Raw genomic sequence first — 72,089 nt, forward strand, 5'->3', positions numbered from 1 at the left:
CTAGAGTATTTTTTGTAAGGGATGTAGTGAAATTATATACCACTACTCCATAGGCCTTAATAAGACCTTTACTGATTTTGGGGTCAAATGTCAAAGGTCATAAATTCATACATTCTGTCTGTGTGTAACACTTTCGTTTCTGGGCGATATCTCAGGAAGCTTTTGAGCGTTTGCAAAGAACAAGGTTCACTTAGGGCCTTTGAGGCCCTCTGAATTTCTTTTTTAGTTGAAAATACATTAAATTTCACTTGGACCTTTGATGAATGCATATCTATTAAAAATGTATTATGACGTGATGAATTGTGTCATTATCCTCAAATCCTGAAAATTTCTTTAAAAATGGCCAAAAATTTCAGCTGTTTTTCAATATATTTCAATATAAAGCCCAACCTTTGATCTAAAATGTTCAAATATATAAAGAAAGGCCTGTTTCAGAAGATTATAATCCATATTTTAATATTTGGATCGAGGGGTGGGCTCATATTTCAATTCTTTGCTGAAAATGTTCAAACACACATTTTCTTCAAAATTTAAGAACATTGCAATTCTACCAAGCCTGTTTTTCAATACACGGAATCTCAGAGAAAACTCTTTAATACGAAATGAAAGCACTAGGTCTCTACTTTATAATGATGTGTGTAATGGGACATTGGGACTTGGTCAGTTAATTAATATATATGGGCAGGACCATTTTATAGATAAAGTGAATCTTACTCTTTTATACCGTACTTCCCTATGGCCCTACCCGAGCCTCGCAAAGTGTCCCGCCCAATTTTTTTTATTTTGGTCAATTTTTTAAATCAAACGTCAGTTGCAAATTTGTTGGCATCGATCACGCCCGAAATTTTTAGAGAAACTCCGCTTTTGTATTGAAACATGGCACTATTTTTAGCAGAGGAGCATGTGGACAGTCATTCCATAAAATACAGGTTGTCGGTGGACTTTATATAATTACATGGTTAATCTATTGAAACTGTTTAGTAAAGGCTAAATTAGACACCGTGTGTTGTGTAAAATTTTGACAATATCGAACTTGTCAAGAACGAAAAATCGGACGTCATAAGGACAGTCGAAATTGTAATATTTTCATTCAAAGCACAAGTATTTTTTGGTCAAACGAAAAACATTTATTTAGGGAAAGGCCAATGAGAAGTGGTGAAAACATGTAAAGCACCAGTATACACAAAGTACTTGGATCTGCAGGGGTTCTGTCTAAGTCAAAAAATTTCAAACTCAGAAATTCCTGATCAGTATGTATATATATATATATATATATATATATATATATATATATATATATATATATATATATATATATATATATATATATATATATATATATATATATATATACATATATATATATATATATATATATATATATATATATATATATATATATATATATATATATATAATGATAATAATGAAAGAAAAAGAATGAAACATCTTAACTCCTTTATACAAACGTATCCAACCAAAAACTTGATGAGCCAAAAAAGAAAACAAACATCCTAAACTCCTTCCCAAACGATAAAAATGTATAATCTTAGCAGAGGTCCATGTTTTCGGGGGTTGGGGATTGATGGGTCCAAAGTCATTTTTTATTTGATTCAGTATATACATTTAAAAACACTGCAAATGCAAGGGGTCCCCTGACCCCCTCTAAATCCGGGCAGTCTCTTCTTTTTTCCTTAAGCGAGGGAACACAAATTCTCTTAATTAGCTTGTTAGAACAAATTTTACACATTCACTTAGAATTCGCTAACAAATGTAGATATATTGAAGAAGTCAAGGTAAAATTTATATTGTTTTTGCCTGAAAATTACATATTTTGATCAATATCTCAAAATTTACCTCACTGGTCCCAACTTTTTCCTTCTATTATTTTAAACTACACGATACTATCAACGAATCAGCACTAAATTCGTAAAAAGCTTGAAACAAAAAAAAATATTTCTTTGCTTGCTCAAATTTTTAATACCCCAAATTTGCTATTTTTATTGCAAAAGGTCACACAGCATATTACAACCTTCAATTTGCAGGATTTTTTCAATGATAATTATTAGTCAAACTATTTGACATTAAATAAAATCAAATCCATTGCCATGATTACATCTGGTGAAATATGAGAAAGATTAAGGGATTAACATAAGATTTACAATTTAAATGCAAAAAGGTCAAGTTTTATTGTACCGTTCCTCAGTAAGATGCACAATGACCCCTGATTTTCCTGAGATTTTGAGTCATGCTATATCAGTAGTTGCCTAAAATAATACTACTCAAAAATCCTTAATATAACTCACGTCAGGACATACCTTAATAGCAAAAATTGCAAACTAATGTATTCGTTTTAATGCCAATGTATTGCTTAATTTTATGAAGCTTGTCTGATCTGAGGCCCCAAAAGGGAGGTAGGAGACCATTTTGAGAACTTCTTTAACGGTCTCTAGTATAATTAGTTAAGTATAAATTCTCAAAGTGTACAATTATTAGACTTGGCTGAGATCAATTTTAAGATCAAATAAGCTTGCATATCACATATTTAAGTTTTTTTCTCGATATAAATAAAAAAATGAAGAAAAAAAATCATTTTATGAATTGAGTTAAAAAGATTATGCAGCCTTCAAAATAATGTAACACACCAAGTCTATTTCTTAGCATCAACAGTATTATCGGTATCAGCATCTCACACAAAATATCACCCTGGCGAATATATATTTCTGCCATAGACATCAGATACCAAATATTTGTTCACAGACTCTGTTAGTTTTCCTCTTTTAATTATGGCATCTTTTCGCCGAATCAAACAAAAAAAATCTTATTCCAGGAAATACGTAACATACATGCACGTACACGTAATATAACAGATTAAAAGAACCTTAAGATAAAATGTTTTGAGTTCAACTGCTGAAAATCTTTTTCGTTTAGATGTAAAAAGAAAAAAAAGCTAAGAAAAAATGAGTTCACTGTATTTCATAGGACACTAGCGTTTGATTTTTTTAAGATGAAGAATGCTATGCTTATTTAAGAATTGCAGACCAATGAATTTTTTAAATAAATAGCTTCATCAATGCAATAACGAACTGACAGAGAAAAAGAGACTAGTAGGAATCTCCTCCCTGAAGGTCTTGACTTTTTATTAAATATAAATACTTGCCTGGCAGCCACGAACGTTGGATCGCATCTGTAGCAATGCACCAGAGATCCTGGGAACACAGGAGCTAAAATACATCCCATAGGTAATGTATTATTGGATTAAAAGGAGCTGTATAACATTTCTCTGAGCATAGAAATTGTAGCTTAATAAGGACGTTTTAATCGTCGTACTTATAACCGAAATATCATGAGATTCCTAAACAAAAAACAGAAAACGAGAAAAAAAAAATAAAAATAACCTTTTTATCTTAAACGTACGCTTACGTTTGAATAATTTTCTCCATTACTATTTGAAACATGCAAGGTTTTCAATACATAAACATTTAATATCATGTTTTCTCTAATATCCCAAAGTTACATATATTTTGCATATCACTGTGTTTTGAAAATAAAACTCTAACACATTATCTATAACTTACCTATTTTACAATTAATTTTCTTTTATTGAGTGCAAATAGAAAACCTTTTCATCGCTTAAAATGTGTCTTCCAGGAAATCATAAACCTGTGTTATATATATTGCATAATTCATTTATGATATAACTATACATTTATTGACTGGGTTCAAGGGCAAATGCGTTTTATTGGATTCAAGACCAAAACTGTTAGCCAGAGTCCTAAGGTAAACATTTTGGTTCGAGGGGTCGGCAAAATGCATTCTTCCCGATAACACAGTCGATAAATGCTTTGTTATACCTTTAACATGTTTAACTTTTGATAATGACATATCTTGCGCTGGCTTTTAAAAAAAGAGTGTTAACCCGCACTGTGGATTTAATTCGATCAACATTTAAGTGCCGAAGGCCAACGAATGTAAAATTAATATGATAAAGTTGATTCAACGTACAGTATAGCGTAAAAGTGTCCAACACCTCAATGGCTCATCAACAGGTATATAACATCTCGCCTATCAGTCCAACATCGATTCTATTTTGGACCGCTCAGAAAAAAACATTCGAAATGTTCGACTTTTTTAAGGATAGATTGAAAGTACAGAGGAAACATTTTCTAAAGCTATAATAAAATGTTCATGATTTAACTAGACTTGAATTATCTGCTAAGATTACATTTCCCTTTTTATTTGAGAGGGCCATAGGTACTACTATGTCTTAAAAACTGACTTCGATCGCTTGAGAGTAATGACTAGATCACCATGCACTAATTTAGGAAATGATCGTTTATTTCTTCTGTCCTCTCTTTTCTTCATCAGTAGGTTTAGGGAGCGGAAGCATTTTTTTTTAATCACAATATGTCTTAAAAGACATCTAAATTTTACTATAATTTCGTTAATCCCCCGGAATAAAAGACATTACTTTTTTGATAAGAAGTTTTAAGCTACATGTATGTGACAACCGACTGTCTAAGACTCTATGTTTCATTTACATCATAACTGTTACTCTTGTTTGAAGGCTGTAAAACAGAAACCAAAAAAAAAAAAAAAAAATGACAGAAAAAAGTTACAGCTGAAATTATTAATTTTTGTACCTTTTTAAGGAAAATCTTTCAATTTATTTTCGGGATGTTCACTGTCACAAATTACAACATATTTTTTAATATCATAAACCATTTAAATTTTACACCAAGGCGATGAGGTAATTACATGTGTTGCGAGTCTCACTCTCGGGAGAGAGTGTGGCAACTTTGTAGGCTTTCCACTTCCGTTTGTTAACTCTATCTTTAAATAAATAATCAAGTCAGGATTAAATTTCAACAACAACAAATATATATACCATGTACAAGTTGGAATTGTTTATGTAATAATAAAATTCACAATATCTGACACCTTAAAATAAATCACTCCCACAAACCGTATGAATATTCATATTCATAAAAATCAGCTATACTTGTATTAAGAATATAATTTCCTTAATTTAATATATTACTCATACTTAATCTATAAGTCTTTTATACTGCTATAGATAAATTGTAACTCCCATAGATCCTCCAATACGTTTTCCCATAGACGGGTGTGTAACTTATAGGCCTCCCACAGGGGTATCTCAGCGACTCTATCTTAATATAACTTAATTAATATAATAACCCATCTACTCTGCATGACATCTGTCATCCTTAAAAAAGGGTGTGAAATCAGGCTAATTACTGATAGCTTCCGTTCTCCTAGACTCTCCCCCATTATCCTCTAGTAGAGAATATACATGTATATGTTTGTATACCCTCACCATACCCACTGGTACCCAAAATTAACCAATTGCTGACCCGAGAATACCCTTCGCTACTTCTGGAAAAAATAATCAGGGAAAGTGCACACAGTGAAGTTTTCTAATAGAAAATAATTAATTATTAATATATATAGTAATATATAATTTTATATATATATATATATATATATATATATATATATATATATATATATATATATATATATATATATATATATATATATATATATATATATATATATATATATATATAAAATTATTAATATTTGAAATAATACTAACAATTGACATGGAGATTTGGATCCAGTAAAATTGCATTTATTGTTAAGGATGCTAAATAGGATGTAAAAGATATGACAAAAAATGCTGATTTAAACTTTACTACCTAGTATATATTTAAAGACAAAGCAAGTTATTTTTCAAGAGGTTGATATTAAGTTATAAAAACACATAAAAACGAACAATCCATCAATCAATCAATCTTCATAAATCTATAAATAAATGAAGTCATTAGGAAAAATAAATATCAGTAATCTGTGACGCATTTCTCACAGTAAATGTGTGTCATCAGGAATTTCATTTATTTTCGTAATTTTAGGAAGTAAATGATATTCCTATTCTGCTTAGAAAATAAGTTTACAATATACGGAAGCCCATTTGTGATATAAATATTAAGCTTAAGAGTTAATTAAACAATAATAATGGGCCATTTTAATAGCACATATTACTTTGTCTAGGAAGGGAACGGCATCCACCCTACCCTAAACCCCCTCCCTTCCCATATTGTTGCTTATTTTCCTTCCGGAATGTTTTTTCTTCCTTATTTCATTCCTTCAGAAAATATCATTGAAAGGAAAAACTACCCCTCACGAGTAAGGTAATTTAAGTTATATAATTCTGCCTCCCATCATCACTTGCATTTATTTCATACCAGTTAATCATGTTAGTGCCCCTAACACCATATCTATTAACCACTATTAAGGTTTTCTTGTCAATTATCAATTCCGTACCTCCGTACATAACGCAGATTTAAATTTCATAGTAAGCCGTCTATAAGCTACTGTAAAAGTCAGTGGTTCTCGCAAAAGTCCACTATTCTATGCCAATTATAGTGAAATATAGAAAATGGGTTGTTACTCAAATTAGAAGCAAATGAAATTATTTCAAAACGTATTTACTGATCCTAGCTGTTCTTGAAATATAGTTCTAAAGTATAGTTCACCATAGTTCTTAAAATATAAAATGAAATGAAAAGTTTCATGTACCATACTGGACGATTTTTCAGATTTTGTATGTTTTTGTCAGAGACACGCTCACGGCGGGTGTGACCGGTCTACAGGGGATATTAACTCCTCCAAGTCACTTGATCTCTCCTCTAGAATTTCTCGGAGCCCCTGTTTTATGCCCCGTTCACAGATTTGCATTGTCTAAAAAAAAGTTTGAGATCGATTACTGTTCGTCATTTACATTTTTTTCATAATGTCTTTAAATCTTTGTTTCACTTTCTTTAAAAAAATGTATTTCAATATATGATGCTATTTCCAGAGAATACGAACTATATAAATTATGCTTTATTCTATAACAAAGAGCCACTTAGGGCCTTTTTTTTGGCCCTGAGAATTTCTGAAAAAATGAAACTGCTCAGTTTCAGTGGAAAATGCAGTATTTATAACTTGGACCCTTGGTGACCATGTATCTATTGAAAATGACGTAATTTTCTCTCAAGTTAATGCTTTATGACGTCATAAAATGCATCATTCTTCCCATATCCTGTGAATTTCCTTAAAAATGGCCAAAAGTTGAGGTATTTTTCAATATTTCATACAGAGCACAACCTCTGATCCAAAATATGGAATTGCATAATAAAAGACCTTTTTCTGAAGATCACAAAACATGTTTTAAATTTTTGGATCGTGGGCTGTGCTCATATTTTAATTCTTTGCTGATGGTAGACAAATACGCATGTTTTCTACAAAATTCAAGAACATCAAAGCCTGTTTTTCCAATACCTGGATTCTCAAAAAGAAAATTTGTTACAGGAAATGAAAGCATTAAGTCTCTACTTTATTTTGATACATGAACTGGGACAGAGGGTGATAACCAATTAATTGATATAGGACAGGGCCATTTTATGCATAAAGTGAACCTAGCTCTTTAAATACAGGGCTTTTGTTTTCTTCTAATACACATCTTTAAGGACCCTTTGGTTTTACAAAGAATGATTAAAAAAAATTTAAGAATAAATGAAAATTATACATTAATAAAAATGGTATAGATAACGAAAGGTGATCGATCTAAAAGAAAATCCCTACAGATATTCCAAAACAGGACAGAAAACGCGGACCCCAGGAATTCCGTAGCAGGCGGAATATTCCGTAGTCACATTAAGTATAAAACAAAGACCAAAAAAAGGCCAATTGATAGATTAGATTTGTTTTAAAAATAGGTCTTTATAACGACCATAGATTTTACGAACTGCTGACTTTATACGAGGTTGACGATACTATCTTATCAACTTATCTTTTAGTAGCCTGTCTCAGTTTAAAAATTGATCGTACTCAGACAAGCTCTTGGGTATCGAATGGCACCTGATCCCACCTCTAAATTTTGAGGTCCGTGTTTGCTCTGCTTCAAATTTGTATCGTTTCATTGGACTTTTGGAATTGAATACTGTCCGTTATCTTCATATTTCGTACAGGTGATTAAGGAATATTACTATATATTAAATAAGGAAAGTTGACGATGGAAAAGCTGAAGTCATCTCGTTTGTCATACAATCTAGCTGTTAGTTGGCCTTTATCGCCTATAGTTAGTAAGACATCCAAATAAGAAAAAAGTGTGGCAGACACTGTGGTGTCTTTTATTCCAAGTTTACTAGAATATATCGAGACGACATTTCTGTATGTCGAGTTGAAGCCCACAACAATTGTTTTCTTCTTATGTAAAAGTTTTGGAATAAATTTTGCTTCATAGGAATTTAAAATATATTCGGCTACAATGTAATAGAGCCCTCTAAAAATCAATTTAAAGAGTAGTACCTACCATACAAATGAGTATATACCACTTCATTTTTCACTGGTCCTTTAAACTTTGGAATTGGAATAATCTGTTCGTTTATGGCACGTATTTATTTATGATGAAATTAAGGTCCCACCCTACAAATTGTCACATGACTTGATAGGATTGGACACAGATACCTGGAACATAGACATGTACTCATCTATGATGAAATTAAGGTCCCGCCCTACAAATTGTCACATGACTTGGTAGGATTGAACACAGATTATTGGAAAACAGATTCTCTACTCTTCAGTTCCCCTCATGTAGATAAATAGTCTTAAATCAAAAGGGTGAAAATCTAACGCTTTATGTTCGGTCTATATAGCCAAGTCGAAGTTCGTTTCGTGATCGGAAGTCTGGTCCGATTCTCGTTCGCCGCGATGCGTCAAACCTAAGGCGTACATGTAATCATCGGCAGTGACTGTTCCCTCGCCAAGCGCCCGGCATTAAAAGTGAAAGTCACAGGTCTTTCGGTTGAGATCTCAAAAAACCTGAGTTCACAGGTCATGGATGGTGTTGGCACAACAAAGAACCCTCACTGTTCAATAGCCCTGATTGCCGGGTAAAGGTCTTGAAAAATTCTAGAATGGGACAACAATCAATCAATATAATTGTCACATGACTTGTCAGAATGGAACACAAATTCTCCACTTTTCAGTTCCCTTAAAGTACTTAAGACGTTTTGTATAGGAAAGATGAAAATTTTGCGCTTCGAAATAGAGTTCATTGAATCACAATGCCAGACAGAAGATAACTAGATATTACTTCAACTCTATAGGCAACAGAACTCCTTATTTAGCAATTGAAATCAGTCTTGAAATGTCCCAAAGATACATCTTCTAATCATAAAAGCCAATTTCCTCGAACTAATAAAAATTCTGGAACTTTTTTTATCCAATTGTCTATTCCATTGCAACTTCAGGAATTAGAATTCTTGACAATATGATGATACAAGTGAAAAATATGTTATGGGTAGTTGAATTTTTTTTCAAAAAAATTCAATTTGGTTGTCATTTTTATTAATTCACCCATTTATTTCATCAAACATCATAAACCAATGTATATTTTTCATACAGGCAACAAGGAAAATTACATGTTTAAATACAAAACTGTAATATGAAAGGAAACAGGAATTTATTTTTGGTGTATTTATAATTTTCATATAATGTTACATGTATTATGACTAAGACATAACCTTCATGAAACAAAACACACGGATTTTATATCATAAACAGTTAAATATATATTCTGCACTATTTTACAATAATAATGTATCAGATGTCATGAAATAAGACCCACGGATTTTATTTCATAAACAGCTAAATATATTATTTCTGCTCTATTCTAAATAATCATGTACCAGATGTCAAAAAGTACTGAAATTAATCTGTTAACTATATGCTGCCAATCTTGCATTAACAAAGATGACAGATATTTATGACACATGCTTTTGGGCAGAGGACAATGTTTCAAAAGATCAAATACAGCTCAGTTTTTCAAGTTGTCCAAATTAAGCTTCCTTAATGTGATGAGACCATTCAAATGTTGATATGAAATGCAAACAGACGCACAATCATTGTTCCATATTCACCGACTGTTTTCATAGCAGCACAAATATCATTGTACATCTATACTTTACAAGATAAATATGTGACAAAAACTGCAGAAAGTCACATAAACAACTACAATTCCAATATAACGTAAAGATCTGTCCATAATCAATGAATATCACTAAGAAGAAAATGTGTGTCATAAACTGCAGAAAGTAAGATAAATTACTGCTCTTCAAATACAATTCAAAGAGCTGTGCATGATCACTGATTATCACTAAGAAGGATAGCAAACAACAACAACAACAAAAAATAATAATAATATTTTACCTCACACCACATCGTCCTTCATAGATCTGATTCTTTACTGAAACAAATATCCGATTAATCAAAAACGAATGTTGTAGAAAAATTTATAGATGTTAGTATACATTTATTCTATGAAATAAATTAATCTTTTTGCATATCACGCACTTTAAAGGCATGTTTTTTTGTTTGTAACAACATGAACAAGGAAATTAATGTGACGAGGCCCTGCAAATAATGATATGAAATGCAAACAGACACACAATTACTGCTCCATATTCACCGATTGTTTCTTTTCATACCAGCAAAAATATTATTGATTCACTGATTTTGGACGTACTATGTTATGCATACAAACTTCCCTCCCATCCATCAATGCAACCTTTCTCACAACATTCGGACACGTGATAACACTTAACAGTCTTATAATTAATGAAAGAAAAACACCTAGATGGGGATTATGAGTAAGAGATGCAAAAAATATTTCGTCTGGAATATCCGTTTTCTGTAAATATTCTAAAAACTCCTTTGCAACCGGATTATTTACTATATATTGCACTGTTTCTCTGTTGAGGGTCACGTGAACCGCCCCTTTAATGAGATGGATATTGTGTGGTGTCGTCCCCGCAGATGACCACCGCTTTTCAGCATGTGAGTTTCTTTTGAATTAAAGAAAAAAAATAAATAAGATACTTATTACTTTCTTCTAAATAGATGCATTTCCGATGGAAACTATACCAGCAGGCACACAACATTAAAAAAAAACTTTGGATCAACGTTGATTATATATGTTGATTCAACGTCTAGTTTATGTAAGATTTGGAAAATTGAGTTTAACGTTGAAATCTTAACGTTGATTCATTGTTGAAAATCAATGTTGGTTAGACATTGAATAAAAGTTAATTCAACGTATTTCTTTTTTTTTTTTGGGGGGGGGGGGGTCATTACTTAGTTGAAATTTTAATTTTATTATTATTTTTTGTTGTTGTTGTTAATTAAGATGTCTTCATAATAACATGTATATAAAGGAAAACATATATCAATCTATATTGTGAACATTTAATTAACTTCCTATCAATAGATCTATTACAATAAACTTCAGAAAAATACATTTTATAAACTACATGTAATCAGTGCTAGACCCAAATATTTAACAAACGTTTTGTATTCTCACGTGTGGTCGAGAAATAGTCCAATACATGAAAACTTCCAAGATGAGATGTAAATCTTATACGGTAACAATATTGATCCACCAGATGCGAATTTTGACAAATTATGTCTCTTCCGTGATTCTCCTGCCAATACGCATACAATTTCTTTCGAAAAATACATTTTAAATTAAATCTTGGTGTTAGAGTCCTGGTGTTGGAGTCCTGTGGGTGGTGTTGGTCTTCGTGGGTGGTGTTGGACTCCTGGGGGTATTGATGATCTCCTGATAAGTGTTCTCTCCTTGATTTTTTTTTCGGGGGGGGGGGGGTCTTCTGAGTGGACAGAATGGTGCAGCGTTTTAGTTGATTACCCCTATAATTTGATATAATAGATATTTGTATAATGAAATATTTTGAAATTGTATTCAATCTCATAATGTTTTTATTCCAAATTTATCTTTCAGTGAAAATTGACGAACACTTAAATAAACAATATCTTGCACTATTTTCAAATTATGAATAATCAATCCAAAAACAAATATATTAAACACAAATTATTACATAAATACATATATGCAAAAATTAGTCAGTTTCTTGGCATTGCAAATGATATTTATTAATAAAACTTTAAAATGCAAATTTTTAAAGTGTAATGAGAATGGTTAATATACTGTACCATTTGATTTCCATGTGTTAACATTCATCAGCCGCTTCAAATTTGCTGGAGGTTGTGAGGTGCTGGAATGTCCTTTATTTACAAGGTACATCTATATCATTGTTTGGCCGTGAGATTAAATCTATGTTTGCATGATATCTTTTCCATCTCTTTCTAACAATGCCTACTGTTCACAAGAATCAAAATAAAAAGAAATAAATTGAAAGTGTAACAGGAAAATTAAAAAAACAAATTGTTAAAAATTTGTGTTCCATCAAAGCAAAAGTCTTCCACATGAATTTCTTGACCCAAACTTGTGCAGCAGTTCAATATTTCATACAACAATTATTTACAAGTAAAACTCAAATCCAAGACATGAAACAAAAATCATTAAAAGAGGAAATTGCTTTTAAAAATAATGATTTACTCTTCAAATAAAGAAAAAAACAAGGAAGGGATATACTGGAATTCCTAACTGCACGCCCCCCCCCTCCCTATCGCCAGGAAAGCTTTTCAAAGACAGATCCATAAGAATCTGAAAATAAAATTCAGGGTTCCTAAAGATGTTACAGACGTGAGAATGGGATGTAAACGGAACTCGGTGTGCAGTGAAAACTTTCCAAAAGCCTTCGGTGGAGATGGTAGACTTCCCCTTTCAACATGTTCAAGTGCCCCCCCCCCTTTTCTTTTGCATAATCCTTGATCCTTATATGCTATATATCCTAACACTTAACATACCCAAGATGTAAAACTCTCAAACCATGAAGATCAATTAACTAAACTATACAATGGAATAGTCTTCAATGTGGTCTTCATGCATTTTTAAGAAAAAAATATATTGAACTTAAATTGGCGTCAGTTGGAATTCGAAAACATCCATAATCACGAGCAATTAAGATAGATAACAAATCGAGTTATATTTTAAAAATCTCAAAACAGCTGTATATATAAAATTTTAAAATTCTCAAAACTTATCAGTAACTATTATGCTGTCTTTTTGAATATTTTCAGGGTGTCCTAACGCGCATGCTCTTAATTCGTACTTTGGCGAATTCGTACTGAATTCATATTAATCACTGAATTTGTAAAATTCATATATTTACCATTCTTTTTAGTTGTAATAGTTATTAATGATATACGGTAGTGAGACTTTTTCAAGTCCGACATCGTTATTGTCCTGCAATGTTATATTCCGACATTATTATAGTTCGAATTATCTATCAGCGAAAAATAGGATTCCCGCTCGGCGAAGATCCGACGTTAAATCAATGTTGGCAATTCAACTCAATTTGAATTCAATGTTGAATCAACGTTACATTATCATCATCGAAAAGTCAACGTTGAATCAATATTGAATCTAGATTTATCAACGTCTAAACCCAACTTCAACTAATATTCAACGTTTAAACAACGTTGTGTGCCTGCTGGGTTAATTTCACACAACATTAAAACTGTTAAGTATCTTCATTTTCCACAAGCAGATTGGCATTGATGCCCACATAATCTTTGAACATCCTGTTTATAAAATACAAAGAAATTATCGAAAAAACTCCTTCGAAGAAAAAAGATCCATAAAAATACATTTAATTACAAATATGTACTTTGATAACAGTCGTCTCCTTGACAACCATCTGAACACATCATCCTTTCATTCCATTCAGAATTTCGCAAAATTTCCCATTACAGTTTTTTGAACAATTTATGTTGAAGTTTTGACCGAATACAAGGGCGTCACATCCTGTAGGAGCACACAGTTAGTAAAACTGCAGAATTTTAGGTAGCCGACTGGGTTTTTCATTGCACTATATTTCATACAGTATAGTGCAAAAGCAGGTTTTAACTTTAAAGGAAAATATTAAAAATATTTTGTAACAAACTAAATAAAATTATGACAAAAAGATTTAAAAAAAAAAGTTTTCAAAGAATATAATTTGCTTAACGATTGATAGATTGGTGGACTCCATTATCGGGTGTTTGTGACGTTATGATAAACCCTGTCTCTTTAAGAGTAGGTCATACATATCAATACTAAAGAAAGAATTTTGTGTGTCTTACATAAGATGTACATGTACAATGTAGTATCACACATATTACATATATTACACATATTACAATTTGAGCAAAATGTCTTGTTTATAATTTTCTTCGAAGTGCGCACTTCCCAATATAAACATATAGTCAATGTACCAGTATTTTGAGACAGTCCCTAAAAACCCCAGAGGATAGATTTTCCCGAAACTTGGCATGTACACTGAAATTAATTTGGGCTACACATGAAATAAAGATTTTTTTTGTATTGTAAACTCTATTCGGCTTCCTTACCTGGATATTATTTTCTTTACATTTTAATGTAGAATCAACTTTTCAACTTTTTTCATAGCATTAAGATCACATGACTTTTTCTTAAGATATATTTTACCACGTATAAACATCGTTTCTTTCTTTCTTTTTTCTTACTTTTGATTTTCAATTACCTTCAACGATTGGACAAGATGGAAGGTTGTGCTGCCCAAATGAGTCGACGTTCGCCATATGTCTTTGTCTTGATTTTTGGAATAACTAACCGCGATGTTGACTCAGATCGCAGTGTTCTGACGGGCTTGTATTCAATTATAACATCCTCGATATACGATGGAGCTAACCCGTGTAACGATTGGTAGACGTATGTCAAGATTTTATATTGAGGCCAAAAATAAAGGGGTAGCCAATGAAGATCTGCTAATATAGGAGTAATGTGCTCCATTTTCGGTGATCTTGTTACTAGACGAGCTGCAGTGTTTTGGACTCTTTGCATCCGTTCTAGTTTGTTCTTTGAAACTCCATATAGTAGGCAGTTCCCATAGTCCAATGTTGGTAGGGGACTCATTTTTCTTGCCCATCAATAAATTTGTCACTTTAAAGAAGTTTTCAGATCATCTCTACATTCCTAAATTTTGGAAGAATAGAACTCCTCTTTGGCCTTGTATAGTAAATGGCCTGCATTCTTACATTCAGTCTTGAAAAGCTGGTGGTGTATCTCCAGTTTAATTCTACGCCAATGTCTCTCTGCTCTTCGCTTCTGTTGTCTTGTTGTCCTAAGTTCGTCTGTGTACCACTGTGTGTTAGGTCTTATAAGAATTGATTTACTCACAAGAAGCACATGAGCGTCTAGGATATCAGAGAGACATTCGTTGTAACTCTGTACTAAATTGTCAACAGACGTATTTTCCTCTCGCGAGGATTCCTCCTGTAATTGGTGTTTTTATATCTCTATCCATCTCACTTATGTTGATATTCTTGAGCCTTCTAAATGTGATCTATTTTCGTTGACGTCGCGGCTTATTGCAGTTGAAAGCTGCATGTATAGCATAGTGGTCACAACACAGGTTTCCTTTCACATCACTCAATAAAGGGTTTTGACATGAAGACTTGAATGTAGTATTTCACTGGATGATCGTGTAATAAGTAAACAATGACCTTGTCAGCAAATAAAATCTATCATTAAGCCGAATGCTAACTGAAGTTTTTCATACTAATAGTTAGGCCATTATTTACTCAATGAATTATCTACAGATTTTCCGTTTGCGCGATCATGACAAGGAGCAGACAACGGGTGTGACCGGTCGACAGGGGATGCTTACTCCTCCGTGGCACCTGATCACACCTATAATGTTTTAGAGTCCCTTGTTTGCCCTGCTCTCCATTTCTGTTGTTACAATGGACTTCAAGCTTGATTACTGTTCGTTATCTCCATATTCCATCCATAACAGATTCAATGGATGTTTCAATATTATAATCTCTAGATTTCAAATTTAACATTTAATCAATTTTACAAAGTTTCTATGTGTTAACATTCATTCTTTGTATGTAGATAGTTTTATGGATATAACCCTACCTATTTTTTAAGCACAGATAATACAAACAAAAAGAAATGAATGTCTGGATTGGTATGTATTTTTTGGACCTTTTTGGTTGTATATGATGTGAATAATAATTCTTAAATGTTAAGAAATTGCTAATTTTCTATGATGATCAAAATACTACCTTGCTAATTAAACTATGCAACATTTTGTCATTTTAAAGCAAATCATTGTGAAACTTTAAATGAAAAATTAAAATCTATGCAAATAAACTTTCATTTTACTTATATAAACATGTTTTAGGTTGTTATTTTCAAGTTTTTTATCGTCTATCCTTCATTGGAATCCGGTTTTTCTGAAGACAGTGTTTTACGCGTGTGTGATAATTTCCCAGCGTTTGGATGCTTTCAAAGTCAGTACTTTTTAGCATATATTACTTTCTTCCCCTTCGATTTTGCTTTTGTGTCTTCTTCTCTTCTTATTTTAGGACACATAAATTACATAATACCATTTAACTTGCAAAGGAAAAAAATAGCTAAACGCCAGTTCATGATGGATATCTTGAATGTTTAAGGATAAAGAGATCACCATTATATTAAAGAAGCCATTAATGTATAGCATTCATTTTCCATTTTGTATTGAATCTGAGGGAGGAAAAGTTACGACGTTGCACACCAGCACTATAATTTTAAATCACTTAAAAGGAGAATCCTTCAGGTTATTTAGATGCACTAGAAAGGAATAAGTTTACATCAAAATAGATCAAATGTTGAATTACCTCCGTTAAGAGTTCAATGCACACTCAAATACGGTAAGTGCAGGAAGAATACAATTGAAACTGTGCAAAGTTATCTTTTCTTGCGAATTAAGCGATTAAAATTTCAACAGGCTACAACGAGACCACTTAAATAAGTCAAAGTTTGCACTCCGAAAAAAAATCCAGCTGTACGGTATTATAAAGTTGCAATTGGCATGCATTCTAATGAACATTTTAAAAAAATGCATAGATATTTCAATAAAATATCTCCATAAATGACATTTTGCTTAACATTTTCTCCCTGATAAAGGAATCAGCGCAACTATGACAACGTGAAAACGTAGCTTGTGGCGTTTGTGAATTTCTTCAGGAATCACGTGTCTTTAAAAGCATCCGTTCGAAGCATACATTCGATACTGCAATTGATATTTTTAGTTACCGATGTATCCATTCCACACATACCTCAATTAAGAAAAGGTCAAGGAATTAGTTCCCTCAATAGACATTTTTTCTAACCCCCAATCATAGACCTTACTGCCTGCGTAGTTGACGGCGGTCTCTAAGTATGACGTGCAGATAAGCTTTTTCAGTTTGGTCAACCAAAACGCCTCTTTCAGTGGATAACCAGTCAAGCCATGTCTGAACATTTTTACTGGGTATAAACTAGTGTTCCATACATGTGTTTGTGTCGTTTCCATGTTTCTATAAGGAGTCATATCCTGCTCAACACATCACTGAGTGATAAATTGGCATTATTGCACAACATCGCCGTTTTTGACAATATATTGTCCCCCGCTTTCACTGAAATTGGGGGATATTAATTTGGGTCTGTCTGTCCGTCCGTCCATCCGTCCGTCCGTCTGTCCGTCCGTCTGTATTTCTGTCTGTCTGTAACACTTTCGTTTCAGCGCGATATCTCGAGAACCCTTTGAGCTTTTGCAATGAAATTTTGCACAGTAACTCCCTATGGCCTAAAGAAAATCCCTTTCGATTTTGAGGTCAAAAGGTCAAAGTTCAAGGTCGTAAATTCATACATTCCGTCTGTAAACAACCTTTCGTTTCCGGGCGATATCTCAAGAAGCTTTTGAGCTTTTGCAATGAAATTTTATACCATAACTCCCTATGACCTGTCTTGCCCCTCTCAAAGTGTCCCTCCCCGTTTTTTTTTTTATTTATTTATTTAGTGTATTAAAAGTCGCTTGTCACTATTTTTAGCACAGGGGCATGTCGAGAGTTTTTACGTACCGGTATAATACAGGTTGTCGGCGGACTTTAGTGTGAACCCCCCCCCCCCCCCCGAACTGCGCATGCTCTTCTTTTTTCCCTAAGCGGGGGACACAAATTCTCTGAATTAGCTTTTTACTAATAGTGTTTGTGCATATCACGTCCTATTTTTGCTATCTATTATGTCAATATTATACATTTTTCACCGAAATTGTCTGTGTTCTTCCGACAATATCAAGTCTCTATAAGGTCTTCTTGGACACAATCCCCACTCTTTCAGTCTGTTCTGTACAGTTTTGTAACTGAAGGGCCTAGCATGCGTTCCTAAAGTGTGCCGTGCATTTGCATATGCGGTTAGGTTCCTATCACAAAGGACATGTAGTAGTCATATGTGTCGTTACACGACGTTTTGGCCACCACGTTAGGTCGTCTACATTTCCGGTTCCATTTTCTATAATTTCTGTATAAACCTTAGGATGGTTATGTGGTCTCTATTAAGAATCTAGCGACTTGTAATAATTGTAATGAATTCAGACAAGCTCTGTTGATCTTTCGAACGGTAATTTTAAAGGTTGTAAGCAAAAATACGCATATATAGTGAAAGAAAACATTGCGCCCAGCTTGGTCAATGCCAACCTCTCTTGCACGTTCTTGCGCGGAAATTAATGCGCCGCATTTTACTCGATTTTTTCTGAAACAATAAAAGGTGGTGAACACGCGGAAACAGTTCATGATTTAAAAAAAAAAACGGTCACGATAGAGTAATTACCCATTGATTACAATTTTTAGCCCTCGCACTTAAGCATCGTAAATAGCAGACGATACTGAATATAAATTGATGTAAGGAATTTTAAATTTTTAAAATACTAAAAGTGGAGAGTTAGAAATTTTGGCCAGTATATATTAAACAGAGAGACCTTCGTGACACGTGTCTATTTTTTTAAGGTGATCTCTTTAAGCAAAATTAATATTTGATTGTTCCCCCGGATTAATTTGGATTTTCATTAATGTGTTATTAATATGCATGTCAAAATCAGAAAATAAAGTGCAGGGGTAGAATGTATTTCTAAATGCAGCTAAATATTCTATAATTCAACTGAATTGTTTATTGTCTTTCAAACTTTTTCAGCAGGATTTGCAAGCTTTCGGGGAGTTGGGGGCAGGGTTGGCCGGGAAATACCAGTGGTGGGAATTACCGATGGAAAATACCGGTATTTCCCGTCCTGGGAAATACTACAAATTTCTCTGAAGTGGGAAATACAAAATTATTTTTTTATTTAAATCATTCAATCTTATACAAAATTCAAAAATAAAATAAACATAAAAACAGAAGATGAATAATATGGAATATGTCTCAAATTGCAATTGAACATATTCAGAATGTATCACAGTGACTACTCCAGGTCCCATACCCATAAGCATTCTGAAACATTTCTCTGGCTGTATAAAACTCAAGTTTTTCAATTCAAGTTTCTTTTCAGTTTTTTAAAATTATTAAGTTTATTAATTATAAATCCAAGAACAAAAAAATATTGTTTTAAACCTTCTATAAACACTGTAGTTATTACAAACAATCATGTTGTTTTAACAAATTGCTCTGGACAGTTTTGTGCTCCTGTTTTACGAGATAATTACCTTGAGTAGAACTGAAAGGCTTCTTCTTAGGTTTGACATTCATTTAAGAATTTTCTTAGATAAAAAAACCCATTTGGGATGTTTGGGTTCACTTCATGGGTTTGTTCCCGTTTTACAAGCGGGTATGTTAAGGCTACACCCAGAGATATCCTACTTGCCTTTACAATATGACGTCATAGTAAGCCGTATGACGTGAACTTTAGAAATAATGATTACTTAATATCTGTATTTAAAGTTTAATTTCAGGTCCAAGAAATGAATGGAACATTCAAAACATAATATAAACTAAATCTTGTCGTTTTGGGGTGGTATAAATAGCTAATTATTTAGCACGGGGGTTAAATACCAAACCCATGACGTCATAACTATTGATCAAATATTTGCAGAGTGAAATTAAAGGTGACGAGAATTCATGTAAGCAAATATATGAAATGGGAGTTTTAAAGCATATACCGTGAATGTTATGTGTGATTCATAAGGAATTAAAGATTAAGAATCAGTACGCTGATATATTCTTATCATGTTTTCTTATAACGAACACAGGCAGTGCTTTGAAATCCCGATCAGCCTTTCCTCTGTCGTTCTATAACAACAAAGATGCAAAAGTTCAACACTACGCCGCATACTTTGAAACATAATTTTTGTTTGTATCGAAAGCTTGTATTCAATAGTACTTGGAAAGTGCTGCTAGAATCGTGTGGTTAACATGAATTAATAACAATTCCTTGATCGTATGTACAAAATGTAAAAATTTTGGTAAGGTTTCATGCGAAACTTTGGAATATTTTTTTCTGTGTCTGGAGAGTAGGATTCTAGCAGCACTTTTCATGACCCAGTGATGTTTTTACATAATCATTTTTACTCAAAGAAATGAATTATCTCCGGGGTAGTGTTGAACTTTTCACTTTTCATTAAGGCAATTTGTCTATTTATAGACGTCACGTGATGACGGCGTGGTGGAGTGCGTCTTTTTTCAATGACGTCTATACAATTGATAATAATAGTAAATGTTTTATCTATGGCTTTTCCGATTTATCAATGTTACATTTTACGAAAAAAGTCTAAATTCGCCGAAATTTGATCTGGGTATCGCCTTAACACACCTGTGGCACCCATTTGAATTTCAGGCATACAAAAAAGTGTGCAAAATTAAATGGGAATTTGTCCAGATGAGATTATTACTTATATAGAAAATATTCAATAAGTTCCCTTCTCCAATAAAAGCTATATACATTAAATATTTATTATTCTTTATTATTCTTTATTATTCTTCTCTAGAATGCATATTATGTAAATTACAGGTAAATTCTAACCAAAAATCAGATTATAAATGTTATCAAAACACATTTCACACCTATTGGACCTTTATAGACTACATCTGACTAAAGCATGAAACAAATGACACTCATGACTGGTATATATGAGTATGCTGTGTTATAATTATATAAAATTAATTACTTGTAAACCAGAATTTTTAAAATCAGGGACAGTCATACCTGAGGTACATATCTTAGCTAGTAAGGTGTACTACATGTCGATATAAATGAAATATGTAGCTATTTCTTATTTCCCAGTATTTCCAGGGAAACACCAGTAACTCCCGGTAATTACCAGTATTTCCCACCGTCCTGGGAAATACGAGTATTTCCCAGTTTTTTGCCAACCCTGGTTGGGGGTTGGTTGAATTTATGACTTAAAAGTAGGTTGAAGTCACTGTAGAAAGGACTTAAATGCATCGTTCTTTTTCATGTTTCTCAGTAGGTTCTGCCACATGATACAAAAGACTATGATGTTCAAAATTCCACGTTTCTGCAACAATTCTTATTAATCTTTTAATTATTAATTTTTAATGAATAATGAAAATCTATGGGAATAAACTTAATCATTTTACTTATATAAACATGACCTAAGCTGTTATTTTCAAGATTTGTTTATAAAAATTTGTATCATCTGTCCTTAAGATGATATGATATGATGTTACAATATTATATCATATTATATTCTAGAGTGTAAAAAGATATGTATAGAGATAGAATCACAGTAGATAATCTCTGTCCATCAACGTAGCCAATCCAATCAAATCTATATGTTTTATTCAAAGGATACGATTTAAATAACTATACATGCAACTTGGCATTTTGATATTGGTAATGTCTCTCTTGAAAATTAAGTGAATGTTTCATGCCATAGAAAACCAAAACGTAAATACCTGTTGTATATGTTAAGCATTCCCTTGTTATATGATCACAATTCCTACAGTCGGAGTGACATTCTCTTTCACATTCTGCCCGTAAAAACCTAAACCTGTCAGACACTGATTGGAGCAGTTGATGCCCATGTAATCTGGATAACACTCTAAAGAATATGGTTACATTACTCAGAAGAATATTGCTATTTAATTTAAAAACAACTCAACTATCTTCATACAAAAAGTGAGGTGGGTGGGGTGTGTGAAAAATCCTTATCTGCAAATTGATACAATGACTAAAAGTATCAATATTTATTACTTGTAAGGCTTTAAGAAATATACAAATATGTGTAAATGCATCAGAAGATTTCATATACTTTATATTCTATTTCTATTTTTTATTTCTTTAAGAAAAAAACAATTTTTGTAAGATATGAATATTTATACTTACATGAATATTTACAAGAGTTGAGGGAGACCATATTGGCATACTTTCTGTTTGAGTTCAAATCCCTCTTTCCTTATCGTTAAAATACGATATATACAATGGATTTGTAATTTTTCTTTCAAACGTGAAGAACAACTTTAAGCAATCAATTTTCAATAACACGGATGAGAACCGAATTACAAACTAAAGATGACGTTTGAAAGCATAAATGTTTTGTGTGTGTGTGTGTGTGTGTGTGTGTGCGTTTGTAAACACCTTCAACTCAGCTCAGGTACTTATTGACACATCAATCAACTCACTACAGTTTTTCAAGTCACTACAGTAATCACTGTAGTGAGTTGCCGTTTTACGAAAAATGGGTAGTTCTCGATTATTTATGCCCAAAAAATCGATAAAAAAAGTTGGTGTCATTTGACGGTTTACACCCGTATTTTCACACACCGACTTATGATCAAAAAATGGCCCTTACACACTTTACTCGGTTTTGATTCTAGCGCATGCGCAATGCAGACTAATACTATGGCCGACTTCCGGTGTGTAATGATCTCGATTTTTCTACAAAGCAACAAATGATCTCATCAGGTAAGTTAATTTTCTGTTGATTTTACCGTGAATTAAAGCGTTAATTACAAAACATCACATGGTTTCCATATACAAAGATATTAATCAATCACTCGATAAACATAGAGTATTTAGATTTCGTTGTTTATATGCCCTTGAAAAATTTATGTTCAAATCCCTTAGTTATAATCCACAAAATAAAACTTTAAGGTTAAAGAATTATTTAAATATATTTCCATATAACTTTAAATCCACTACATGGCCCAATCCATTTGTTAAGCATAATTTGCAGTCGTCATCGAGTCTAAGTTCGAATTTTCTCGAATTATTCATAATGTTGACATGTTTCTATTTCATGCACTCGTATCAATTAATTATGTTCAACTTATATAAAAAATTATACTGTAATATATCAAACGTATCTGGTTCTTTGTTCTAGTTATGAACTGAACCGGAATTATCTCTATCCTTTATAGTCACACATATTGCCATCAACACATCTTCAGTTCAGAAGTTAAATAAATTATTTTATGAAGTTAGAAATTATTTATCTTATTTATCTTTGTCCAAGACATGCACTTCATTTGTAATTTATTCTTTATTTAAAAAAAAAAACTGCTTCAAATATGTATGAATACAAAAGTATTCTCACCATATAAGAATCACACTTTTCGATTTTAAATGTTTCTCGACTGATTTTACAGAATTTCAAATGAACAAATTCATTTAAATATTTTCTAATACAATGTCCCTGATGTATGTCACAATGGAACACCTGCACATGTATTGTATAAAAAGAATTTACAAAGATTAGATATCTTTATAATGGAGGTACGTGTATGATAAACTGTTTTGATCGGAAGGGGAAATGCATATTTAAAATACTACGGCTAATGTAGACAAGATCAGATTTCTCTTTCATCCAAAAATAAAGTATGCTCAGTTCTTCTTGTATGTGTCCTTAAAGCTGGTAAACTAATCAAAATATGAAAATCTGCAAGTTTTTGTACATGTATTCAGATTGGAAACTTTAATCATTAGTTGCTTACCTGTCCGTGTAAGAGAAATAATTACAGTCTCTAGACTTGATGAGGTGTGATTACGGTAATTGTAAAATGTGGTTTCCAAGACTTCACCATATTTATTCATTAGAGTTAGTGATTCATGTTCACTATTGTTTCCTCAGAAGGAGATGATCCAGGAATTCTTCCGGGGGGGGGGGGGTCCATGCCCCCCCCCAAAAAAATCCAACTGAGAAATTTACCCAAAACTTAAAAATAAATAGATAAATTTTAAAAAACGCAAACTTGTCCATCCCCCCCCCCCCCCCCGAGAAAAACTACAATTTGAAAACTCAAAAAAATAAATAAATAAATAAAAAATAAAAATAAAAAAATATGAGTGGACTGGACTGGATCGGTGCATGAATTGCTAAACATTGTCCATCGTATATATAAAGAACTGCATAAATTTTACACTTAGTCTAATCAGGGACTATATATAGAAATATCTATTTGAACATTGTTAATGCCCCCCCCCCTCCCCCCTCTCCATTTACCATGTTTATTTCTAGTAAAAAAAAAATTGTCTGATTAACCTATTCTACTCAAATTTACTCAAGTAATAAACTTTTTTTTCTGTGTAAAATTTCATTCCGAGTCATCACCGGAACGAATTACTACTTAATCGTAACTGTTGTGGCGTGATGCTTGATTGTGAACCTAATAACATAGAAATACTTATTGGATTATACCTTCGATGTCATTCTGTGATTTATTTTAGTATGTAAATACCCCTCATGGTAAGTATAGAGTAAGAAACGTTATATAAAGGTGTAAATGACAAGTTCAAAATATTTACATGATAAACAAATCAGAGGTCATTCGAGTCACGTATAAAATTATTAAGTCATGCATGTGATATCAGTCAAGTGCAGATATTTCACAAAGGTTTGGTTGTGCATATATTTTAAACCTTTCACTGTAGTGTTTGTGAGCGTGATACGTGATACAGCTGTGATACCAACACGTAAAAGAAGATAGGCTAAGTGAGACTCTTGTAAATTCACATACACACACAAAAGATGTAAAGGTTGCTCCACACCTCTTCAAATTAAGGCTTTGCCATACTACAGCATGTACAAAGCTTAAAAAACTTGCATCAACGTACAGAAAGATTAACATACTCGCTGGCATATGCTGAAGGCTTGTGCCATGCACCATAATCATGATAATTGCACTGAAGTAAAAAAAATTTAAAATGGTCATTAAATCAACCATATTAGCACCAAAGTGTGCATTCAATTTTCCCTTGGCTCTGTTCATTGGAAAGATTTCGACATTATATCTTTTAAAGGAAAGGTTTGTTTTGTTTGTATGTTGTTTAACGTCCCTCTCGAGAATTTTTCACTCATATGGAGACGCCACTACTTGCCGGTGGAGAGCTGCAAATTTTGTCCTATACTCGGCATTTATGGCCATTGAGCAGTGAGGGATCTTTTTTGTGCCAGCACCTACTGCGACATGGGACCTCGGTTTATACGGTCTCATCCGAAGGACCGGTCTCCATGTCCCACAGTGGGATTCGAACCCGCGACATAAGAATCAACTCCTTACTCCGCGACTCTAGAGCAGACGCTCTAACCACTGCGCCACGCGGGCGACTTTAAAGGAAAGGAATTGTATAGTTTGATATGTGCACACCCTAGATTTTGGAAATGTTAATGCTCTACTTTTATTGTTTTAATTACTTTCATTTTCAAATGTTTATTTTTTGCGAATGTGTGCATTTGGCCGGAAAACAATCTGACATTCCACCTTGAGATGTTATTTAAGAGTTGTTCCATCCTTAAATGTAAAGCAAGGATTTAAAACAGTGTGAGAAAAGGTTAACATTGTCGCCAATGGGAAATGTATTGGTGGACTGTATACCCCATATATATTGAGTACGTCTATTGGTAAGCATGCTAAGAGAAATTCTACTTGTTAAAAAAATTGTACTTTCAGGCTGAGTTGAAGTTTGTAATTTACAAAATTTGAATGAGGCAGATTTGGTTCAAACTATATACATGTATTTTTAATCTCACGGCTTTTTACATAGCATGATCATAACTTCCTTTGTGCAAATCAGATTAGAAGGATTCATGATCCTGAGCTAATATAGCTTGTGTCTTTCTTACTTTATAAAAGATACATAACTAATATACATGTATATCACTTGGAATTGTACTTAGGTCAACTTGAATGATTTTGTCACTTTTGAACTAAAAGTCTAAGTAAGTAAGTCTAATATAGAAGCCATTTGAAATCTTTATCCTTGGATGTTTCAATGCAAGCTGACAGACATTGAAATAGTCTTTGTTGATCAATGATGATTTAACCTAAGTTAACAATCTCATTTCATTTTGTGTCATCACATGATAAAGAAAGTTATGATTTTATTAAATTCAAATTGAACAAACTTAGGCTGAAAAAAACAACAACATGTATTTCCCATAACCCAGCTGACCTAATTTTACCCACCGACTCTACTACTTTTTATTCCAAATCGAGATTTTGAATCATACTTTTGTTCATAGTAAAGTTTTCTCATAGTGCAGTCCATAAAATGCATGTCTCGTACACTGTAAAAACCTGTTTATCCAAGAGTCTTAAAGAGTACTCCTACTTATATATATATATATATATATATATATATATATATATATATATATATATATATATATATATATATGTTTGTTTGTTTGTTTATTCATATACATGTATGTTTATGTACATGTATATGATAGAAAAACAATGTACAGAATAATTAATTGATGCTTTCAAAATAAAAAGTGTTGCTTGTGTGACGCAGTTGTTAGAGTGTTTGCTCTAGAGTCACGAAGTAAGGAGTTGATCCTTAGATTGCAGGTTCGAATCCCACTGTGGGACGTGAAGACCGGTCCTTCGGATGAGACCATATAAACAGAGGTCCTATGTCGCAGTAGGTGCTGGCATGAAAAAGATCCCTCACTGAGAGCGGAGTATAGGTCTATTAATTTGCAGCCCTCCACCGACAAGTAGTGGCATCTCCATATGAGTGAAAATTTCTCGAAAGGGAATTAAACAACAAACAAACAAGTAAACAAAATTAACAGTAAAGTAAAAAAAAAAGTTATTCCCTACTTACCTAGCCTAATTTTTTTTAGCATATCTCACCAGAAACACATAATTTTTTTCATTTGGCCTAATTAAGTTAAATTACTATAGAATTGTGCATTGAATCATTTGATTCTTAATAAGAAACTACTAAAAATTGTTAAAATGATAGTGTAGATAAGTTCTATAAAAATGAATGTGGCACTCTCATACATGTATTAATTTCAAACTTTAAAAATTCTAAAACTAATCAAATTAATAATGTAAAGCATTGTAAAGTTTGTATTCAGTCTCTATTTGGCATCTACAGCAACATCAGGGGATTCTCCAAGATCCTAACCCAGATCTAGATGACTTAATTAAGGCACATGCAGATCTCATGACTCCATATTTGGTTATTTTTTGACATGGTCGGTTTCCCAAATCAGGGTCTCCAGATATGGAAAATGGCACAGGTTTCTGGTACAGGTTTTTCAGAATCCATGACTTCATGTAGGGAACCTAGCACAACTTTCTGTGAAGGGTTTATTTGTAAAACTGTGTTATGTTATATTTCAGTCATTATCCCATGCCTGTTCTTGCCTTGACCACTTTTTCGCATGGCTTTCTATACATATTTTACATATATAGGAGGAGAAATGCTAGTCTGTTACAGGTTTATGGAAGCTAAATTTATGGAAGCTAAATTTGTGCCTGTGTTTAAACCACCCAGACAGTTTCATATGGGAGTAACCCTCCCCCCCCCCCCCCCCCCCTTATGAACATACAGCTAATTCTCATACCTCCTGTTGTTTACAGTTACATGTATGTAGCGAATAAATTCAATTAATGTGTCAATTTATATTATTTATTAATTCAAAGCTAAGTTGAATATATTTTTACATAAGGATTCAATATGTACACAAAAATTCACAAACGAGGTCGGAATCGGTATTCAGTCAAGTTCAAGTTCAAAGTGAAAGTAGTGTACTCAATGTACAGGCCGGCAGGGTCTTGCAGTATGTAAGTGACATGCATGTGTCATTTTATGAAGGGGTATAAATGAAAACTATTTTCATGGAACAGGATTACATGAATGAGGACATGTACATTCTTTGGAAGCAGTCAGTCAACTTATTCAAGTGTGTGTGAACATGCACACTAACATTTTTCATATTTTATTGATAGCATGATCGATACATGTATTAATTTTGTCTAATGTATTATTTGTCAGCATGGTCAGTAAAACATGCTTTTTAACTGTATTATTTATTTAACTAAACAATGTTGGGACTTAAATCAGTGCAAGATGAAGCAAATTCATAATTTATGATTATTTTCAAATAATGAACATAAATGGAATGTGGAACGTTTGTATGTGTGTAATGTCTGTCTGTGAATGTTTTAGGATGGATGTTTTGTGATACTGAAGAATAACATCGATTTTTTTAGGTTCATGGTGATACAGGAAAACTTCAAGGTTCCTGCAGATGGTGTTTAAAACTATTGGCCAGTGAACACAAACCCATTTAATTATATTTTGAATCTTCACCAGGAGAAAAAAGATGGCAGTACTTCTAATGCGTAAGTAGAATTTTTTTAAAAAGCTTCTTTTTTTTTGTTTTGGGGTGGGATGAATGATTAAACAAATACATCATGTACATAAGCGTTGAAATCCCTTTAATACAGGGTGTTTCAACAAACATGTCCTTCTTTTACTACTTCACATGAGTCCGTCAAAAAAGGAAAGATCAGTGTTTTGTAACGACTTATCTAAAAATAAACATTACAATGCAGTCTTTGCCAAATCTTTTTTTCAGTACATGCCCTTCGGGCAGGTTTAACCACTTATTACGCTAGCCCGAACAAATATTCACATGCCCAGAATTTTATCAAGTAATTTTATTCTTATTTGCCTTTTCATGGCAAGGAAATGATCCGATATCCATTTCTATCGATCTATTGTCTAGCCATTAATATTGTTTTCAACCTGTACACTTTTTGTGTTTCTTTTGCAAAAGAGTTCCCTGGAAATCGTGGTAGAATAAACTATCGTTAAAATTTTATTTGGTGCTCCACTTCAGATGAAAAATCAGACTTTTAAGTACATTTAATGTTATTGGTATTACTTTTAAATTTGATAATACGGAGGCTTAGGCCTCAGAATTCACATGCCCTTTGGGTTTGTAAGTATGCAATTTCCACATGCCCCCTTCCAATTTTACCAGGTCTCGGGCTTCGTACTCCCGGGATTTGTCGAAGACTGATTACAATGTACTTTTTATAGTTTTTTGAAAGTACATGAAGTGTTTTATTCCAAAGATTTTTAGCTCACCTGAGCCAAAGGCTCAAGTGAGCTTTTCTGATCAAAATTTGTCCGTTGTCTGTCGTTGTTGTTGTCGTTGTTGTTGGAAACTTTTCACATTTTCATCTTCTTCTCAAGAACCACTGGGCCAATTTCAACCAAACTTGGCACAAAGTATCCTTGGGTAAAGGGGATTCAAGTTTGTTCAAATGAAGGGCCACGCCTTCTTCCAAGGGGAGATAATTAAGAATTTGTGAAAAATTAATGGCATCATTAAAAAATCTTCTTCTCAAGAACCACTGTGCTTGAAAATATGAAACTTATGTGGAAGCATCCTCAGGTAGTGTAGATTCAAGTTTGTTCAAATCATGACCCCTGGGGGTCGGGTGGGGCCACAATGGGCGATCAAAGTTTTACATAGGAATATATAGGAATAATCTTTAAAAATCTTCTTCTCAAGAACAGCAAAGCCATGATTGGTCATATTTATATGGTAGCCTCCTCAGATAGTGTAGATTCAAGTTTGTTCAAATCATGACCCCCGGGGGTTGGGTGGGGCCACAATGGGCGATCAAAGTTTTACATAGGAATATATAGGAAAATTCTTTAAAAATCTTCTTCTCAAGAACAGCAAAGCCATGATTGGTCATATTTACATGGAAGCATCCTCAGGTAGTGTAGATTCAAGTTTGTTCAAATCAAGACCCCTGGGGGTCGGGTGAGGCCACAATTGGCGATCAAAGTTTTACATTGGAATATATAGGGAAAATCTTTAAAAATCTTCTTCTCAAGAACAGCAAAGCCATGATTGGTCATATTTACATGGAAGCATCCTCAGGTAGTGTAGATTCAAGTTTGTTCAAATCATGACCCCCGGGGGTTGGGTGGGGCCACAATGGGCGATCAAAGTTTTACATAGGAATACATAGGTTAAATCTTTAAAAATCTTCTACTCAAGAACAGCAAAGTCATGTTTGGTCATATTTAAATGGAAGCATCCTCAGATAATGTAGATTCAAATTTGTTCAATTCATGACCCCCCCCCCCCCCCCCCCCCCCCCGAACCACTTTTTTATTTAAACTTTTCAACCTTTCAAGACTGAACTGAATTCTGCTTTTTCCTAGCCATAGTGCTCAGGTGAGCGATGTGGCCCCTGGGCCTCTTGTTTAAAATCTCGTGATCATGCAGGAAGTATGAACATATTCCTGATCTCGTTCATTATACTCAAAACGTTTGACATCTTTATGTATCATACCCTGTACAAAATGTTCCACCTGGAAAAAGGCATAATCAAGACAGAATTCTCAGTAAAATTCCAGGCGTAAAACTTACTATAAATGTTAAAGCAATATAAGCAGAAACCAAGCGTTAACCAAGCAGAGACTAGCTGGAAATTTGAGGCGAAAAATATGTAATTAGTTCCGCCTGGAAATTGACATTCTGCCTGCATGGAAATTGAAATTCCACCTAGAATTGAAATAACAGGATTCCGCCTGAATATAGATTCCATTTAAACTGTCCAAAATATTTCTTTTTATAATTTCCAGCTATTTTCCCACTGAACTAAATTCAGCCTAGAATTTGATGACTGGAATCTGTTAAATTTAGGTGGAATCTCTGAGAGCCTGGAATTTGTGGATTCGGTGGAATACCCTTGGTGTCCAACAAAATTCTGGGCGGAATCCACCTTAATTGTTTGTACAGGACTAAATCATAATCACTAAAATGTTTAATTTCACATCAGTCAGTCGTAAAATTAAGTGCCAACTTGACTCAGAATTACCTTACTACCTGCTAAGATGCTAGAAAGCTAAAAATACATGCAGGGTTTTCTAGTAAATGTTGTTGAAAATCGTAATTTATTCATTTTGTTTTCCAGAAATTTTTATTGGTCTGTTGGGACTTACTAGCGACAGATTTTATTAGTCCAAATGAAAATGTATTAGTCTGATCAGACTAACGGACTAACATTAGTGTTGAACCCTGACATTAAAATATCTCAGGCATATATTTAGTCAGGCCATGCTTACACTGTATAAAACATGATGCTGGAAAGTTGAATTGAAAATTTAAGTCTCCTTTATCAGTCTCTAACAAAAACTTTTAACTAAATCAGTAGAATTAATTTAAATTCATAGTCTTTCCGAAATGTTTAGACTTTATATTTTGCAATAATTACTTAAGTGTTCATTATTGATATCCCTTATCTTAATTCCTGAAACTGACAAATCACAGTAGCCTAGACGGTAGTTGTTGTCGGTACTCGCATTATAATCAATAGGTCCCTGTTCAATTCTTGTTCCTAGCACCTTGTCAATCCAAGATGTTTGAAATAGGTAATGAGATTGTTCGATTACTAAGCTGTGACTCTATAAGTGAAAGATGCATGTGTTTTAAATGAAACCTTAAAAATCAAGGTCTCATTTCATGGTAGGCAAAATAAAAAAAAAACCCTCCAGTGTTAAGCTACTAGTATACATTGTAGTGAAACCAATAGGGCTGTGTATTGAGCAAAATATTTCGATACGATACGATATTTTATAAAGCGATATGCGATATATTGGATTATTTATTAAGTCTTTCAAAAATGTCTTATTGATGACATTTAATGCATAAATTTGATAAAAACTGGGTGAGTCTAACATAACATGTTAAAATATAGTTGTCTATGTATTTTGTAATAGTTATTTAAGATGTGCTCTCTCCTTAATGTTTATTTCATTATTGACCAGTTTTAATTGAAAACAGTTCAAAATAATCTTTGGTAACTGAAATTCCCAACTTTTTAGCTCTACTGGTCAGAGACCAGAAGAGCTTATGCGATAGTAAGGTGTCCGTCGTCCGTCTGTCTGTCTGTCTGTCTGTCTGTAAACAATTTTTCAAAACGCTACTCCTCCTACAGTTTTGGTCCGATTTCAATATAACTTGGCACACAAGTAGACTACACTAAGATACATAATTTAGTGCATCGGTTTTTGATTTCAATGAACGGTGTTGCCATGGTTACTTAAAATAGAAATTTCTGTGAAATTCCTTTAAAACACTACTCCTCCTACAGTTTTGGTCCGATTTCAATATAACTTGGCACACAAGTAGACTACACTAAGATACATAATTTAGTGCATCGGTTTTTGATTTCGATGGACGGTGTTGTCATGGTTACTAAAAATAGAAATTTCTGTGAAATTCCTTTAAAACACTACTCCTCCTACAGTTTTGGTCCGATTTCAATATAACTTGGCACACAAGTAGACTACACTAAGATACATAATTTAGTGCATCGGTTTTTGATTTCGATGGACGGTGTTGCCATGGTTACTAAAAATAGAAATTTCTGTGAAATTTCTTTAAAACGCTACTCCTCCTACAGTTTTGGTCCGAATTCAATATAACTTGGCACACAAGTAGACTACACTAAGATACATAATTTAGTGCATCGGTTTTTGATTTCGATGGACGGTGTTGCCATGGTTACTAAAAATAGAAATTTCTGTGAAATTCCTTTAAAACTCTACTCCTATAGTTTTGGTCCGATTTCAATATAACTTGGCACACAAGTAGACTACACTAAGATACATAATTTAGTGCATCGGTTTTTGATTTCGATGGACGGTGTTGCCATGGTTACTAAAAATAGAAATTTCTGTGAAATTTCTTTAAAACGCTACTCCTCCTACAGTTTTGGTCCGATTTCAATATAACTTGGCACACAAGTAGACTACACTAAGATACATAATTTAGTGCATCGGTTTTTGATTTCGATGGACGGTGTTGCCATGGTTACTAAAAATAGAAATTTCTGTGAAATTCCTTTAAAACGCTACTCCTCCTACAGTTTTGGTCTGATTTCAATATAACTTGGCACACAAGTAGACTACACTAAGATACATAATTTAGTACATCGGTTTTTTGATTTCGATGGACGGTGTTCCCATGGTTACTAAAAATAGAAATTTCTGTGAAATTTCTTTAAAACCCCAGTCCTCCTACAGTTTTGGTCTGATTTCAATATAACTTGGCACACAAGTAGACTACACTAAGATACATAATTTAGTGCATTTTTTTGAATTCGATGAACAGTGTTGCCATGGTTACTTAAAATAGAAATGTCTGTGAAATTCCTTTAAAACGTTACTCCTCCTACAATTTTGGTCTGATTTCAATATAATTTGGCACACAGTTAGAATACACTACGATACATAATATGTATTTCTGTTTTTTTTTATTTGGGTGAATGGTGTTGTCATGGTTACCGGTACTAAAAATAGAAATTTCCGTGAAATACTTTCAAAACGCTACTACTCCTAGTTTTCATTTGATTTCAATAACTTGTCACAAAAGTAGACTACATTAAGATACATAATTCTATTTATTGTTGCATGTTGCAATGTTTCAAATCCAAGTGCTACTTTTCTTTTGTTATACAAACAGACCAGTAGAGCTACAGTCTCATCAGAGACTTCTGGTTTACAGAATTATAAGGAAAACTGCCTGTCCGATACGTATTGGAAGTTATTTTTTCGATATGATACATTCCAGAATATCGATACGTATTGAATATTCGATATATTGACACAGCCCTAGAAACCAAATATCGAAATTTTATGATATGGTGTCATATGTTTTTTTTTTTTCAACCACAAATTAAATCCCCTCAAATCATGAAAATTTAAACCAGTGAAAATAACCAATTTTGCATTAATTGAGAAACTTGCATGTATTTGAAAGCTTCCTGAAATACCAGTAGTGTAGATTCAAGTTTGTTCAATTCATGGACCCTAGGGTTAGGGTAGGGCCACAGAAGAGGATCAAAGTTTACATGGAATGACAGAAACATGATTTAAATTAGTCATATTTATTATATCCATGTCCTTAACAAATTTCTGTTGCACTTTTCTCAGCAACTACTCATCGAAGGTGCTTAATATTTTAGCACGCTCTCTGTTTAGGCATGCCATATGGTAGGATGTATTTTTGTAGGAATCCCATGTTAACTTCCTGTTTATCCCTCCATCTGTCCATACTAAATTTCCATCACAGTTTTCTCAACAACTGTTAAGGATGATGCTTGAAAGTTTAGCACACTTTTAAATTGTTTAGGCATGCCATATGGTGGGATTCATTTTTGTATGAATTTGACGTCAACTTCCTGTTTACCCCTGTGCTTGTCCGTACCAAATTCAAATTAGTGCGGGAATTATAATTACTAGTGAGCATTGGCTCGATCACAGACTTCTTGTTTTCTATTTGATAGGAATGTCTTTTACTTTAATTAGCTAAAATACTTATTTAGTTATTCACAAATATTCTAAGAATGTTCTTTTTTTATAATATGTGTAACCATTACTGTTTCTTGAGTCAAGATTTTTTTAATTTATTTTATTGGTATTTATTTCTACTAGAAGCAGCTACTAGGGAAGATTTAATGAAGGAAGATGAGGAAGTGGAGAAAAAGCTAAAGAACAAGGAAGACAAGGTGAAGAAAGGACAAGGTTATTACATTATGTATCTCACAGTATTTTTAAAAAGCCCTCTCAAATCCTGATTTATATAGTTTTTTTGTAAAACTTAAGAATGAAATCTTATTTAGTTCTTGATCCTTAAATATAAATGAAGAAGGTAACAATTTTTACAGGGCACAGTGACTTGCAGTGTGTGTCATGTAACATTATTACAACATCTTTATCATGGGTCCATAATTTTGAGTAAGTCATTCATCAACCACTTTATCTGTACTGGAAACCATTTCTGAGAGGGATGAAGTGATGGAAGATAATGAGCCAGAGGGTGGAATGGAAGAGAAAGGGAAAGAAATAAAGAAAAAGGCAGAATGAAAAAGGACTAGGTAATTATTATCACAATACCCCCCCCCCCTTCCCCATCAATGTATTTCTTCAAGTCAACAAAATTAGCGTGTACTTATCTTATTCTTTCATAAATATTTTGAGAAAAAATATCAAAACATCAACTTTGACTGGATGTAGTGACTTGCATGTGTGTAATTAGCTATGGTCGATACAATGACCTTGTCAGCAAAAACAATCTTTCATTACATGTAAGTCGAATGCGGACTGATGTTTTTAATACTAATTGTTTGGCCATTATTTACACATTGAATTGTCTGTTTACACATTGAATTGTCTACAGACTTTTCCGTTTTCCCGATCATGACAAGGAGCACACATCAAATGTGAATGATTGGCAGAGGATGTTTACTCCTATATTGCACCTGATCCCACCTCTGATGTTTTTAGTGGTCCGTGTTTGCTCCTGATTTGTATTTTTTCTATGGACTCTTGAGCTTCGTTATCTCCATAATTATATGATTGTACAGTGAAAACTGTCTAATCTGACACCTGTGCAATCCGTCACACTGTAAATTCCAACGTTAAATTTCATTCCCATTTTACTTTTTTCTATGTTTTTTTACACTGATCAATACGACGCCCTATCTATTCCGACAAAAAATTTGTCTCCCAGTGCATGTCGGATTACACAGGTTTCACTGTATGATTAAGTGGTATTTGAGTACTTTTTACTGGAACCCAGGAACATCTTTATTTTTTTTTACTTTGTGTCATCTAGTTTTAGATAATGAGATTGGACTGTATATAGGTAATTCATCATGAAAAATGTTACATGTTACATGACTATGCCCTGACTTTACCTTAGGCTGAAAATGTCGATCAAGACACATTTCTAGTCTTCTTTGCAAGTACTTGTAAATCTGTTCAGTCATGTTTTTTTTTCTTTTGTGTGAATCAAGCTGCACACTTTGAAACTTTGAATCATAACCTTGTTAATTGATGCCTGTTATAGGGGAAACGTTTTTTCTTGACCAGGCTTTAATAGCAGCGAGAAATATAGGTGAATTTGAGGTCATGGAAATATTTTAGGTAATAACAAAAGTATGTATTTCACATTCTAGTACCAAAACGTTTCTGTCGAAGTCAAGCAGGTACATGAAAACGAATAAGTTACTAACCACTCTTTTCTCAGATAAATCACTAAAAAGGTTCAGTATGCCAAGATTTTTCATGAATCTGGTAAAATCCGAAACTTGACAAATTGAGTTTTTGTCAGTTTAGTAGTTTATCGAATTGGATTTTTTTTTACAGAACTTGCAATAGAAGAAAAAGTTGAGGAAATTAAGAGGAAGAAATTGAAGATGAAAAGAAGAGCTCTGGGAGGAAAAAAGTGAGCATAGTGCAGTTATTTCTATCATTTTACATTTTATTGCTGCATTATCAGATGCCGTCTGAATCATAAACCTTATCTACTGATAAAGATAATGGGCAAACAAGGCAAGTAAATGCCTATTGTGTGACAAAAAAGATGTAAAAAGTTAAATCTTAATCATGTCAAAATTTTCTTTGATACTTCATGTAACATTATTGTATACCTTATGTAAAATCTTTGCAATTTGCTACAATCTTATAAAGATTAATATTATTGATCTGTGAAATAGCAGATACACACCAAAAGAGGGCAAAAATGGTCATTTTTTCCTCCTATATCATAATTTTTAAATATGAGTAGGTCTTCACTCCATATTTTGGTAAGATTATACTCGAAGCATATTTAAAACTTTTCTTATTTCGTTCGACAAAAACATGGTGAAATGACCAACTCTTCTAAAAATAGACTTTTATGTCACAACTAGTGATGGGAATTGGTAAGAATTTCATAATCGATGATCAGGCTACTGTAACTAACTAATTATCAATTATAATCGGACATTTACAAAGTCTGTCAATTTTAGTTTATTAAATGGTAAGAATGGTTGAATAACTACTTTCTGTGGTGGTCCAGCTGTAGTTGGAATAACTGTGTCTCGGAACAACCCCTAGTCCTTAGGACAATATCATTTTAACGACAGAATGTTCTATCTAGTCAAGCTGGTTCTACGCTCATTTTGTAGAATCCAAAGTACGTCCATACCCAGGAATGAGCGTTGTTACCCGGGTATGAATACAATGTCTCTTTGTCTGTGCCATTACGATATGCATATAAGTTAATAGAAAAGTTGCGGCTGGAATATTTGGCTTAAAAACTATTACGCTTTTAAAATAAAATAAATAACCCGATTAATCAGAATAAAAAATTTGTAATCAAGTGCTTGGATTATGCCAGCAATCGACTGATTTTCGATTATAATTGATGATTGGAACACCACTAGTCACAACAACATTCATATCATGGTTTGACATTAACTTTTATGAGTACTAGATCAGTCGTGCTACTTCCCATAATTGTTACTAGCTCTGACCATAAATTCACTAGCCCTGACCAAACTTGAAAATTTTCTATTTATAACCTCCTATTATAATGGGAAAAAAGTTTTGAAACCATACTACAGTGTATCTCTCGCATGTGTTCATGTATACATTTTGACAGACTGTTGAGCCCATAGGTAGCAGCCCAATGAGTGAACATGCGAATGTTATAAGCTTTAAAGAACATTAATTCAAGGAACTTAAATAAAATTATTACTGTAAATATACATGTAAATAAATTAAAAACTATAATATTCAATGAATATTTATACCAAATGATACTGAACAAAGCTGAGGTTTCGATTGTGACTTGTCTATTACAGCCGGTCTAAAAAAAATAGCAATTGTGTCATGCAGGAAAGTTTTCTTTTTCAGAGCAATGGCTGTGTTTGCAATCTGAAAATTAAGAAAATTTCTTTAAAAAGTTTTTAGTCAGAGCATTTATTTGAAAGACTGAAATGAGAGTTAACATTTATTTCATCCACACAACCAGTCGGGCAAGTTATTGAACATTTAACATGACGGACCATGCATTTACTAGACTGGGTCAGTCGGACGTGCCTTAGTGTCAAACCCTGCATATCTTTCAGAAATATATTTGAAATCCATTTAGTCAAGAGCCACATTTTTAAACGTGATTTACATATGTAAATGCCCATTTTTGTCATGAGCTACATGTATGTAGTTTAGTGGTTAGCATGTTAGTCTCTTAGAAAAAAAACTGATATTCAGGATTTAATTTCATTGCTTGGGTTTCAACCCCTAGAATACCACTTTTTTTTTTATCATATGATTTTTGCTTTAAGAATTTTCTACAGAAAAGTTTTGTTTGTATTATAATGTTAAACCTTTCAATAAGAAGAACTTTACTCTAAATACTAAACTCAGTATTTGAATATGACTTTTATACATTTGAAGCTATAGGCTTTTTGCATGCCTTGTTCACCCATCTCCTTATGCACATTATGAAACATGTAAAACTAATTATTACATATTACTGTTACTTGGTAGACTCTTAGTGTAATTAAAATTATATCTTTCATTTTACTCCATTTATTAATATATGTTACTAATGAGAGACAGATAAATATACAGGAAAAGCTAAATGAATCTAATTTGTGTAGCTTGTTGAATGTTTTCATTTATAATATTCTTATAAGTGACTTGCTTGGATACATGTTTTCATTTTGAAAAAATCCTTATTTGTCTAGATGCATGTATTCTGTTGTGAGTACTTATATAGTTCTAACTATAAAGATTCCAACCTTTTGATATGTAAATTATAGAACAAGATGAGATTAAAGTTTGGCACTTTAAACTGGAAAGCTTGATAGGAAACCAAAGGCAAGGACAAAAGAAAAGGATAACCCAAAATTTCAGAAAGTGTTTGTTAAGTTGTGAATATACTTTTCGCTGTGTATTCTTTTTAGTGCCTTTGTCGGAAAGCAATGTCCGCTAATTCAAGTACAACGCTAAATGTCTTGCACAAATACACATAAAGAAGAACATTAACAAATGCTCTAAATCAAATCTCCGCTAACTTGCTCAATAATCAACTTCTGCCAAATATCGTACACGCTAAATATTATACATTTACAGTAATTCAAAAGGCTAACAAGTTCTAAAGGATAATCATTTAATACAAATCAAATACACAAAATGTTAACTAGCTGTTTTAGGAATTTTAATTTTAAGATTTATTCTTGTCCTTTTGCTTTTAAAGAAGTGTTGTTGTGTCTTAATTAAGATTGGAAACTTGATCACTGATATATTTTTATTTCATTTTTATGTAAAAGCTTTAATGGTTCTATTATATAATTATGTATTTCAGTTCCATTTGTAAGATGTGTGGACAAAAGAAAAACAGCCATAGAGTGCCAATGTGGATTGGAATAAGTCAGTATGACTTAAACATGGTCAATTAAAGTGTTTGAATGCCCCTCCAGAAAGCAGAACAATCTTTGAATTTGCAGGAAAGAGTATAAAATTTGCTGTTAAAATATCATAACAGCTAGACAAAGATTAAATAACAACTACATGTACATCTAAAGAATTCTTTTGTCATAATAGTGATTCATGTGCTAGTACATGTGACAAGTGCTATAACGACCTAATATAAGTGTGTTTTAGGAGCATGTTGACTCTATTGTAAATGTATTGACTCCTTATATGACCTCATTTATATATAACATTATATGAATGGTAGTGTAGTGACTTGAAATGTGTGTTAGTAGTATAGCTCGTTATGTGTGGTAATTTTGTTATTTGTTTTACATGTATGATAGTACATATAGTATTGTGACTCATGTGTTGGGAATTAATGTATAATTTTATGTGTGTTACTGGTATAACTCATAATGTGTGTAAATATTGTTTTTAGCTCACCTGAGCCGAAGGCTCAAGTGAGCTTTTCTGATCACATTTTGTCCGTCGTCCGTCCGTCCGTCTGTCCGTCTGTCTGTCTGTCTGTCCGTCCGTCTGTAAACTTTTCACATTTTTGACTTCTTCTCAAGAACCACTGGGCCAATTTTGACCAAACTTGGTACAAAGCATCCTTGGGTGAAGGGGAATTTAAATTGTTAAAATGAAGGGCCAAGTCCCCTCACAAGGGGAGATAATCAAGAGAAGACAAAAATAGGGTGGGGTCATTAAAAAATCTTCTTCTCAAGAACCACAAGGCCAGTAAAGCTGAAACTTATATGGAAGCATCCTGGGCTAGTGTAGATTCTAAATTGTTCAAATCATGACCCCCGGGGGTAGGGCGGGGCCACAATGTGGAATCAATGTTTTACATAGAAATATATAGGAAAAATCTTTAAAAATCTTCTTCTCAAGAACCACTGGGCCAGAAAAGCTGAAACTTATGTGGAAGCATCCTGGGGTAGTGTAGATTTTAAATTGTTCAAATCATGACCCCCGGGGGTAGGGCGGGGCCACAAGAGGGAGTCCAAGTTGTACATTGAAATTAATAAGAAAAATCTTTTAAAATTCTTCTTCTCAAGAACCACTTGGCCAGAAAAGCTGAAAATTATGTGGAATCATCCTGGGGTAATGTAGATTCTAAATTTTTCAAATCATGACCCCGGGGGTAGGGCGGGGCCACAATAGGGATTCCAAGTTTTGCATTGAAATATATAGGAAAAATCTTTAAAAATCTTCTTCTAAAGAACCACTGAGCCAAAAAAGCTGAAACTTATGTGGAATCATCCTTGGGTAGTGTAGATTCTAAATTGTTAAAATCATGACCCCCGGGGATGGGGCGGGGGCCCCAATAGGGAATCCAAGTTTTACATTGAAATATATAGGAAAAATCTTTAAAAATCTTCTTCTCAAGAACCACTGAGCCAGAAAAGCTGAATCTTATGTGGAAGCATCCTGGGATAGTGTAGATTCTAAATTGTTCAAATCATGACCCCGGGGGTAGGGCGGGGCCACAATAGGGAAACATTGAAATATATAGGAAAAATCTTTAAAAATCTTCTCAAGAACCACTGGACCAGAAAAACTGAAACTTATGTGGAAGCATCCTGGGGTAGTGTAGATTCTAAATTTTTCAAATCATGACCCCGGGGGTAGGGCGGGGCCACAATAGGTATTACAAGGGGGAAGTCTGGTAATGAACAGCATGGCCAAAGTTACTCAGGTGAGCGATGTGGCCCATGGGCCTCTTGTTTGTAATATATATTAGTAGTGTAGTGACTCGACATGTGTGTAAGTAGTGTAGTGACTCGACATGTGTGTTATGAGTGTAGCTTATGATGTGTGGTTATTTTGTGTACATATGTAGTATGGTGACTCATATGTTAGGAATGTATAATTTTATGTATGTTACTGATATGCCTCATCGTGTGATTTAAAATGGTTATTTGTAATGTATATATTAGTAGTAAAGTGACTCGACATGTGTGTTAGTAGTGTAGTGACTCGACATGTGTTTTAGTAGTGTAGCTTATTATGTGTGGTAATTTTGTTATTTGTTATGTGAGTTGTACATGTAGTATGGTGACTCGTGTGTTGGGAATGTATAATTTTATGTGTGTTACTTGTATAACTCATTGTGTGTGTTTTAATATAGTTATTTGTAGTGTATATATTAGTATTGTAGTGACTCCACAAGTATGTTAGTGTGTAGTGACATGACATGTGTGTTAGTAGTGTAGTGACTCGACATGTGTGTTTGAAGTGTAGCTTATTATATGTGGTATTTTTGTTATTTGTTATTGTTGTTGTATATGTAGTATGGCAACTCATGTGTTGGGAAAGTATATTTTAATTTGATGTGTGTTACTGGTATAGCTCATTGTGTGTTTTAATAATTTTTTTTGTAATGTATATTTTATTAGTGTAGTGACTCGACATGTGTGTTAGTAGTGTAGTGACTCGACATGTGTGTTAGTAGTGTAGTGACTCGACATGTGTTTTAGTAGTGTAGCTTATTATGTGTGGTAATTTTGTTATTTGTTATGTGTGTTGTACATGTAGTATGGTGACTCATGTGTTGGGAATGTATTATTATTATCTTGCTCCAAAAGATACTGTTTTACCCTTGTCTGTCTAGCTGTGTGTGTGTCTGTCTGACTGTCCGTAACAAATTTTTGGTCACAGTTTTCTCAGCAACTACTCATTGCAGATGCTTGAAATTTTAGCATACTCTTTGTTTAGGCTTGGTGGGAATCATTTTCATACAAATCTGATGTCAACTTCCTGTTTATCCATGTGTCTGTCCATACCACACATAACACATTTTCGTCGCAGTTTTCTAAGCAACTACTTATTGCTTGAAATTTTAGCACACTCATTGCTGAGGCATGTCATATGGTGGGATTCATTTTTGTATGAATTTGATGCCAACTTCCTTTTTATCTGTGCATCTGTCCGTACCATACATAACGAATTTTTTTCGCAGTTTTTTCAGCAATTACTCAGAGCAGATGCTTGAAATTTTAGCACATTCTTTATTTTGGCATGCCATATCGTGGGATTTATTTTTGTACAAGTCTGATGTCAACTTCCTGTTTATCTGTGTGTCTGTCTATACCATATATAACAAATATTTGTTGCAGTTTCTCATCAACTACTTATTGCAGATGCATGAAAGTTTACACACTCTTTGTTCAGGCATGTCATATGATGGGATTCATTTCTGAATTTGATGTCAACTTCCTGTTTAACTGTGCATCTGTCTGTATAATATGGAACAAATTTTTGTCAAAGTTTTCTCAGCAACAACTCATTGCAGATGCTTGAAATTTTAGCACACTCTTTGTTGAGGCATAATTGTCATATGGTGGGATTCATTTTTGTATGAATCTGATATCAACTTCCTGTTTATTCATGCATCTGTCCATAGTTGAACTTGTGAATATACACATGATAGTGTATATTCAAATCACAGCGGAGGTATTACCAGTGAGCATTGGCTCACAGACTTCTTGTTTTATGTGTGTTACTGGTATAGCTCATCATGATGTGATTTAATGTTGTTATTTGTAATGTATATATTAGAAGTGTAGTGACTCGACATGTGTGTTAGTAGTGTAGTGACTCGACATGTGTGTTTGTAGTGTAGCTTTTTATGTGTGGTAATTTTGTTATTTGTTATGTGTGTTGTACATGTAGTATGTTGACTCATTACGTGTTGGGAATATGTGATTTTATGTGTGTTATTGGTAAAGCTCCTCATGTGTTCTTATATTGTTATTTGTATTATACAGTGAAACTTGTCTTATTCGGATGTTGTGTACTCCAAAAACTTGACTTATACAATGTTAACTTTAAGTCACCTGCAGTAGACTCAATTGTTTTAAATGTTGTCTAATCCGGAATGTCGTCTAATCCAGTGAATTTCTCGACATGTGTGTAAGTAGTGTAGTGACTCGACATGTGTGTAAGTAGTGTAGTGACTCGACATGTGTGTTATGAGTGTAGCTTATGATGTGTGGTAATTTTGTTATTTGTTATGTGAGTTGTACATGTAGTATGGTGAATGGTGTGTCGGGATTGTATAATATTAAATGTGTTACTTGTATAACTCATTGCGCGATTTAAAACTGTTATTTGTAAGGTATATTAGAAGTGTAGTGACTCGATATGTGTGTAAGTAGTGTAGTGACTCAACATGTGTGTAAGTAGTGTAGTGACTCGGCATGTGTTTTATGAGTGTAGCTTATGATGTGTGGTAACTTTGTTATTTGTTATGTGAGTTGTACATGTAGTATGGTGACTGGTGTGTCGGGATTGTATAATTTTAAATGTGTTACTTGTATAACTCATCGTGCGATTTAAAACTGTTATTTGTAAGTTATATATTAGAAGTGTAGTGACTCGACATGTGTGTAAGTAGTGTAGTGACTCGACATGTGTGTTAGTAGTGTAGTGAATCAACATGTGTGTTAGTAGTGTAGCTTATTATGTTTGGTAATTTTGTTATTTGTTATGTGAGTCGTACATGTAGTATGGTGACTCGTGTGTTGGGAATGTATAATTTTATGTGTGTTACTTGTATTGCTCATCGTGTGATTTAAAATTGTTATTTGTAAGGTATATATCAGTAGTGTAGTGACTCAACATGTGTGTAAGTAGTGTAGTGTCTTGACATGTGTGTAAGTAGTGTAGTTACTTGACATGTGTGTTAGTTCTGTAGTGACTCGACATGTGTGTTAGTAGTGTAGCTTATTATGTGTGGTACTTTTGTTATTTGTTATGTGAGTTGTACATGTAGTATGGTGACTCATTTGTTGGGAATGTATAATTTTATGTGTGTTACTGGTATAGCTCATTGTGTGTTTTAATATTGTTACATGTATTTGTAATACATATTTTGTATTGTTATTTTGATTTGTTTGTTGTACATGTAGCATGGGATTCATTTTGTGTTGGGAATTTAGAATTTTACCTGCGGTAGTGTACATGTAGCTCATTTTGTGTGCTAATATTGTTATTTTTATGTGTAATAGTCATGTAGTGACTCAATATGTGTGTAAGTAGTGTAGCTCATTATGTGTTTTCATGTTGAGTTAGTTTAGAAGAGTGTTGACTTACTGTGTAAGTTAGAGTAGCCTCTTGCTATGTGTGAGCATAATATAAAAAGACACTTTTTTATGATGTGTATATAATTATTAAAACATTGCTAAATATAATATTATATCAACCTCTATTGATAAACTTGCATGTGTTTAAATTTCTAATGTAATGTAAGCTACATGAATAGATCATATTTTGACTGAATTTTGAATGAGCACAATTTGTGATGATTTTTATTTTTGAAATAAACAGAAATTTAATTTTCTTTGTATATGTTTATTTTTTCGTTAGATTGCAGAATAAAACTACATAACTTTTGCAGTATTAAATATCTAGAAATGCTTTTCATGACCAGAACGGTGGATACTTATACAGTTAAAATATACCACTGAGAGGTTAGCAAGATTCCAGTTCCCCAAGGCCAAGACTATTTCCCGAGGCGAAGCCGAGGGAAATAGTCCTGGTCGAGAGGAACTGAAATCTTGCTAACTCCCGCAATGATATACTTTTAACTGTTTTATTATACTGATAAAAACTTAAAATTTAGAGTTAGAGGATTCAGATAGCATGATTTCATAGCAGGGATTAGCTCACTAACTAACTAACACACGGGGATTAGTCCATTCACATATCATACCAATGTAAAAGTAAAATCTAGAGGATTACGGATAACCGGGAATTAGCTTTCGAAGCAGGGATTAGCTCACTTGACTAACGCACGGGGACTAATCCATTCATTACGATTTCTAGGGAATTAGTCACATCTAACGATCTAATGTTCTATAGGGAAAAAATCAGTAGAGATATGATAAAAGTATATAACATGTTATTCTGCTTGGGAGAAGGAGTTAAGGGGAAGATCAAATTGGGTAAGAATTATAGTCCAATGCAAACTGATGTACAGTGTATATAAAAGCAGATAAATGTTTGTCGGTGGTATGCTGTAAATTTTAAATGATAAAAGCTTGACTTCAACTGTAGGAAATTCTCGAATGGGACAAAAATACACACAATCAATCAATCAGCTGTAGGAAATATCCCTACTAAAATATCATGGTAAAGTTAGATCAAAATAACGATAGTGGTTTTATAATGCACACTATTGTGAAACCTAAAAGACATCTTAAAAGAAACGGGGCGTATAAGGCGGGGACAATCACCCGCTCTGAGATAATAAATTTCTCAATCTTTAAAGTTCATGGAAAAGTTATATTTTTCTAAAATAAAGTTTTCAGGAATGGCATTTTCAACATATTTCATTTATTTATTATATTAAATGGCATTGGTTGATGATTTGTTTTAAAGTTGTAAGTAAAGCATATTTAGTGGAAAACTGGTTTTTTGGAGCCACACAAAATGATTTTTGAAAATGAATGGGACAAGTTCCCTTTCTACATTAACCTTTAAATGACCGAAAAGTAAATGTAAAATTAACTTAAAGTTTTAAAAAATGGAGTCTGAGCCCATTACATTTGAAAATCGAACATTATAGAAAAAAAATACGCTTCAACAACCTCTTTTATTTTAATCACACTGAAACACATCAATGACAAGAAGACTTCGTGGCGAAAAATAAATTATTTATCAATAAGTTATTCAGTAAAATAAAGGAAGCTAATGTGTAAAAGATGATATTGACAATACATTTTTTTTTTTTGAAAAATGTAACTTTTCAAGAACTTTCAAAATTGAGAATCGTGTTTTTTCAGGCTGGGAGATTGTCCTCGCTCTGTACCAGGGACCTTTACAGCGAATATAGGTTTTAAAACATATCATATATAATGTATCCATTTAATAATTGAAAGGGGATTATGCTTTAGAGGTTATTGACTCACACAGCACAGATTCTATAATTGGTCTTCCAAATTGAACATAGATTACCCTCTCCCCCCAAATAAGGAATAGAACAGGAAGTCACAGTCACGGTCTAGCCTTGATATTAAACCGGGAAATACTACGATCTGAAGCACGCAGTATCGAAGGGGTACAGGGATGCCCCCTAGTGTTTTTTTATTCTCCCGAGAAAATAACTGTTGTTAATGTACATAGGAAATTTTAATATAAGGCGTGTTGTCATTTTTTCTTCCTTTTTGCTGCTTAAAAATCGATTTTTAACGCGGGAGGGGGGGGGGGACTCCAAAACAGTTTGACAAGCAGGAAAAAAACCTAAACCTATTGTCTAAACTCGAAAATCTTTTCTACATTCGGGCCACAAAAAAGAGAGAGAAACCCCAACCATTTGAACATGGGTAGTAAAACGAGATTATATATATATTTTTTTCTTTTTGTCCTTGGTCTTCTTGTTGGATATCACCAATCCTTCACTTTGAAGCGGTGTTCCACGTTTTCGCATATTGATAATATCTTTCCGCAAAAAATGAGTCACAATTTCTCGAATATTTTTTTTAATTACGATTCCGCATAAAAAAGGGGGAAAATGTATTACGATTCCGCAAATATGTTATCTGGATCACTGGTACATAGATAAAATAAAAATTACACAACAGATTAAGATACAAACAGGAGTAGCTGAATAGATTGCTCCCATGCATATAGTTGTTTTTTTCTTAAATTTCGTTAGAACGCCCTTCTTGTCTCTCTGAGCTGAGTCGAGTTTTCTACCAATTGGTCGAACTGGATTTAAAAAAAAAATCACGGAAATAAGTTTACGGAGGGCTTCTGAAATAATACACACCGATCGATGCCTTCACTACATGTAGCACATGTATAATTCTTGTATGACTTTTTAAATAACTTTACATAGCTTAATAAGTCATACCAGATTATGTTCAGTTTTAGAATAAATGAAAAATTGTTACAATTTTCTTAATTCAATTGCAATGCATGTTTCAAACACCGACTATACTACTACGTATAGAACCATGTAAAAATAAAGTGGGTCAATTCTCTTCACTTTGTTGGACTTTCATTTAAATGTACATGTAATTATAAATATATTTCGTGGGGGACTTAAAGGTGGAGTAAGGGTGAGATTAAACACTTTTACCAACAAGCAGTTTTCCTTCACATGCATATATGTATATAACGTCCTTACTTATAAGGGGTCGTGTTTCCTGAAATGGGGTGTGTATCGAAATTCATAATTTTGTTTCTTTATTAACTCTGAATAAGATGGAAGGCTTCAAAGACCCCTGACCGTCCTACAAGTTTCGATATTGAGAAAATAAAAAGGTATTTATAAAACGAGCATTAAAGTGTAAAGAATAAAACAAGAGATTACAATTAAATTTGTCCACGGCTCTCCGACAGGTTCCGGATTTTTTTTTTACTATTAAGTAGGGTCATAAGTATGTTTTAGGCGCAATCTTAAGACCTGCCTAGGTACTACTTAAATTTGTCTTAAACCGTAACATAAAATGAACTTAGCTAGGTCTTAGCTAAGTCAAACTTACGTTCAAAATATTTTATGAATCATCATAATTTTCATATTTATTTATATACATGTATTTCTAAAAAATGATTTAGTTGCGTTTTTAATTACACATAGGTTAAAGTTGACGTCCTTACCTATCGGTTTTAGCTAGGTTAGATTAGATTTCGTATTAAAAATATTCTGTTTAAAATTAGTCTGAATATTTGAAAATAAATATTGCACGGACACAAAATAGTGGTTCACTGTAAATGCATGAATATTGTTTATCACTAGAGACTGCAATGTTTGTCGTTATTCTTTTGTTTTGACAAAGGTTCACTTGCTTTCAAATTGTCACTTTCGCAGACATTGCACGATAACCGAACGTCTATGTACTTGAAATTGAAACTCTTAATAAAACAATAGGGACATATTAAATTCTTTTTACTCCGATGAATCAGCCCATATCAGCAGGCAAAGACTGCAGACGTTTTATGATATACTTATTTACAATTCTAATCAAGGATGGAAAAGAAGATAATTTTTCGTATACCTCCTCTCTCTCTCTCTCTCTCTCTCTCTCTCTCTCTTATATTAGTGAACTCTGTCTGAATCCACGCTTGTTGCATTCTACGTTTAATCTAATTTAAGCAGACACTCTTTATTAGTTTTCTAGTAAGCACCCTTTAATTCAACGACAATTTTTCTGTGTTTTTTTTTTATATAAATCTATATCATCTCATTTTTGAATATAAAAATCCATGATTACTGTGTACAATTAACTTATAATGCTTAGTGTTTATAACCTAGGTCCCACTAACATTTAATCGTATCCCAAAAATAAAATTTTGCCTTTACATGAATGTCATTTAGAGAGTGAAATTGGAATCAGTGATCAATATCACCCCCCTCCCCCTTCCCCCGACGAAAAAATAAAATTCTTATATATACCAATATTAAATAGAGAAAATTATTTTCTTTAATGTATACTATGATTAGATGAATGTTTTGACGTCGAAAGTCAACCTTTGAATAGTTCTAAATATGTGTTTAAAGAAGTTAAAACATGCTTAAGTCACCTCTACCGACTGCCTAAGTTTTGCTAAGATTGTCAAATCTTAGCACGCTTCTAGTTATGGTCTTAAGTTTTAAGACTGTACTTAAGTCCTACTTTAGCATGGTCTCGGACTTAAGTACATTTATGTCACGACCCCCTGAACCGTAATCATGCTGAAAAATTCATTTAATCAAAACAGATTATGGGCAGAGCAAAAATAGACCTCTGAAAACAGATCAGGTGCCATGGAGGAGTAAGCAACCCCTACCGATTGACCGGTGTTGCATATTATTTGTTCCGCCTCGTTTAAAGATCGGGGGGGGGGGGGGGGGCTAATACGATAACTTTTTAAAGAAAAGGTCCAGCGCGTATAAGTAAAGGTCTGCTTACATTTAAAGGTCCAGGTAGTGCAAAATGCTACCTGCATAAACCTTGACAATCACATAAATTTTCAGAGAATGGGTTTATATCATTTGAAAAAAGAATTGTTTACCCTTGTCGTTCAATATGATCTCTAATGCAAGACTTGCTATTCCCTGTTCAGCTGCTTTGAGTTGTGCTGCTTATGCCCCAAAAAATAAATGTAAAAAGTGTCACATATATGGTGCTATTGTTTGTTGTTTTTTTTTTACCAGCGTTTGCTTCGATTAAAGGTGTTAAATCTGCCTGTGTGTTCAGGTAATTAAACAAGGGGAGGGGGGCGGTGAAGTAATCATACCTCTACCTGCAGGTAGGTAGCAATGGCAATGTAATGGCCATGTATTTGCCTTATATCAATTGCTCTGAATTCTTTATTTTAATAATTTATGCCAAGGAACAAATTATAGTACTATTATGATATTCATACTTTAAAATTGTAATTTATATTATTATAGTCTATTTTTAGTAGAATATTTTAAGATATTTCTTATCCCAAGTGTAGATTTCAATACGAAAATCGATTAAAAAAATATACGAATGACTATTCTTCAATTTTGTTTTAACAATCGCCATTTGTTTTCAGTTTATAATTACATTTTAATTATTTACTTTTGGATAGGGTAAAATATGCATTTACCTAATGATGTATTCTATGTATATCTACTACTGAAATAAATACATTTAATGCTTAAGCTTTAAACAGGTAACTCAATGTTGAAAACATACATCAGAATGAAAGTATGGTTGAATAGATTTAATTCTTTGAAGCATGGGGGAGGAGGGAAGGGGCTATTAGTTTGCAAATATTTACTCAAGAATAGAAAATAAAGCATATTTACAGTTGGGCCCATCGAAAATAACATCAGTTGATCCTTTTTTTTTGCGTACCAAGGACTTTCTAATATGTGCAACCCCCCCCCCCCCGTCTTTAATTGAAAATTAGTTCAATGTGTAAGCCTGTATCTGTACCTTTAGGGTTTCTGAACATTATCATTGAGAAACAGACTTATCATTGAGAAACAGACATCAGCAGAATACGATTTGGGTATCTGGATTAACCGGGTGCAACATGCTGCATACACCCCGGGCACAACATTGAATTTTCGTCAATATCTTTAAATACGAACTGTTTTATAAACAGAAAATTTATGCATACATTTATACAGATAACGTGTACTTAACAGTAATATGAAAGTGGTGATAAAGCGAAGCTTTGTTCTGATATGTAGTAGTTACCCCATATAATATTGTTTGTTATGTACAGATAACCTACACTTTTATATGGCCGTAGGAACCGGGGGGCACGGGGGTGGGGGCGTGCCCCCCCCAATAATTTTGCCGATATATAGATTATTATAGGAAACATAGATAATATTTGCTTGTGCCCCTCAATAAAAACGTCTGATGCCCTTTTTTTTTTTTTTTTTTTTTTTGCTTGTCAGGAATTCTTGTGTCCTCTCAACTGTCAACTGAAAGTGTATGGCTATGCCCCCCAAACTGAATTTGCTTACTACGGGGCTGTTTTAATAAAAGAAAAAAAACCCAGCTAACTAATGGTACAATTGATCATAAACACAATGTAGCGTCAATCTTGCTCTGATCCTCAGAATTGTGTTGAGGTGTTTGATAAAACTAGAAAGTGTACAGTGGATTCATAGGTATCCATATACTTCTTAGATAATGCTTTCTTCCGTATGCATATGCTTTCCGGCGAAATATATCCATAAATTGAAATATTGATAATGTACAAAAAGGATACATTGACCCCCTTTTTATCGCCCCGAAAGCATATACCCCGTGCACAACGTAGCATACACCCCGTATGTTGGAATATACACGATGTAAAATGTCGACCCTCTGTATTTCAGATACAGTGTATCTTTCTGTTAAAAAGTGAAAATTATGGACAGGGTTTATTGGATAGCGTAAAAACTAAAGGTTTACGTCAAAACGTGGCCAACGCACATTTATTTTTCAATACTTCCCTCGAAAATTTTACCAGATGTGAGAACAAAGCAGTCCTGTAGTATTTTTTTTTTTTTTTTTTTTTGTATACCGTATTTAAGGAAGGCTGGTTAAGTCCTGTGCGTCACTTTCAAGCACCTGTTCGACTTCGATAAACTCGCTTGCCTGTCTGGAAGTTTTTGTATGCTTAGAAAGCATTGTCTTATAAAGTCTGGAAAAAAAATCTCGAGGAGTTTGTTTTCGACGAGTTACATGTATGTCTTCTATAATTTTCGTAATTTTGGTAATAATTAATATATAATTATTGAAATTTGATACTGGTGTGCAACCTAGAGTAAGCCCCAGGGCGAACTTAAAAACTCAATTTGATATGAAAGGTATCCCCTCTGTATTCCCAGGTATGCTTCAGTCAGAAACTTAATTAATATACATGCTATGATTTATGAATATCGCTCATTTCTGATATTTAAATAATATCAATTCATACGTAAACCTGTATGGCAAGGCCATACAGAATATGATGAGGTCATCTTTAAAAAATTGTTTGTCCTCTCCCGACCGACTGCTTCAAAATGGCTGTACTCAAACCTTTTTTAACCTCCAAGGAATGCTAATTTTCCCCTTTTATTCCCAGATTTTCTCATCTTGTCAATATGACAACCATTCAATTTTTTTCAGACCAGTGGAGAGCTACATGTATATATCTGCAGCTAGATATGACTAAAATTTTTCGATAATATATATATAATATTTTGTATTTTATAAAACATTTATACCTCGTTCACCACTCTAAACAATTATTTATGTTATATACATGAAGAAGACTTTATCCCTAGCCCCCCCCCCCCCCCCCCCCCCGATCTTTTATTACATAGTGCCATTGTGCACCACGTATATTACTTTTTGATCTGTCACTTATTTCGGGTCTCTCAGAGCAAAACATGGACTTTGCCTTTATAATCATATCGGAGGCGGGGGTATCCTTTAGTGAGTTCAGTGCTCACAGTACCTCTAGTTTGTTATGTGAGTTGTACATGTTGTATGTTGACTCATGTGTTGGTAACGTATAATTTTATATGTGTAACTGGTATAACTCATTGTGTGTGTGATTTAATATTGTTAGTTGTAATTAATATATATTAGAAGTGTAGTGACTCGACATGTGTGTTAGTAGTGTAGTGACTCGACATGTGTGTTAGTTCTGTAGTTACTTGACATGTGTGTTAGTTCTGTAGTGACTCCACATGTGTGTTAGTAGTGTAGCTTATTATGTGTGGTAATTTTGTTGTTTGTTATGTGAGTTGTACATGTAGTATGGTGACTCATGTGTTGGGAATGTATAATTTTATATATGTTTCTGGTATAGCTCATCGTGTGATTTAATATTGTTATTTTTAATGTATATTTCAGTCGTGTAGTGACTCGCATGTGTGTTAGTAGTATAGTGACTCGACATGTGTGTTAGTAGTATAGTGACTCGACATTTGTGTTAGTAGTGTACCTTATTAATATGTGTGATGCATAAATAAACCTTCAGAAAAGCATTTATGGAGAAAGCAATACATTATATATGTAAACTTACGTTCATGTGACATCAAAAGTTCAGCCCAATAAGTAATCATTCGTGCCTTTATACGTATTATTAATGGGTATCGCCCAGTTTCCCCATATATATACCATACAATTTGGAGTACTGGATTTAACATGTAAAACAAATTTCAGAAATTTTAAGTGTATACCGTAAATTAAAATACCTTATTTTTCTAAGTACTCCATACATGGCTTTTGATGTTTGTTTAGTTAAATGTGTTTTGACACTTCTGAAGAAACCACTACGAGACATGATAACACCTACATTGTAAATATTTAAATTCGTTCACAATTTCAATTGGTGCACCTCTATACAAAAATATTTTCTTTGGTATTCTTCCTCTAGAAAAATTACTATTTTATTCTTGTCTGTATTTACTTGAAGCTTACAATGGTCACAATAATCAGAGAAAATATTCAAAGATCTTTGTAAATCCTCTGGATTATCAGATAATAAAACTGTGTCATCAGCATAAAAAAGTCTAAAAAGTTTAAACATTATCTGCATTTCAATTTCTAATTTTTCATCAAATCTCGTAACCCCTTCAATATTATTCTGCAATAAATAGTTTTCTAAATTGTTAATATATAAAGTAAAAAGAAATTGGGATAAATTTTCCCCTTGTCTTACCCCAAGGTTACACATGAAAAATTCAGAGATATTTTGATCAATATATATCTTCGATTTAATACCACTGTACATATTTTTGATAAATCTTAGACATTTACCATCTATACCACTTTTAAACACTTTGGACCACAAACCAGATCGATCGCCAAGCAGCATCAAAGGCTTGTTTAAAGTCAATAAATGCACAATAAAGTTTTTTCTTACTAAAAGAAACAAATTTACACAAAAAATCTAATATCAATATGTTATCTTTTGTACCATATCCTTTTCTAAAGCCAGCTTGGGCTTCAGTAATCAATTATAATTCATCAGAAAAAGTATCCAAACGCTCACATAAAATACTGGTAAATACTTTTCCTAAACAGTTTAATAGTGTTATTGGTCTATAGTTTTCAGGAAGAGGTGGGTCTTCCTTGTTTTTATACATTGGCTTAACGATACCAATAAGCCATTCCTCAGGTACAAAACCAGTATCAAAAATCAAATTGAAAAGGTCAACATATAGTGGCAAAAACATGATATTGTTGTACTAATATATTCGTTACAGAATTGATCATACCCTGGAGCTTTATTATTTTTCAGTTTGTTAACTGCTTGCAAGATTTCTTCTGCAGAGATTTGACAATTTAAAGGGGAGTTATTATCAAGATTGACATCATTATCATCTACATCACCTTCATCATCTTTAGATTCATTATTTTTTTTTTCTTCAAAAAATCGTACATTGCTTTGATATCAACTTCAGTTTTACATCTAGCCTTCGAACTATTTAAAATTCTCCAATATTCCTTAATATCACTTTTCTGTAAATTTTCTAATTTTGACGTTATAGATAAAGAATATTCTTTAATACATTTATCCATTGTTTTCTTGTATTCTTGTATTTCTTAAACACGAAATAGTGAAGTCATCTTAAATTACTTGAAATATATCATTAAATCAATCATTGCTCTCATATGAACTGAAGTGCCAATCAATTATTGCTCTCATCAATTGAATTAATGCGAATTATTGATGCTGGCAAACATTAGAAAAATTAAGGCGCGCATCATTTGAATTGATGAGATCAGTAATTGATTTGATGCTAGCAGCAATTAAATTCAGTCATTCTTCTCATCAGTGGAATTTAACTCGAGCCCCAACAATGTGATGGCATTATTAATATTGCTGAAATATTTAAAATTTCTAACCAATTATCACATGTTTTTTTTATCATTTCAATTTACATGCTTTATTTGAATATATCTTTAACACAAGTAACATAAAAAGTATGTTAATTTGGCTGGTATGGCAGAGCTTCCATATTTCCTTATATGCTCAAGCATGCACATAGTCTCCCCCAAAGTAAATTGATTAAAAAAAAATTAATACTCCTTCAGGGCATAGGATACTCAAAATCAAAGGTTGTACATATTTTATCATTGACAAAACTATAATTATCACGAAGTTTGCATAGAAAGCCATCTTCGTATATGAATTTTCTCTTAATTTTTACTTTCATATTTATACTGAAATTCATTGTAGGAACACGATACAAAAATGTTATCACTAAAACACCCTTTTAAATTTTCTGTTTATGTACACGTTATAATGTATTTCATTAACTTATGATTGATTTATCTTCTTTAAAATTTTTCAAATACTCTATTAATGTAGTACCGAGAAATTTCAGTCGCCCAGTATGCCTCACTAGAATAAGAACAAAAATATATCTATTCTCCAACTTCTTCTGTGAATAAAATGGCTTTGCATCGTCAAAATTCCGGAGCTTTCAGGGACTTTAGTCCTCTGCGCCATCGTCTGGGCTTTGCCCTGAATCTATCAAGGGTATTGAGGCGGCTTGAGACACCCTGTCCGTTTAGAGAATGCATTTTAGCATTTTCTAGCTAAACCACATGTTTCTTGTTAGATAGCGTATTTTCAAATCATTAAAAGTCTCCCCCACCGGTCAATCTGAGCAGTAGGGTGTTAAAACACACTTTCCCAAGCGGTCAGGGAGTCTTCGCATCTTCTTAACTATACATTAGGGTATATGACTATATGTAATCTTTTAAGAATTTTCTCTTGAAAATGGTTAAAAATGGAACGGCGAAGTATTTTTATCATTATCATTATTCATTTTTTTATCATGTTTTTGCATTGTATATATAGATATTGTACCTCTGAACAGTTTATATGATATATATATATATATATATATATATATATATATATATATATATATATATATATATATATATATATATATATATATATGTGTGTGTGTGTGTGTGTGTGTTATAAATGTATCCCATGTACTATTATTTTGGGTTGGGTGAATAAACTGAACTTGCACTTGAACTTGGGCGATTATCATTGGGTATTAATGAGAATGAATTATCATTAATACAATTAATTCCACTAACTTTTTGGTTACCCAGATCACGGAATATTTACTGTTTTGAAACTATGATGAATTGACGTTCGAGTTTGTTTTTTTACTAACTGACCACACGATTCTTCACACAGGGATTTTTTGGGAAAAATTTAAAGAAAATTCGATGCTGAAAGAATATATATTTCAAACATGCCACTACTCTAAATTTTGAAAGAACTTATAAATCGCAAGTTATCTAGCTTAATGCCGAGCAATTAATATTGACTGCTGATAATAGCAGTATTGCTTCGGATGCTGCTTTTTCCTTCATTATCAGCAAAAGTGACCATTTAGGTGCTTAGGGAGTAGCTTTTTTCGTAACTTTAACAAGCATTTTGAGAGTATTGCATATGCAATGCTAGCACCCTACCGGCAAATGTTATCTGGTTCTCCTAAAAAATTGAAATGCCCGTAATTCCGTCAAAACTCTTGAAAGCGGAAATTCAAACTTGATCTGTAACTTAGTAAAGGTAGACTCACATACCAAACATCAGTTCAATATTTGCAAGCTGTAGAAAAAGGGCGGAAAATTCAAGTGCCATGGGAAGGACTTACAGAGGGACAGACAGGCAGACAGTTGAGGAAAGAACCGTTTTTACCAGTAGGGGACTAGTTTTTAGCTTAACGAATCTTGCACAGATCTTACATGGAAAGAAAAGATACAAGACATGCTTAGGATACTGCTTGAAATACATTTTCTGAATGAGTGAGAGCATCAGATCAGTTATTCCTCTCATCAGCTGGATTTATACGCGCAACTATTCAATAAAGGAGAGCAATAATTGATTTGATGCGCTTATCAATTGAATCGAAGATAGGCCTATCAATACAGTGGCGGAAAATTTACTCGCAAAGAATCAATTTAGAGATTGTCTTAAAAAAGATTTTTTCCGTTCTTTCATTAAAAGAAAGTATCGTTCATTCCATTATTAATAATAAAAAATGAATTGATGATGTCCTTGATTATTAAAAGATATCTTCAATTATCGACTCTGACATTAATGTTAATTAGAGTTTATGTTAGACCGGCGCTGTACATGCTGTATACATGTATATGTCAACATGGGAACAGCTCTGATAACATACATGTACATTTTTGCCGTATATCCAATCTTTTCCTTTGATCTTGTGTACTGTCTTGTACATACATACACCATTTATACCAATAAATAAAATAAAATAAACGGTGCAATTAAAAAATTAAACATGATCACTAGCTGCAGCGATTTTCCTGTGTGTTTATAACATTGTAGTGAATTGACGGTTGAATTAGCTGTACTGATTTGCACGTGTGTGTTCAATAAGTGTAAAAATGTAGTGAGATTCATGTCGAATTTCAATATACTTAAAGTAAAAGATATCAAAAATTCCTATAGATACAGAGAAATCCTAAGGTTAACCTCGGTATATTCTGGTCTTACTTTCTCTTTTTCAAGCCTCTAAATCGGTGAAGCGAGATGAAGGTAAAATTTCAAATGTAGTCAGTTGGCTGGATTTACAAACAAGGGTGTGTGTGTGTGTGTGTGTGTGTTTATGTTTGTTTTTCTTGCTATCATCCCATTTTGTTTTTTTTTTAATTTCCAGTAAGTGCTTTGAATGTTAAATTATTCATGACAAAAGAAACAAAACATTTACTCTTTTTAATGGAAACGTAAATATTTTCCTGCACAAACTCAAGTTCATTTTCCATTATGTCATAGACAATTTTCTACGTTGTTCTATACAGTTTACATACAAAGGCAGATTGTCTATTAAATTTTAATTTTAAAACAAGTAAAGATAAATTTGATCCATTAAAAACGTTAAACGCGAATATAAATACGTATGAGCATTGAATTGTTTTATTTACGTAATACGAACGGCTGTGCCGACAATTTTTCATAACGCTCTAATCCGCGTTATTCAATTGTCAACACAGCCGTACGTTTTATAAAGCACTGCACGTCAAAATATTATAATTCAAGGCCTAAAAATGAAGGTTGATGAAAACGCGGCAATATATTGCATTGAACAAAATGGATAGGCATATCCGCCAAAGACAGCCGTATCCCCAGACTCTGCAACAGCTAACCAAAGCTCTAAATTAATACGGGATTGCATTCCCATAAAGTTTTTATTACACTCATTTGCGTCCATTGACGATCTAGGCTATCGTTGGTGTCTGCGGGAAGGGGGGGGGGATACCAGATAATAATCTTTAATGACCTTGAATTACGTAAATTTTTTGAGTCATTGTGATGTTTAGATTGTAGACCTATTGTTTACCACATCTTTCTATTATCACTACATCATTCAACTAAGTAAAATTTTAATTTAATGTGTCACTAAAATGTTACTATGACCTTCTTATTTTAAATAGTATATTTGCACACAGGTGAAGTATGAAAGCCCTAGCACCAACCGTTCAAGTTATGGCCAAGGTTAAAGTTTGGAAGAATTTTGCACAATGGGTCAAACTCCAAGGTCAAGAGGTCAAATATGTTGGTACCCAGAGAAAGGTCTTGTCACTAGAAGAACGCATGTGAACTATGAAAAACATAGCTCCAACCAATCAAAAGTTTTGTTTCAGGTTAAAGTTTTGCGAACAAGCAGACAAACAGACAGACGGACGGTAAAAAAAACTATATGCCTAAAAACAGATTCACTACTGAGAGCAGCGAGGCAGTCTAATGTGCCGTCATTTCATTGAATAATGACATTAAACCAATCATATGCTAATTCTACTTTTGTTGAAGTTAATTTCAGATTTAATAGCAACAACTTTAATAATATTTACATCTACACTAAAAAATCGTTGTGTTTGGACCATCTTTAAATAATAGTTTGTTTGCCCTCTCCCGACCGACTGGCTAAAATGGTCCGATTCAAAAGTTTTTATCTCCGGGAAACGATTTTTTTTTCTTTTTCTTTCCTGAATTTTCTTGTTCCGTCAAAACAACACATGTAAAAGTACATGTATGTCGAAATTTTCTGAAAAAAAAAATTTCCACCTACCTAACGACTCAATTGTTTTTTTACCCAAATCCGGGGAGGGCAAAAAAGCATTATTTTAAAGATGGCCTTGGCCTTGCCTATCGATCGATGACGTAACGTCAAAATTAGGACTCAGTTGTTTATAGGTCACTTTTTAATGCATCGCAATTGGTAATAGAAAAGGATAAGAAGTTAAACCTTTATGTAGGAAAAGAAACAATTAAATTTTATAGCCCAATCTATTTTGTGAATTCTGTTTATTTCATATATAAAATTGAAATATCTTGATAAACTGTCGAAATAAGGGCATACGGAGATATACAAGAAGTATAGGATATCTATTGCAATGTTTAGATGGTCATGTAATTAAGATAAGAAGTATGCATTGATATCTTAAAGGTTCAGCTTAATTACCACCGTGGTTAATAGTTATTAAAGGTATTGAAACGTGGAATCTGTCTAATAAATTTCGCCTAATTCAAGCTGTACTTTTTCGTACAGTCTCAATCAAATATTCAAGTTTCTTTCAAAGGTTAGGATTTTAATGGATTTTACATGGAATTTGATTTTTTTGATATTGTAATCAAGATTTCTTTTCAAAAGTAAATAAACGTGCTATTCAATAGCAAAGCAAAGGGTGGCAACAAATACCTGTTGTATAGGATAAGCATTCTCCTGTTATATGGTGACAATTCCGACAGTCAATATGACATTTTTCTTCGCATTCTCCTCCATAAAAACCTTCCTGGCAATGTTTGGAGCAGTTGATTCCTATGTATCCTGGATTGCACTCTAAAAAATATGTTTTTTTTTCAGTAGAAAATTGCTATCAAATAAATAATTATCATCAAGGAGGACACGACTGATATGTGCTTCTGTTTTCTTTTTTATGGGGGTTATTCATTGATTGCTTGATTATTGTTAAACAACGAATCGGCAGTAATTCAGCTCTATTTCGGGGCAGTAGGGGTGTGTATATGGAAGGGAAATAAATACTTACTTCAAACTGATCCGATTGACTAAAAGTTCTGGTACAACTTCAGATGTTTGTATAAAGTAATTAAGAATATGAATACACATGAAGAATATCAATATTTATTACTATTATTATTTTTATTATTATTGCAAAAACAGATTAAATTATGAAGATATCATATAAATAAATAAATAAATAAATATATATATATATATATATATATATATATATATATATATATATATATATATATATATATATATATATATATATGAAATTAGGTTTCAGTGTTCATTATTTTTTAAAGTAGTCCTCTCCGGTTTAAAGGTACATGTGCCACCGTTCTGCCCATGCGCGAATCACGTAATACAGGCGGTCACGTGACATGCTCCGGAGTGTTCCGTTCACAGAAGGTAAAAGATTTTTCTGAGTCTTTTATATTTCTTACCATGCAAGTTATTTTCTATAACAAGAACAGTCAATTTGTCAAAAATGGCCAATTCTAGGCAATAGGATGGGTGGATAAGGATATCCTTTTCCGGAATGAGCATGGTGACCATCACAACCCGAGTCTTCTGTCTTGGGAGCGCCGTTTATCCAATGTGGATATAATTCATGGCGCCCTCTTTTTATCATATCTAATATGTTTAAAGTCTAAAGTAAACGATATTTTAGGGATTTAATAACTATATTATTGTTAAGATATTCAACTATTTCTCTAACTGAAACTTGGCGGTCTTTCATATCAAATTGCTCAACTGAGGACACATCTCTTCCCAAACTTGCTTTCACTGGGAAAGAGAACAAACATCATATTTAACCATCTCCATTCTTTCACTTAAACAATCAATTCAATTTATGATTGAACTCTTGGCAAGTCTTTTGTCTTCATAAACTTTGTACAAATTCTTATATGCTACTGCTAAGAAATTTCCAAGATACACATTAAACTTTACAGCCGTTCGTTGCTCGAGTACGACTGAGTCAATCATTTTTTGTCACAAGTAACCTACCTAATGACGTCATTTTCACATTGTGATGTCACAAACACGGAGCAAAACATTACATAAAACTTTTATATATAGAACACGTGTATGACTATATGTGTGCCAAATTTCATTCTGATCTGAATTGTGGTTTTTAAAATATAGAGATAGTTCGCGAAGTTTTTGATCACCCCTCGTATATATATATATATAGGGAACAATATTGACATTCTTTGAATTTAAATGAATTTAAAGAAGGCATTCCATTCATAGCTCAATGATATTTTGCTTTCTAAATAGGTATACTTACTGTCACACTTATTACTACTACTGTTCCAGATAAAATCAGCACATTTGCTCTTCCTATTCTTCCTACGAATAGAAAGAAATAAAATGAAAGGTAAAAAATACATCAAATCGCCCTTCAGAAACTAGAAAAGACATTAGAAACTGACAGAGGTAGAATGAATTCGATTTTAACCTTTTCAAAAGATCAGTGACACTGCATGGTATTAGGCAAAAATATTTTCATTTCAACTACTGCAATATTGCACAAAAAAATGAGTGCTACATTGATGTTTGAAAGACTTACTATATACTGTGGAATCATCATTGTTCGTGGGGGACAAATGTTCGTGGATTTACTATATACATTATAAAACATCTTGCTTTGGTGCTATTTTTCACGGTATGTAATATAAAGAAACTGATCAATACACTCTAAAAATATGGTTACATTTCTCAGAAAAATATTGCAATTAAATTTGATTACAACTATCTTCATGGAGGAAGAAAGTGAGGTGAGTCGGGTGTGTGTGAAAAATCCTTAGCTGCAAATTGATCCGATGATTAAAAGTACCAATAGTTATTGCTTGTAAGGTTTTAAGGAATATACAAATATGAGTAAATGCATCAGAAGAATTCATACACTTTATATTTTTTTTTTCGATTTTTAATTTCTTAAAGAAAAACTAATTTTGTAAAAAAAAAAAAAAAAAAAAAAAAAAAAAAAATATATATATATATATATATATATATATATATATATATATATATATATATATATATATATATATATATATATATATATATATATATATATATATATATTTATAAGTATGTGAATATTTATAAGAGAAGGGATACCATATTGACATGCTTTCTGATTGATTTTCTCATTGTATTATAAGTATATCGTTTAAACATAATATTAACATTTGATTTGTATTTTTTCTTACAAACTATGTAGGATAACAGTAAGCATTTGATTTTTAATATCATGGATGAGAACCGAATTACAAACTTAAGATGATGCATGAAAACATTTATGTTTTTGTTGTAGCTGTTTTTTGTAAATTTGAAATTATTAATGACAAAAGATATACGATATTTTCTCTTTTTTATGAAAATGTACAAAATATTTTCCTGCACCAGCTCAAGTTTGTAGTGCCATGACGTCATATTTCATTGTGAATGAATGAATGAATATGATGTCATATCTAGAGGAGGTTAACACTCTTTCAGATTGATCTATAAAGTTATCATACAAATGCATATTGATTGTTAAATTTTATTTTTAAAAAAGTTAATATAAACTTGATCCATTAAACATGTTATATGCGAATATAAATATAAGCATAGAATTAATATTTTTTGACATGAAATGTTACAAAACCAAGCGATTGTGCTGACAAATATTCAAGATGCCTCAATTCGCGGTTGTGCTGACAAATTGTAATAATGCCCAATCCAGAGTCATTAAATTGTCAGCAGAGCCGTCTGTATTATGAAACAATGAGTGTCAAAAAATATTAATTCAAAGCCCAAATAAGGTTAACAAAGACGCGGCAATATATTTCGATATTTGATGGGTATACTTACTGTCACACTTATTACTACTACTGTTCCAAACAAAATCAGCACAACATTTGTTCTTCCCTTTCTTCCTACGAATATAAAGAAATAAAATGAAAGGTAAAAAATACATCAAATAGCCCTTCAGAATCTAGAAAAGGCATTAGACACTGACGGAGGTAGGATGGATACTGTAGACACCGTTTTAAAAGAACAGTGATACTGGTATTAGGCCAAAATATATTCATTTTATCTATTTCAATATTGCATAAAAATGAATCCTCTTTGATCACATCTACTAAAATGCTATCTAAAAGAGCGCTAAATGGTTTTGTGGAAAAACTTACATGTACTATTCACATAATAAACACCTTGTGTATTGATTCTATTTCTCACGATAAGTGATATAAAGAGGCTGAAAAAATCTTACACTTCCCTGCAGTCCATCGCATTTTCTGTTGATCCTTCTTCATTGCAGAACATTATTGAAATCAAAGTACTGAAAGTACTGGGAAGCGCTAAGCAATGTTTGAAATTCATCAGAATTATTTTGAATTTAAATTGCCTGTTGTATTGGAAGAAGTATTATGTTGACAGTGCAACCGCGCTGGGGCGAGCACAGTTCTTCGATACATATTCACTTAATTTAAAATAAAACTTATATCCGCCTTTTCAATCCAGACGGGGAAACATTTGAAGGTTCGAGATTCTCCGTTTCTTTAAAAAAAAAACAATATATGAAAATTAAATAACAGATATTTAGTCCAAACAGTAATGTATTTCTCAAACCTAATTAAAAAAAAAGAAAGAAGCGAAAAAAAGTACATGTAAAAATATTTTCGTTCTCCATCGCCTTATAGGAGTCTATAAGAGGTAGGTTTGCGTATAAATCGCAATTCATGGGGGGGTCGACGAGTTTTCCAACCAAATTTAGACTATAAATGTAGCTATACATTTGCTGGAAAATGTATATTTTTAAATAATTTTGAACACTTGAAAATGTCGCTGATATTCCTCTCATTAATGTGCAACACTGATAGCTAAAATGTTCTGGTGATAATTTTTAATAATTCATTCCGTGTTCACGAGTGTTTCAAATTGAAGATGGCTGTTTGTGATTGTGAATTAATTTTAGAAAGTGCTCCAAAAAAATAAAAATGTTATTTTTTATTGCGTCGATAAAATATTTCCTTATTGATAACATATTTTATTAAAGTTATGAATTAAAGATCTAAAAACTATCGAATACAAGTATTCTCACTTAATTGTTTTTTAGTATATCTCTTTTTTTCATATTCATGAGCGATTTTTAAATTTACGAATCTATAGAAAGGATTTTACAAAAAATACATTAATGGAGTGTGTAAGATATTTACACAATCGCTACGAGCGTCCGGTATTTATTAATGATAAATAAAACTTAGACTATATATTTCATTTTGTTTTGAATATGCTACAACCGAGCATTATACATTTTTTACACTTCACATTCATCGCGCTGTGCAGCATATCGGCATCATCATGTGAAAAAATTCTATTAAATGAGCACCCGTAGATTTTACGTCATTTTGTCAGAGATAATTGGTAAATATATATTTTGATTATAATTAAGGATATTATATTTGTCTTCTTCGTTCGATGATAACACATTCAAAGCTATCCTTTACATCTGATTTTCATATACATGTACATGATTTATAATGTATTTGCATCAAAAAATTAGTCTTTTCTGTTGATCTACAAAATAAGTATCTGATCTGTAAATTTTACTTTTTTAAAATAAAATTTTTATACTTTTCTTCTTCAGAATAAAAAATGTCATTAAAACCTCAAAAGTAATTTTTGGACTCTTGTTGAAATACTTAAAATGCTTCAGTATTTTTTTTTTTACGGATATTTGATACTTTACACCAATCTTTACTTGTTTATGTATGAAATTAACTACCACGCAAAACATGTTGAGAGGGAAAAAATATCCACAGCACCGGTGTGTTAAAAAGGAATACTAGTACTGAAAATAATTGACCCGTAATTTTTCTGCTAATTCCATGATAAATAATTCAACAGCCCAAGAAAGAAAAGACATTATATTAATCTCAAGTATGAATAAATCTTTATGAAGGTATGCAACATTGTTTTATTCTGTTTTTACTTAGTCCTAATTAAGTCGCTTAGCAGACAAATCAGCAACACACGCACACCTTTACCTAAACTATTTCTTCCTAAGTTCCTAACACAAGTATGCTTAACATTTCATCAGCGCTATTCCTGTCCATTGCAAAAAACGTTTAATTAAGGTTTTAGCATTTTCCGCCAGATCTTGCGCACTGCACACACAATTTTAAAGCACAATATTTGTCATCAATATTTCCGAGAAATTAGTTTTCCTATCTAAGTGGATTCGTTGAAAACACAGCCTCCACGTTCCCTACGTGTACGTACAGCCGCAAACTGCCTTTCTTTGAGAATTATTTACATCATATTACAAGTATAGAATACAACACAAGTAAAGACAGTTCATGAATGCATTCCAGTCTGTTACTAGTATTGAAACTGAGATGCGAAAATCAACTTCATTGATAGCTCTCTACATGGTGCAAGGGTGATAATAGGAAGATTGTTTTTAGTTTCATTGTCTGAAATAAGGGTCTAGAAGAAGAAATACTAGTTAATATTGATATAATTTATATAGAACGTACATATGTAGGTACATTGTAAATCAATTTTATGCGAAATTTTCTACTAAATAACTTAATTCCAGTTTGAGTTTTAAATGCTTATTAAAATCCCATCTCAGTTTTAAAAATATGTACTTATTCAATCACTACATTATATGTACATGATATATAATTAACCGTTTTTAAGGTATCTGCGCCATAGATGCAGCAATTGTTAGCTACATGTACGTGGTACACAAGTGGTATGCGCCGACACGATTTTAAATGAACTACAATGTATAGAGATAAGAACCGCCCCTATCTACTAACAGTGGATTTTCGTACAATGTAGATGCATACTTTTTACCTTACTAATTGACTCCTATTATTAGAACTGCACGTAACGCAGTATTACACTAAAATAGCCGAAAGAGCGTCGGGGATTTCCAGTTGCATATTTTTAGAAAACCCAGTGGAGTTATCTAACTTGCTTAGTGGCGCTGGATCGCAAACGGAAGTAGAATTAAGATGACAGAAAGCGCTTTGCGCTGCGCTTTGCGCTGCGCTTAGCGCTTAAAAATGAATATGCAGTAGCACACAACGAAACCACATTCTTTCATTCTGTCTGCTCATAAACTCTAACGCATGATCATATCACAAAATATGACATATACTTCCTCATTTAAAATATTCAAATTAAGAATTCAAAGAGAGAGAGCGAAGATCCTAAAACATGTTCCATGAGATGGTACATTTATCTCTCTCATGACTTGCAGAATGGGTATCATTAACCAACATGTGAAATATATTCTTTTAAACATATTTAAGTCATCTTCATGCATTTATTTACATTAGAGATAAATTTTTAAAAAATCCTATTTGTTCATCTGAATTGTATATCCTATTACGAATTGAATAATGTTAATATAACTTTCATTCACCCGTTTAACCGTACTCCATGAACTTCAGTCTTTGTTTTCTTTTTATTGTATATGTAATACCTCTAGCGCAAATCGCTTCATGAAAAAGTTGTCCCGCATTTGAAATACATTCCCTAATGAACCGAAATTTAAGATTTAATTATCTATCCAGGATTTATGTTCTCATCTTTACTTAGTACTATGAAAGCCCAGAGAGCACATTCGAGATTCGATATCTTGAATCCGCCTTCTGATTAGTGAATTTAGATTTTGAATCTCGAAGTTCGAATTTTAAATTTCAAAATTGAGCCTTCAGGGCCAGAACTGTATTGAAACTATATCTTCTTTTTTGATGCTATAAAAGAGGAGAAATAAATACAGAAATATGATAAAATAGAAACTGCAACTATAAATAAATTTTTGAAACAGAAGTTGTTTTTGGTCGCTTGTGGTAAGTTACCTTAAGGAAAATACTGAATACTTATTGAAGAAACCTGGTTTTGAAAACATCATTCTTTTGTTAAATAAATGTATTAAGCTAAATTAGCTAAAAGTATGCATTGAAACTGGTCTAATATATACTAACTTTGACAAGAATAATTTCGTAATCTTTAATAAGAAAAAAAATACAGGAATCTTACATACCTCTACAGCTGGAGGTTTCCTGACCAATAGTAAATGGAGGTCAATTTTTTTTTTTTTATTTTTTAAAGTTGTTGTTAAAATTGTTTTGAAAACGCAATCCTTTTGTAAAATATTTAGCCAAAAGCACGCAGTTAAACTTTAATACATGCAGTAGCTTTGACTAAAAAATAAATACAGGCATCTTACATACATCTACAGCTGGAGGTCTCCAGGCCAAGTAAATCTATGTCAAGTCTGGATTTATTCTTACCAGTAATGAGACCATTTAAGGATTTTGTAAAGTTTTGTGTGAGTTATTGGTGTATAAATTACACAGACTTGTCACGTAGGCATACTGCATGTGTACTTAAAAAGCGGGCTTCATATTTTAGCGGCTTTAACGGCTTTGGGGCAGACACCATTGTGCTAATTCATGAATACCGCTAAGAAATAATTTATGTATACAATATACGGCATGGAAATGTGTAGCGCTAATTCATGATTACGCCAACAACTCCATACCCAGAGTCTGCGCAAAATTTTGAATACGCCAATTTGTGTACACGTACAGTATTTCATGAAACGTGCTATGTTATTTTCATGAAAAATACATGTATGCCTGCATGCATGTCTTTGATTTACACACCAATAATTCACACTAAACTTAAAAACATTCCTTATATTTACATTTAACGTGTTTAAAAGCACCAAAAATAAACTCAATGTCTGAATTTCCTCCTGTCCTATATCGTTATATTACATTAACGTCTCTGTAGCCTTATTGAGACCTCTCTTTAGCGCGATTTCCTCTGTGTATATTTCTTCTCGTTAGTATATGCAAAAATGCATTGAAATCAATTTCAACTTACCAGAAAAACAGAAAATGTAAATGTATTAGCATAAAGATCTAGAAAAATCATTTCATAGGAAAGTGTGTAAATCATTTAAAGCCAGTGATAATTGCCCCAAAAATTGTGAATAGATGCTACCTAGACTAAGGAGTAATATTGAATGAATTATTATCTAAGTTTTATAATTTTATGATAAATAGTATTCCTCATTTATAAACTCTAAATTTTCTTCTTAATTCTATATCATGTAAAATGGCTGATATTTTCAGTGCGCAAGGGGTTAATTGATAAAAATTCAATACATACTCCTTTTTATTTCAATTGCGCCATTTCTTATGCTTTCTTTTCTGTGTGGAATGAATTGTAACTTCTTTTGATCTTCAGACTCTTGATTAAATATACATTCGCTAAAAATCATAGAGAACGATAAAATACAACAATAAATTTTAAATTAAATGAAGATTTTACCTCACTACACCATCTTTTGGAATCCTCAAGCGAATATCCAAATAATCAACGATGTAAAGTTTTATTTGATTTCCATTGAATAATCATGTTCGTGTTACACACCTTCAAAAACATCAAAATCTATCCTGGACTGAATCCAACTGCATGACATTATCTCGTAGTAACTTTACATGAAAACTCTGAGGAAAAGATCCCGATTGTTCCCCTAACTACACCCACCCCCCAGAATGCTACATAAACTGTTAACTTACATCCTCCGTAACTATTAAATTCCGAGAGTTAAGTGCGGTCAAAGTTTCGCGATTGTCAATTGCAATTTCTTGCAAGTTCCCGCTGAGGTGTTTTGATCTTCTCTGAGTTGCATGAAGCCCCGAATTAGTTGTCGAATGTCGATAAAAATACGTAATAATAAGAGCTGAGGATAATTTATTTTTCATGCATTTGTATGTTGCATTTCAGATGCAAATGTCAGAAAAGAAGATTTCATTATTTTTCTCAATTATTTCCCTTTTCGTTTTTTCATTTGATGTAAATGATAAATGCAAGATACAACTTGATGAATTGGGATTGCCACTTATCATTCAACTTGATATTATGTTTTAAATAACTGTGTGATTTTCTTCTGTTTATAAAATGTTTGTACATTATATATATGTTACTTTTCTATGCATAGAGATCTAATTAAACAAGCATTCTGAGAGAATTGCATTAGCAATACTAGTCCCCTACCTGCACGTGTAATCTGGTTCCCGTTAAAAATTGAAAATGCCATAATTCCGTCAAAGATCAATAAAGCGGAACGAAATGCAAACTTGATCTATAACTCATCAAGGTTAAGTCACATACCAAACATCAGCTCAATATCTGCAAGCGTTTAGAAAAAAAGTGCGGAAAACCCTGAAAAACTGAAAAGGTCGTAATTCCGTCAAAAATCATTGAAGCGGAACTAAATGCAAACTTAATCTGTAACTCATCAAGATACACTCACATACCAAAAATCAGCTCAATATCTACAAGCCTTTAGAAGAAAAGTGCGGAAAACCAAGTGGGACAGACTGACAGACATACAGAGGGACAGACGGACAGACAGACAGACGGACAGACGGACGGACAGACTCTGAGGAAACCTATAGTCCCCTCCGGTTTCACCGGTAGGGGACTAAAAAGGACTTACATTATACCTCCTTCACATTTCTCTCCCTCCCATCCATCAACACACCCCTCTTCACAATATCCGGTCACGTGGTGACAATCTGTTAAGTTTGCACATTTTCCACAAGCTGATTGACATTGATGCCCGTATGTTCTGTTGGAACATCCTGTTTATAAAATATTCAAATACTGCAGAACAAAAAATAAGCCCATTAGAAGGAAATTTTCTTCTAAAATGCTTTAACTTACTCTGAGTACATTTGTCTCCCTGCCAACCATCTGAACACATCATGCTTAGACATTTCCCATCAAGAATGTCACAAAATTTTCCAGTACAGTGTTTTGAACAATTTCTGTCACAGTTATCACCAAACACACCAGCGTCGCAGCCTTAAAATGTAAAAAAAAAAAAAAGTAGCAAAATAACCTCACTCAGTATATTAATGAATAATCAATGCGAACAAAGGTAAAACACTTTTTGTTCAAATTTTTAAAAACTTTCTTTAAGGATTGTAGCTAGCTAAAGTTTAACAGCATTCGGGTCTAAACGAACAAATTCAGTTAAGATGTGTCAATGGCTATGACAAAAACGTCCACTACACTTCATACCTAACAACATAGAGAACATTTTCGGTAGTATTATGATTGTGTATCAACTCTTGACGAAAAGAATATTTAGATAAAAGATATATGATTAAGTATTAATCGAAAACAGAGCAAATCGTACCGGGATTCAAAATTATACGAATCCAGTGTAACATATATCATTGTAATATGAAACAGATGACAATTTGGCCATGCATTTTAAACAGATCATAGCATTCTGAAATCTTTATGATAAGTTAAATTATTGGCATCATTGATACTTTCAAATGAATGATTTGCATCCCATATTGCTGTTGTCTTAAAGGCAGACAAATTTGATTACGTTTGTTTTGTTCTGTTTTTTTTTTTTGTTTTTTTTTTTTTTTGTTTGATTAACGTCGATCCCTTTCGAGAATTTTTTCACTCATATTGAGACACCACCACTTGTTGGTGGAGGGTTGCAAATTTTAGTCCTATACTCGGCAATTAGGGCCATTGAGCAGCGAGGGATTTTTTTTCGTGCCAGCACACGACACGGGACCTCGGTTTATACGGTCTCATTCGAAGGACCGGTCTGCACGTCCTGCAGTGGAGATTTGATGATGTAGGTCACCCCAAAGATGGAAGTTATGAATTCTAGACTATAGACTATACTGGATTTTTTAATTTTTTTGCATTTGTAGAAGACAGAGAAAATTGAAAATCAATATATTTTCACGAAAGAATTTTATAATTTAAACAAGTAAAGTATCAAAGGTTATAGTGTTTCATGACAATAGAATGTCATATGACAATTCACTACACTTTTTTGACAATTATACGTCACAAAATTCCATTTCATTAGAACTAATATGGAAAGTGTTAAATTTTTAAAGGCAATGGTTGCCTTCTAAAAAAGATATCTACATTTCAAAAAATACAAATTTAATTCTTAAAATAGAGCTTTGCTATGGATATTATAGGGGAAAATATGCATAAAAAGCTGAATAATATTTCATTTTCTTGGATACGTCCCATTGTATTTAGATTCCCAAAGCTTTTATAGTTATATTTATATAAAAAAAACAAAAAAAACCTGACTTTCAATTTTGACAATCACACAACCTCTAAATGGATGTAAAAAGCTAGGGTTTAAAATTGCTATTAAGTTAACAAGAAGTTGGAAGTTTTCTTTTCTTGGTATCAACAGCAACAGTGTTATTTTCTTCAACAAGATTCAATATATGATATTCAACTTTTGTTCTATCAGATAAGTAAAACTCAAGATGAGTCAAAAATGTTTCTTCATTAAAAGGTAACTAAATTCCTAAAGCAACAAGCAATGTCACTTTAAACCACTTGCAGGTTGTGCTACAATTTAGCAATTAATCAAAATTTCTTCTTATGCCATCTATGTTACAAGGTCCAAACGATGTATTAACCAAAACTTTACCACAATTTTGTAAGGTTTCACTATGTTACATGACAGTCATGGAAGTTATTTTTAGAATAATATTGCAAATACCTCATTACCTAAGGTCAAATATTTTTATTGCGCTTCTTGTATTGTTGATTGCGTTTGATCATGTAACACTCATATTTAGTGAATACAGAGCGTTTTTCAGCATTTATAATTTGTTCAAAATGTACCCATGGTTACCACTTACTGAGAATTATATTCTAAATAGTTTCTTTGTAGCATAACTGACAACAAGGTGAGATGTATTTGTGAGATTAGTTTGTTTGATTTTCATAGTCTTTATTAAAGGTGCTTGGACACAGATTTGAAGTTAATATTTTCTCAACTTTTCTGTATAATTTCATGACTTATATGTTGCTATAGCATTTCATACTAAAATATAATAAAAATCTTATTTCATCTCGAAGTTATTAAAACTTTCTGGACACGTTGGATTGACACATCCTTGCGCTTTCACATATTTTAATTTTATTCTTAATACTTAAGAAAAGTGGCAATTTTGTTGTGTATTAATGAAAAATGTTTAAACTATTATCCAAAAAATTCAGAGTAGAAATGTGAAAAAGCAAAACCCACTCACAGTATTGTAAGTCCGTGCTCAGTGGTGTGTGCAGAGTTTAACAATTGAACGCACCCGGTGAATCGTAAACATTAACAATAAGAGAGCTCGTGCCCTGTTTACAAAAACAGTTTACGTTTCACG

General features: G+C 32.8%; 1 long non-coding RNA gene across 2 annotated transcripts; it reads left to right on the top strand.

The window, feature by feature from the left end:
* The first annotated feature begins 25,621 nt into the window (after positions 1–25,621).
* LOC133195677 (uncharacterized) lies at positions 25,622–34,587 on the top strand. Of its 2 annotated transcripts, none has more exons than XR_009722231.1 (3): positions 25,622–25,665; positions 28,277–28,408; positions 34,533–34,587. It is a non-coding gene; the product is annotated as an uncharacterized LOC133195677 (long non-coding RNA). The 2 variants fall into 2 exon arrangements; XR_009722230.1 differs by lacking the exon at positions 25,622–25,665 and adding an exon at positions 27,799–27,968.
* Positions 34,588–72,089: the final 37,502 nt, after the last annotated feature.

The sequence above is a fragment of the Saccostrea echinata genome, unplaced genomic scaffold, assembly GCF_033153115.1.
Source record: "Saccostrea echinata isolate AGI-Se365-2 ecotype Australia unplaced genomic scaffold, CSIRO_AGI_Sech_v1 ptg000029l, whole genome shotgun sequence".
Classification (NCBI taxonomy): Eukaryota; Metazoa; Mollusca; class Bivalvia; order Ostreida; family Ostreidae; genus Saccostrea; species Saccostrea echinata.